At 43.7% G+C, this 61967-nt stretch overlaps 1 protein-coding gene, 1 long non-coding RNA gene and 5 other non-coding genes across 7 annotated transcripts in view; 6 read left to right on the top strand and 1 right to left on the bottom strand.

Annotated features, from left to right (window-relative positions):
- Positions 1–376, bottom strand: part of LOC115552485 (uncharacterized) — a 1785-nt gene extending 1409 nt beyond the window's left edge. The window contains exons 1-2 of the long non-coding RNA XR_003978321.1: positions 320–376; positions 41–79 (exon numbers count right to left, since the gene is read on the bottom strand). This is a non-coding gene — a long non-coding RNA (uncharacterized LOC115552485). The remainder of the gene's footprint in view (positions 1–40; positions 80–319) is intronic.
- A 21825-nt stretch (positions 377–22201) lies between these two features.
- On the top strand, positions 22202–33271 carry hspa9 (heat shock protein 9). The gene is made up of 16 exons (XM_030368226.1): positions 22202–22538; positions 23343–23401; positions 23715–23802; positions 24085–24266; positions 24370–24494; positions 24641–24714; positions 24886–24992; positions 25460–25622; positions 26156–26248; positions 27601–27810; positions 28283–28510; positions 29000–29222; positions 29442–29536; positions 29644–29736; positions 30177–30317; positions 32117–33271. The coding sequence occupies exons 1-16, from the start codon at positions 22458–22460 to the stop codon at positions 32255–32257; spliced, it is 2103 nt and encodes a 700-aa protein (XP_030224086.1). The 5' UTR covers positions 22202–22457; the 3' UTR covers positions 32258–33271.
- Positions 33272–38569: 5298 nt separating this feature from the next.
- Positions 38570–38641, top strand: trnaa-ugc (transfer RNA alanine (anticodon UGC)). The gene has a single exon. It is a non-coding gene; the product is annotated as a tRNA-Ala (tRNA).
- A 1033-nt stretch (positions 38642–39674) lies between these two features.
- trnaa-ugc (transfer RNA alanine (anticodon UGC)) lies at positions 39675–39746 on the top strand. Its single transcript has one exon. It is a non-coding gene; the product is annotated as a tRNA-Ala (tRNA).
- Positions 39747–40645: 899 nt separating this feature from the next.
- trnaa-ugc (transfer RNA alanine (anticodon UGC)) lies at positions 40646–40717 on the top strand. Its single transcript has one exon. It is a non-coding gene; the product is annotated as a tRNA-Ala (tRNA).
- A 951-nt stretch (positions 40718–41668) lies between these two features.
- Positions 41669–41740, top strand: trnaa-ugc (transfer RNA alanine (anticodon UGC)). The gene has a single exon. It is a non-coding gene; the product is annotated as a tRNA-Ala (tRNA).
- A 719-nt stretch (positions 41741–42459) lies between these two features.
- Positions 42460–42531, top strand: trnaa-ugc (transfer RNA alanine (anticodon UGC)). Its single transcript has one exon. It is a non-coding gene; the product is annotated as a tRNA-Ala (tRNA).
- The last annotated feature ends 19436 nt before the right edge of the window (positions 42532–61967 follow it).

Genomic DNA, 61967 nt, shown 5'->3' on the forward strand with positions numbered 1-61967 from the left:
CAACCACCTTATTGATTTGTCCTGTGTCAGTTTAGTTTACCTGTTCTGAAGAATTGATGTTAAGGGGGAAGTGGGGAAGCTGCAAACAAGAAGAAGCAGGTGTTACATGCATGGTACTTGTCCTGATTGTCGGTTTCAGTTAATAGCCATTTTTGTAAATTCAGTGAGATTCTCCTAGCACACATCTCCTAGCCAACAATCACCACAGATGCAAAAGTACATAACGGCTTAAAATTAACAGACATATTGAGGTCTACTGTTCAAATTTGTCAACACAGAAATGAAAGTAAATCTGTCATGAATAGGACTAGGTACTTACATGTCGTCTGTGTGCCTATCGTCTGTGTAAAGACTCTAACTAGGCAGTCAGGCAGGCCGACGTGTTAGATTAGAGATAATTTTAAGAGGAAGTGGTCGATGGTAACAGTGATGCTCTTCAGTCTAACAAAAATTGCACCAATACATGCCTATGTGACATAGCATTTCTACAACTCCAAAATGTTCCTGAGGATCTAATAATATTCAAATAAAATACGGTTATTAGGCAGAAACAAGCTATCAGTCTGTTATCTGCCTCCCCGCTCCCTGCTCCGTCTCCTTGCAGGAACTTTTGACACACCAGTCACTCACAATATCTAGGTGAGCTACTCACCTTGAACAACACAACAAGTTGTATTGAATAGATTTCATTGAGCCATTTTCTTCAATATGGCTTCTCACGAGCGGTGAACATTGAAAAATGTAAAGGATTCCCAAACTCACCGTCTTATTCAGATTCTCGACATCTGTATCGAGTTGCCCCAATGCATCGTCGCTGCAAATCACGGCTGCGGAGGAGCCTACATTGTAAATGATTAACAGCATCAGGACCAGCTTCAAGCGATTAGGAACCACAAAGGACAACAAAGCCATGGCTTTCTGCACAAGTTCTTGAGTGGAGCTTAAAACGCAAGTAGGCTACTAATAAGAGAGTATTTTGGTTGTAGATGGCAGGCCTTGGATGTGGACGTCTCAGTTCACCAAACGATGCCTTGAAGACAGTTCTGAAGGGTTTGACAGTGAAGATGGTCCATTTCTGTGGCCCTTTTTAACAATCAAATTGGGGAATCCCTCACATATTGTAGATCATTGAAACATTTGTTGTGGCTGATGTGCTCCCACACAGGGCAGCCCATTCACAAGGAGGGGAACCTCAGCTCTTTGAGATCGAGCTGATATAGAGTGCGGTTTGCCATGACATGGGCAAGGGCTGGGATTCATGAAACGACTTAGATTTATTCCAACCTTTTTTGGACACTGTGAAGATATAAAGTATTTAACAATTTTGAATAGATCTTTCTCTTCATAAACCCTTTTTATCATCAAAACAATAAATAATTCATGAAATGTCATACGTTATTGTTTCACAACTATGGTTATGGTGAGATTAAACCTTTTGAGATTCTGCATCCTGTGTGGATGATGATATATATAAAAAAAAAATATATATAATAATAATAATAATAATAACAATATTGATAATAATAATAATATATAAAATATAATTTAAACTTTTTTTTATTTTTTATTCTCACATCATCAATGTCAAAAACGTGACTTATCTTGATAGGAGTTGCACGTATACAACGTTTTGCTTTGGTGAATCTGCCACTTCAAACAGGTCTACCAGGCTTTCCCCATTCGTCTGTTTCCTGTACTGCGTCACTGAAGGCGAACCCTTGGTATGAGAGAAGCGGTTTCCGTTCATCACATTCTATGAATCCAGTTTTCTTCAAACACCTGATGCAGAGTATCCCAACCATCCGGAACATTTAAAAGTGTCGTGCATAAGATAATGGACTATCGGAAACAGATTCCCAAAGTGCATTTAAATCACCAACAGATGAAGGATGGCTAGGCCGTTTCTTACAAATTACACTCAGATAATGGCTATTAAATCTGACCCACAGCCCCTTTGATCTATTAGAGTATTTAAAATAAAAAAATGTTTTTGTGTGCACTTGGTTTTGCAACCTTTTTGAACGATAAAGTACAGAGTAAAGTTCTGCCCTTTAGATCGCCCTGCTCGGCAGCGAACAGATAAGAGACAGGAAGAAGCACTCAGGAACCACACATCGCGGTGCAATGTAGCGCTGCAATGTATGCGCAGCTCTTACATTCTCAGTGACGATAGACTGGCAGCCTTTAGTGACGCATTAGAGCACTGTACTCTAGTACCCTGGGAAAAGGCCAGAGCAGGCCTGTTGGAGGGAGATACCATCATCCTTATCTGTAACTTTGTATTTCAGTCATTAGGGGAATATGTTGACCTTCTTGAATGCCCATTACTTTCACCAATACAATATCAAAGGTAGGTAGATGGCTGCTAATTGGAGGCAAGAGCAGATGAAAGCATTGAAAACAGAACTGAAAGAAGCTATTTACTGGTAGAAGATACAAAAGAAAACTCTCAAAATGCCAAAAGGTTAATATAAAAAAAATAACAAATGCATTCCGCAGCTGCGATTATGGCACAGGTGTGAACACGAGCAAAGGGAAGGACAGAGGATGTGTCTCAGCGTCGTGCGATGCCATGTACACCTGATGAAACACAGCTGAAACGTATGAGATGGTATGGAGCAGATCACCCCTTGAGTCTTCTCTCAAGAGCTCCCCTTCTGGCCAGGAGGAAGATCCCCTTGACCCTTGACACCCCCCCCCGCACCATGGCATGCAGATTCAATACAGGGATTTAAACCCACAACCTTCTTAAAGTCAAGCATGATGTAAACAGTAATGAGAGAACAACTTAAAGGTTGGGTATTGGATTTGCGAAACGCCAGCAGATTTTGAAAATACACAACTCAAATGGTCCTACTCTCCTTCAACCGTGACTCTCCACCCATTCCAAGTACATGGATGTGCAATCATGCACGAGCGCAAACACAAATGTGCGAGAGCGAGCCATTAGCTAGTTAGCTAGCTCCAGCAGCTACCGCAGGATAACAACAAACAGAAGCTTGCTCTGGGTCACGAGCTTTGAGTACGTGCATGAAGGGGTCACACGCGGGGGGAGGGGGGAGTGCAGTACGACCGTTTGATTGACACACTTACTGTCCAATGCCACTCGGTGGGTCTGGAAATCATTGGCTGGAGTTTTTGGAGCCCTGCCCGTTCCACAGATGATTTACTTGTTTAATTTTCATGTCAGTACTTCAAACTCAGTGGCTGTACGTGGGTTATGATAAGGATTTCAGGTAATTTTGCAAAAATGGCCAAAAAGGAGAATTCCACACCCATCTTTAAGACGGAGCAAGACGGAACATGCTCTCCTGATACCGGCCACTTAGACTTCAATGTTATCATCGATAGCACAGGGATTATCAGAAGTTCTTCCTCTGACCTCTGGCTCTCTGGAATTAACTAGGTTTGAATTAACAATATACATGAGAAGGACATCTTTTCTGGGTCCTTTTGAATTGGTAATAGTTTATAATCTAAACAACATTAAAGTGATCTTCACAGGCCTTTGTGAAAGGTTGGTCATAGTAGGGATGAACACAGGTGTAACTCATGATGCTAATGATGGACGGACACTGGCATACAGCCCCATAATGACCTTAATGTTCTAAACCTGTTGTGGCCCCTACGTTTACGCCTGTGATAAAGGCCTGTCATCATCACTATTAGGGCTTCATCCTCATCTTCAGCTGATTTTGTGTCAGTTATAACATTAATACTTTACATTAATAATGTCATAACAGCTTTCTCTCTTCATAAGGTGAGAGCTAAATGAAGAGGTTGCACCATCACCTAACTTTTTGTTAATGACACAACACCATCCACTACTATGGCTGACCATATCCCTTTCAGTGAGGCTAAAAGCCTTTTTTATTATTTTGAATTAAATTAGAAGTTATAGAGGAGACCGAAACTTGACCCCATTAGTCCATCATTGGAGTAAAATGTGTTTCCATTGTATAAATGGGGTTGTTATCCGTTGAAAATCTTTGAATCAAATAATGTTTAACGTCCTGTGTCATGGCAAACCGCGCAGCCCACTCTATCAGCGGATCTCCCTGAATGGCGGTGCCGCAGTCACGGATGGAGACGAGTGGGAGAACATCGACTATGCAGAGATGACGTGAGTGAGTGAGTGAGTGAGTGAGTGAGTGTGTGTGTTTGTAGTATAAGGAGTTATCGCTTCTTTCGGAATTCTCCAACGGCTAGACTAGGCTACTGCTTCCATAAAGCTAGACTCTTACAGTGTATCAACACAATAAAGAAACTTAACATTGATTTTTTGTTGCAATTGTGATTTGACAAGGTCAGACATTCTCAGACAATGTATTACTTAGAGGTCCAGTGTGTAAATGTAGTAGTAACTAGCAGTGAGGTGGCAGATTGCCACCAGCTGTACTGGCCCGGATTATGATGACACCAGTAGGTAGGGATATATCAGTTTAACCAATAACAATTGGATATCTTTCTCATAGTCAGTCAACATGGTCACTGAATTTTGAGGGACACACACTTTTTGCCTTTCTTACACACAGTCCTCTTATTGCATCCTTAATGATAAACTTCATAACTTAGTTCTCTAGGACTCGCTATCTAAAGATCATTCATCTTGATTGCAGTTGGTGCTTCAAGCCAATGTTTACTTGCACTGGGGTATGTGAATATCGGTTGCTTTTCATAATACAACGGGGTCGGCATTAAAGCAATCAGTACGTTTTCGATCCAACTCCCTCCGGGAGAGAGACAGCCTCCTTTTAGGTATTGAACAGGAAAACAACCTGAAAAACGAACATCTCCAGAACATGGATGCTTTAAATTTGCACAAGGATCAATCATAATCCCTGTCATCTGCTAACGGCCATTCGCTGCGAAAATTTGCACTCCAATATGAAACTTTATACAATTCAAACTTAAGTACACTGGACATTTTGATGAAAGAACAGAGTATGCTCGTCTTCACTGAGGGATGAGCTTTGTGGAGCTCCATCTTTGCGGCGGTTGAGGTCTGGTTGAGCTTTTAGGAGACGTTGTATGCATATATAATGCCACGGCGTGTGTGTATGCAGGGATGTAGCACAAAACTATAGGCCCTATACAAAAGAAGTCTCTGGTGGGCCCATTCCTTTCTCGATACTTTAAAAAATTCTACTAATAATTTGGCTAACAATTGTATACATTCATCTGTAGAGGTTATTAGGGTATTCACCAATGAAACTTCCATCCGACATTTAAACAAGTCCTAATAATCTGTGAGGTGTGTGTGTCTGCGTAAATCTGCAGTGTTTAAAATCTCACACATTTCACACCCTCTTTTCTCAACATATTGAAGCCTCCAATTACATTACATGCTCCTTTCAATTTAAACCGCTACAAATAATTGGAATAACTTCTAGTTAAGACTATATGAGTTCACCTGTCTCCCATCCTCAGTAACATCAGGAGATGAAGAGGGAGCTGCCGCTGGTCCACTCTCTGTGGCTGTTTTTTATGCGCCAGGTGTTTCATGGTGTTAAGCTTTGCTAGGTGTTTCATATAACAGGACAGTATGAGCTGGAAGAAGTCTCGGCTTTATGAGCACTGGGTCGTTGAAGAGACTGACCCGGACACCCGTACACCAAAACAAGTCGTTCAAAGAGATTTGTTTGTTCATTTCCGCCCATCACTAGTGGTGAGTATAGTACTGGTGACCACAGCTTTTGAATTAAACAGTAATCAATCATACACGGTAAGGTTTCAACGGCAATAGGCTTGAACTCTCAATGTGAACACACATCGCTCTACAGGGGGGAGAGAGAAAAGCGATATGGCATATGTCAAAATTGTATGACTCTATGGTTGATGGCTTTGGCGGGACATATTTGACCATTTACCAAGTTTTTGTAAGCACAAATTTGGCCTTTGACCTAATAAGGAATTCATTTCCTGCATATCCATTTATGTCTGGCAAAACCAACATTTCCTGTAAATGGTATTGTATGGGTGAATAAGTTTGAATCAAAATGAAAGTGACAAAGCTGTGACAAAGCTTGGTGACCTTATTGTTCCCTTTCAAGTGTCACGTTCATGACCGTACTACACACACGTAGCAGTTTTAATTCATTTTCAGCAAGCCTCAGAAGTTGTGCTATCCATGTACGGGCAAAGATAGCCATAGGGGCCAACCCTTGTGTGTGACTGATTCAACACCACCAGTGAACGTATTGGAATTCAGAGCTTAGATCGGGCCCAGAAAATCAAGTCCGACCCGACCCGAGCCTGTTGCACGTTCTGTCTGGGCCTGGCCCGGACCGAAACATTAACTGTAATTATGAACCCGAGCCAGACTTCCGAGCCAGACTTCCGAGCCAGACTTCATTTATTTTAATATATGGGATGTGTGCGAGTGGAGGAGACACGTGAGCTGCAACATGTGTTTTTTTTTTTGTTTTTTTTTACTTTGTCTCACTTTGTACACATTTGTTACTTAGGCCTACTTTGCTAAACATATATAGGTCTATGATACTTCTGTTTATGGCATAGATTTCTCCTCAGATTAGGCAAATAAATCAATGATAAAAAAAAAAAAAGGATTGATCAAAGCCCCGGCCCTTTGGCCCTCTTCGCCAAACTGTGTCCAAAGGGTCCTCTCCAAATGCAGGTGGCCTTCTAGGTTGGATATCAACCATTGAAAAAAGGCGCTGATGAATCAAAATGGATAAAGATTGTGAAAAAAAATGAAATTAAATGAATGAAAATTGTGAAGCAACTCGTATTTTCCTTTTGCAATTATTGAATAATTATTTGTATGAGACCTGATGCCTTTGTGTCATCGAATAAAATGCATTAAATCCCAATGTTTCAGTAGTCACAGACTGTAAAGTACGGTGTGTCAAACTGGTCTGAACCTATGGTGGAGGGCTTTGGAATGAGAAGTAATTAATGCATCCCCATACCCCCTCATAGGGGCATGCATGTGGGAGAGCACAGACAGGATGGACGCAGGGACACCTATCACTTTCGCTTTACATACCATAGTCATTGTTTATGCCACTTGTATTCAATCAACAATAATTCTCAGAATAAATGTCCACAGTAGAAAATCTGTATATATTATATTGTCTGAAATAATTCAAAAACAAAATGAGACCCTCAATATTGCCCTCAGTAAAGACAATGATTTTAATTTATATATTTTATTTCTACCAATACAGGTAATGGAAATATAATTAATTGATTCACACTTTTTGGTTTCTCTACTTCTCTATTGAAGTGATTCAGGAATCATAAACTTTGATGATCGTATGATTCAGTCATCCCTCATCAAGTATTGTGTGACGACTGGCTCATGTTGGGACGTATGAGGGGAGAAATAAAATACCAGACATGAAAACTGTCTGGGAGAGACTGTCAGCTTTTAAGCACAGACATGTATCAGTGGTGAACTCTGTATCCCAGGTACGGAGCAGCTTGGAATGATAATACTGACCTTGAATGTCCTCCACAAGCGTAGGTCAGTGTTGTCCCTTGTGTGGAAGACTCCTTCCACTCTGTGGGGAGCGGTTGGACCTCAGGGGCCACTGTATTCATTCACCCCTACGTGTTCACAAAACCATCGCATGCACCACCGCATGCACGCACACACACATACAAACTAACCCTTCGTTGGAGGATGGCCCTCAAAGGACCCTACAATACATCCCTTTGGTGCTTCTCTCTGAATTTAAACTTTTGAGACACACACGCACGCACGCACGCACACATACCCAAGCACACATGCACACACACACACACACACACACACACACACACACACACACACACACACACACACACACACACACACACACACACACACACACACACACACTAACGAACCCTTCGGTGTGGAGGAAGACCCTCAAAGGACCCTACAACATATCTCTTTGGTACTGCTCTCTGAATTTAAACTTTTGAGACACACACACACACACACACACACACACACACACACACACACACACACACACACACACACACACACACACACACACACACACACACACACACACACACACACACACACAGGCCCACTCAGGCATCCATACACACAGTCCCTGTAGCATGATAGTGGCCACAGCAGGCTTGAGTGTAGGATGTCACCCTGAGTCTAAGTGAGATGATATAATAGAAGATGCAAATTTCTCGCCAACTCCAAGCCAACCTTCTGCTGAACAATGTTTCTTGCTACAAATTGTTGTACTAGAGGGAGCAATAGTTTTCAGTGGTGATTTCTGATTACATTACCACAATTAATTCTGCTTAGTTGAGGACTATCTTTCGTCACGACGAATGAAGCGAATGCATTTAAATTAAAAGTGGACTCACACAAAATGCATGATGACAGCTGCATTTAAAACATATGTTTTTCATGCTAAACCTATATGTGAGACTTCTTCAGGTTGAGTTACAAATTCTTTGAGTAAGTTAAAGAAGAAGTCTACTTTTATGCCCCCTGGATTCCCAAATGCCACTTTTAGCAAACTGTCGGAGAAAGACCTGGACAAAAACCATTAAGCTTGCAAATAGAAAGAATAATTGTAACATCAGTGAGCTAGAAAGAAAAGCCCTAAGACAATTAAAAGAGAACATCAACATCATTATTAAATCAGCCGACATAGGTGGGGTTATTGTTAAACAAAACACAAAAGATTATGTTACTGAAGCTGTAAGACAACTGAATAATTCCAACTTTGAGGAGCAGCTGCAGCACAATCCGATGGATAGGTACATGAGAGAGAGGGATAACCTGTTAAACAATGCATTGGAAAACAAATGGCTAACAAAGAACCAATTTGAATGCCTGATAAATAAATATCCTGTTACACCTGTCTTTTATTTATTACTGTGGCAACCCGGTCCCAAACCATCGGGCCTATCCACCAATCGGAGCCGGAGAGCGGCCATTGCGTCAGCCTAATCGGCGCAATGGAGAACACCTGTGGCGGAGGACAAGGAAGACGAGGTACCCTTTGAAAGGCTGTGACAGGTTCTCTTAGGGAGGAGAACGGGGAGCACGAGTGAACCAGGGAACCTCCAGGGCCCGAGGCTCTGGGACTGGCCCTGCCCCACCTCCAAAAAACAGGTGAAATCGTTTTTTGGTCTGGTAGGGTACTACCAGAGGTTTATCCCCGGCTTCGCCACTCTGGCCATCCCCCTGAATGTGACAGGTTCTCTTAGGGAGGAGAACGGGGAGCACGAGTGAACCAGGGAACCTCCAGGACCCGAGGCGGACGGGTCCTTTCCAGTGGCGTCACTAGGCTGTTTTATTCGGGGCTAAAGCCCTAATTTGATTAGCCCTGAATCTTTTTTGTTAAAAAAAAGTAAAAATATATATATAATTTTTTTTTTTTTTTTTGCTGCATGCAGAGCCTGTGCTATATCCACACGTCGCACATGCCCCCATTTGTTAGGACTCTTGCGTAGCTTACTGCTAGGAATTTCTGTTCTGCTGCTCAAGATTTTAAGCCATGTATTTATGAACTTGCATTGAAGAAAATATATCAGTTTTTTGTGGTCTGTAAATAGGCCAATCTATGAGGCTAAATAGCATGCCAATATTGATGACTGATTGTGTCAAGTGTCTAAGGATGAATGCTAAAATGATTTGTTTCCAACTTTTGCCTTAAGTTACAATTTAGCTAACTAACTAGCTGCTGCCCTTTTCAATTCCAATGCTGGCTGTCATTTCATTACCAATGTTAAGTGTCATAAATAGTTAACACGGGTGCTGATTCATGATTCTCTAAAAAAGAAATACCCAAAACATGCGATATGTTTTCAATTTGCAGAAAGTTTTGAAAAATCCAGGATGCCTGAGAGCCATACTGCATTATATTCCATAATAGTTATTTCTTTAGGAACACTGAATGTTGTCTTTTCCTTCACAGAAAAAAAAATATTTCCACTATAAAATGATGCAGAAAAGGCACAGATAGATGAATAAATATCCACCAGAATGCAGGAAATTAAGTGTTTGACGCTCAAACATTTCTGGGGGAGCACCCCCATACCCCCCACCTATAGTTTGTCCTCCAAAATGTTGGAATGAAACCTAGCCTATATGACCCTGTACGCAGGTTGTATACAATATACCCATAGATATGTTGTTTTTACTTTTTGTATTAAAAAGAAAGCATGTCAGCAAACTCCATGTCGGCCCTTAGTATGATTATCATTTCATCATAGAGTGGCCCTTCGTGAAAATGAGTTTGACACACCTGATATAGGTAATGTAAGGTCTGTCTCACTTGTATTAATTTTACTCTGAAATAACTTGAATGGAACTTTAGATGTCTGGGGATAAGCAGCAGTCAGGTAGCTATTCAAAGCAATAATTACCTGCCTATTTTGTTTATTTAGGTAAAGCATTATGAAAAAAAATGCATGCACAATAAAGTATACAACAAAATTTGCCGCACGCGCACTGTCCTATTCCCTCTTGGGCTAAGCCCCGGATGTTTCAGAAACCTAGAAACGCCCCTGGTCCTTTCCCCAGCGTTCCCGAGGGAGCCCGCACGCACGGACTACGTTCGCCGACGAGGACCGCCCCGCCGGCACAGCGTTCCAGAGTGGAGCGACCTCCCTCTTTAGGGACAAGACCGGCCCGGCTGGAGAGACAACTGCATTGACTTTACCATTGCTCACCATTAGTATTATTTTCGTTGATTCCGCATTGGGCACCGACCCATGTGTTTTCTGTTATTCATTGAATAAATGCCTCTTTTGGCTTTGAACAGACCTGGGTGTTTGGTCATTCCTGAGTAATAGAGACCTTCCTGGGGCCGGGTCGCCATACTACCAAAATACATAAAAGGTTACACAATCCCCCGAGCAGACCCATTGTGGCAAGCACAGACTCTTTGACAGAACACTTGAGCCAGTTTGTTGATCATTTCTTAAAATAAATTGTCACATCACTTCCATCTTATGTTGTTGGCACTAGAGATATCTTGAAATTATTGTTTGATATTTGCATACCAGAAAGGTATTTTTTGGAAGCAATTGATGTGGAGAGCTCAACTGTTCAGGTGAGGCGTTAAGCCTGGTTGAGAGGTAACACACATGGCCCCGTCTTAGCCAGATTCAGCCATTTATTCGAGAAGAAACTGGCATCGCTGAAATTCGCTGCAGCACAGGGACTCTGTGTTGTGTCTATAGGCGAACAGAGCAAACCGGCGCGCTCCGGCTCCTCGTCCTCGGCAACAGGCAAGGATTGTTCAGCTGCAGCCGCAGCAGCCTCCTCCTCTATTAGTGTCAATTCTTCCTGACTTTTTTGGCTCGTACTAATAGCCCAGAATGTCGGAATCTAACAATAGATTTTCAAAATCCACTTTGGCTGTTTCACATTGCAAATTTGTTCTCTAGCTAAGCGTTGAAGAAAAATGGCAGACATTGTGTTTACATCTTGTACGCTTGCTCCCGCCCCCCCTCATTCCTTATTGGTGGGCTCACAAATTGCAGAACCAGTAGTTTGTAGTCCACAGCCCTTCTAGCAGGCAGGCAAAGTTCTCCTGAGATGACGACAAACGCGTCATTTGACGTCATGGAAAGCTTGGCAAAGGGAAGACTTGGTTAGACTGAGGGAAAAACCCCTTTTTTTTTTTACATTACAATAGCGATTATAGTATAGTATCCCTTTAATCTGGCATGACACATAAAGTACAAAGACAGCATGCATTTATCTTTTCACTGATATTGAATCGTATTACCGTACGCTCTCTTACTAAGCCTCTTCCCCCTTCAACAGTCACAGTCAGTGAAAGAACAGCGAATCAGCGAGTCAGCGACAAGTGGGTCTGGAATGACCCATCACTAGTATGTATGTCGAAAATAAATTGGAAACATCCATTTACAGAAAAACAACTGTTAGAAACACAATTCTACATGCGGCTAGTTTCCATCCAGATAATACAATTAAGAACATTCCTTATGGTCAGTTTGTCAGACTAAGAAGGATATTTAGCAATGAAAACGATCATGAAATTAAAGCACATGAAATGTCCCAACGTTTTAGACAAAGAAGGTATGATGAAACGCTTATTGACCAAGCAGTTGAAAAGGCTTACAAAAGAGACAGAAAATTACTACTAAACACTACACCTAAACACTCAGATAGTAGAGTGACTTTTGTGTCTGAATACTCCGCTGCATCAAAGAAGGTCAAATAAATTGTCAATAAGCATTGGAAACTTTTACAATGTGACCCCAGTCTAAACCCCGACACAGAGGACCTGGAAGCCCAGGGGGCAGGTGGTGCAAGGGATATAGCACCCATGTCCCCCAGAGGGCGCCAGGGCGCATTGGCGAAGGCCCCGCTCAACGCCAATGGGAAACACCTGCGAAGGAGGAAGGGGATCAGCCGCAGGTGAGGGATAAAAGTGGAGCTGAATCGCTGCCGAGGAGAGAGAACGTGTGGGTCCAGTATAGGATCGCGGACCGGACCGAGATTCGCCTCCCCGACCGGACCAGTGCTCCAGAGACATGTTCCAGAGGAGGCCGACGGACCACACGGACGCACCGCCGCATCCAAAGACCACAAGCCCTAACGCCTCGTTTCCACATACGTATGTTTTTCGTATCCGTGCTTCCGTAAATTTACGGAAGGAGTCGCTAGTGTTTTACGTACGGACATGAATTTATTTACGGACAAAAGATGGGGGAGCGTATGATAATGGCCGTTTTTAGGAGACCGGTACTTTGGAACATGAGGATCGACATATACAGAGATAAAAACAAACCCAACCAGGCTTGGAAAGAGATCGGCGAGGAGTTTGGCTTGCCAGGTACTTACATGTTTTGTGAAAAACATAAAAACTTTCATACGGTATCTCCGTAAAACGACGGCGAAAGTTAATTTTTTTTAACGTATATTACGGACATACCGGACAGAAATTTTACGGAGGGGAGGAGTCTCGTAGGAAAAACGGACATTACGGAGAATCACACAGGAATGAATGGACTTTCGGTCGGAGACGGTTGGATCGCATACGAGAATGTACGTATGTGGAAACGAGGCGTAAAGGCCGATTCATACCTCCGGATCCGGACAAAACTTGTCCGTCCGTACCAAGGGTTGTCTCCAGGACTACCCTTCATACCTCCTTCCGGTTTCAGCGTTGTTATGGGTGTAATGCAATACATCCTCTAGAGGGAAGTGACTCTCGTGTGACAAATTACTGGCATCGACAATCGCAAACATGGCATCTGTAGCGATGATTTTGCTTTGTGTCATCCTAAATCTGCCAAAAAAATTTGCATAAAGTGTAGGCCCACGCGGCGGTGACGATGTCATCCCTCACCAACCCGCAGATTATCTCCTCAAAATGTTGCGCCATTTTTAAATGACCAGTTACAACTCATTGCCATAGAAGGTGAACAATAAAATAAAAAGGTCAGTTATATTGTATAATATAAGTGTAAAACGTTAAATACAATATATATACTGTATACACATCTTAGATCTCTATTTTCGCGAATGGTCGGACTTCTGACTCTATACTGCCGCCTCGATTTCCGTCGGTATTGCTCCGTTTCTCCCGGAGCACTCCAGATTCCTAAGCTCAGAGGCGACGGACCCACTGACGGACGCAAAGGGTTCCTATCCATATTTAGCGTAGGGTGTGAATGGGCCTTAAGGCCGATTCATACCTCCGGATCCGGACGAAATTCCTCCGTCCGTACCAAACGTTGTCTCCGGGACTACCCTTCATACCTCCGTCCGGTTTCAGCGTTGGTATGGATGTTGCGCAAAACATCCTCTAGAGGGAAGGGACTGTCATTTCACAAATTAACGGCATCGACAATCGCAAACATGGCATCTGTAGAGATGATTCTGCTTTGTGTCATCCGAAATAGGCAAAAAAAAAGGTGCTAAAAGTGTGGGCCTAGGCGGCGGTGGCATGTGACACCCCTCACCAACCCGCAGATGATCTCCTCAAAATGTTGTTAAATGACCAGTTACAACTCATTGCCAAAGCAGGGGAACAATAAAATAAAAAGGTCAGGTATACAGTATAATATAAGTATAAAACGTTATATATACATATCAGATATTATACTATTTTAATCTATTTTCGCGAATGGTCTGACTTTTGACTCTATACTGCCGCCTCGATTTCCGGTGGTATTGCTCCGTTTCTCTCCGGAGCACTACGGATTCGTAAGCTCAGAGGCGACGGACCCATTGACGGACAAAACACCTCCGGGACCCGACGAAACGGTCCGTATCCGTATTTACCGTAGGGTGTAAATGGGCCTTTAAGAGAGAGGACCGGAACGTCAACAGGGGTTCACGGAGCCCTGACTTTGATTTATAGTTTTGCCGTGACGGGAGATTTCTCATTTTATGATTTGGATATAATAATTGTGCTTTGCCGGCTGTTTGCCGGCTGTTTTAGCATCAGAGACTTGTACTGATTTGGGGAGGCCGGGTACGACGGAACCTGGTTACCACAATAAATGGAATACCCAAAGACTAATTGGCTTGCTCAACAAGTGTACGGAATTATAGATGTGGGAAACGTGCACCTTGTTTACAAACAAAAACTACAAAAACATTTAGCCACCCACACTATATAAATATCACATAAAATAATTCATTAATTGTCTGTCGACACATGTGGTATACATGCTTAAATGCCCGTGTGGGTTGATATACATCGGTCAAACCGAACAGAATTTAAAACTGAGAATTGCAGAACATAAAGGGGCAGTAAGAAATGGCAATATTGATTACGCCATTGCCAGACATTATAAAGAAAATAACCATAGACCAGCAACCTCCCTATAATTCATTGGCATACAGCGAGTGCTACTCAGCCCACAAGGGGGCAACTTGACTAAACAACTTTTAAAGAGAGAGGCCTACTGGATAAATTAATTAAACACAGTGGAACCCAATGGCCTCAATGAATTACAGGATTTAGGTGTATTTTTGTGTAAGTTTAAATCTTCTGGTGTTTGAGCATCTACAGTTGCACATTGTTATTTATGATATGTGAGCCTGATATTTAAGTGTAGCCTATCCTTCTTGAAAGCTTCAATGAATATGTGCTTTAATTTGAACATCGTTATTGATATGTGAACCTTGGATGTATTTTATGTGAACATTGTTATTTGTGATGTGTGAACCCGTGGACTGTATTGTATATTTGACGTAAACCAACTGTCGGTGTCATGGGAATTTGAAGAGTGAACCTGACGCAGCAACGGCGAAACGCGCCGTTCACAAAATAAATCAGCTTATCAGCTTATACCAGTGTGCAGTGATTTTACACTTCTTTGACTTGATATAGTTTTATATTGTGTTTTTATGTTTTTCAGATGTTTCATTGTTTTAAACTGTAAATGTTTTTATGGGTTGAATGTTTGAATGCTACTATATTTGTATGCTTTCCAACACTGACTGGTTGGGGCAGGCCCTCAACTACACAAAAAACACATCAACAAGATGTTAAAGATATGATTTGTTTTCATTTCATTGTAAAACATAAAATAAGCCTCTCTTGTTCACAGCGATCTCGGCAGAGTCTAAACCAGATATAGATACATCATCTCCCACGTGGCAAGAAAGCGATTCCTGCCTTCAGTCATAATTAGTAGTATGATGAAACATCATTTTAATCCTCTGTGGTATTGTTGTTCCGGTGCTATGTATGACTTGGCGAGTGGGAAAGGTTCAACGCCTCGTTTATTCAAGACACAAGGCAAATGGACGTACACTCTGGAGGTGGTTCATGAAGCATCTTCAGTCTCTATTGGTATGGGCAGAATGATACAGAATCCACGCCTACAGGTAAATCGTCCATATGGCAAAGAGGCCATGCTTCTAGGTTCTGACTTATCTGTGAACCATACAACTGTGTATGGTGTTGTGTTGACCACTCTGTGTGCAGAAGAAGAAACTATTCAGGAATGGTGTTAGCATTACAAATATGTGGTCCAATAAGGTACTGATGTTAGCTTGAATATTGTGTCGTCTAAATAAGGCAATAATATAATAAATGAATTTACTAGTTCTAGAGTCCCCTTCTAATACAGATCGGTTGATGCTGTACAGCCCACCATCGGGCTCTGATAGACCACTCTGATGTGGCTCAACACAGGACAAATGATCCACAGGTCCTCCGTAGCCAGTGGTGACGTTGGTGGGGAGAAACATCTCTGGTATCCTGGTATCCGGTACGGGTTCAGCCAAGACCGCACCAGGAAGTAGTTGACGAAGGGACCGGTCTGGAGGGCCCAGACTCCCTGGACGGCTTGTGGTTTGTTTGTTTCGTGAACAACATACCAACAACATGCCGACAACATATCAACCACATACCAGAAACATATCAACCACATACCAACAACATATCAACAACATATCAACCACATATTAACAAGATACAAACCACATACCAACAACATATCAACAACAAAATATCAACTACATATAAACCACATATTACAAAATACCAACTACGTATCAACAACATAACTTACCTCCAGTAACGCCTACTTTTCCAGTGTCATCAACTTTTCCAGTGTCATCAAGTGTCATAAACAGATTAAGAGTGTGGGCTCCTTTCCTCTCAACAAGCCAATTTGTAGAATTCTTTGAAAACCAAATCGAATCCATTAGAGAAGAAAAAATCGATGCTTCTTGTCTTCCCCGTCTGACGAAGCAAGACCCACATGTCCAGCCTTAACTAACTCTCCTGTAGTTCACCACAATCCCTTTGGATAAACTTGAAAAAGTAATGAAGCCGTCAAAAACCACAACCTGTTTGCTGGATCCTTTGTCTCTACAAAGGTTCGCAAAGAACTCCTTCCAACTGTGGGACATGCCATCCTCACCATCATGAATCCATCGCTGTGTACTGGAACTGTTCCCTCTAGCTTCAAGAATGCTGTGATAAAACTACAACACAAAAACCCTGGCTTAGACCCTGAATTAGTCAGAAACTATAGATCTTCCTTTCCTCTCTAAGGTACAAGAAAGGATTGTAGCAAAGCAAACCATCGATCACCTGACGCCAATCAACCTATTCAAACCTTCACAGTCCAGGACTCAGGTTCAGGTTTTTCTACTCAACTGAAACTGCTGTGACAAGAGTTGTACATTATCTTCTTCTTACTATGGATACCAATGCAAGCTCTGTGCTTGTGTTGCTCGACTTCAGTGCTGCCTTTGACACAATGGACCACAGCATCTTCTACATTGTCTTGAATACTACCTTGGAATCAAAAGTTCTGCTCTACCCACACTGGTTTCAAACTTATCTCACGGATAGAAAACAATTTCTTCTCTGTGAAGGATCAACATCGAAACATTGCAACCTAAGCTTTGGTATCCCACAAGGGTTGGTCCTTGGTCCATTGCTTTTTGCAATCTACATGCTTCCCCTGGGCAACGTTATCCCCAGCTAAGGAGTCAGCTTCGGCTGATTCCTGCAATAAAAGTCAACAAAATCGTTTTGCTGCAATAAAAAATTGGATGTCCCACAACTACCTACAGATCAATACAAGGAAGTCCGAGTAGATAAATATCGACCCAAAGCAAGACCAAACAGAATTCGAAGCGGTCTCACTATGTATCGAAGGCTCTGTCATCAAGCAAAGTGCCTGTGTGTTAAAAATGGAGGTGTCTTGTTTGACCCTTTGCTTTGTTTTGACCAACATGTTAACATGTTAGCTAACTAAAATTCTTTCATCTGAGAGATATTGCTAAAACCAGACCAACGTTATCTGCAGCAGATGCAGAGACACTCATTCACGCATTTATATCTTCTAGACTGGATTATTGTAATTCACTGTTCTCTGGTTTATCTTACTCAACCACGAGAGGCCTTCACTTGTGCAGAACGTTGCAGCTCGATTATTTACTAGATTGAGTCTGTCTAATTATGTGAATGTTTCTGTTTCTAATTGTATCGATGCCTGTTTGTGTAGCCACCCAATTAGCAGTGGTCTACATCTTTTGTTTTCACTTCTAATTCATTAACTGGATGCCCGGACTCCCCTTACGGTTAACCAGCCGCACCTCCTCACCGTAGTCCGTGGCTAGCAATATCGGGCCCTGCCTACCTTTCCCACTGTATAATTTATTTATTTATTTTAAAATATATATTTTTATTTATTTTTGTGCTTTTTCTGACTCTCACCTACTTGATATTCTTGCTTTGTCAGTTAGAGCCTGATATTGAGAGCCTTTTAAAAATCAAGGACACGCTTCACGTATCCCACTGATAGGCCTACTTCAGGCAGAATGTATAGGCCTAGGCCTCCAATGTGTCACCTTGGAGTATATTCTGCTCTGTATGATTAATGATGGCATGTTTGTCCAAAGTTAGTTTGTTTATTGCACTTGTAAGTACAGTACTGATTTCTACAAACATTCTCAAGCTGTTGTCCAATTCTGCTACGATTACGGATTTAAAAATGATTGTTCAAACCAGTGGGGGCATGTTTTGTCCCATGTGACTTTGCTAAATAAACTAAATTATTTAAAATGTTTTGCCTGTCTGTATTCATGTATGTCAATTATTGCACCCTCACACTCCTGATCATCCATGGAAGGAGGGATCCCCCACTCTGCGTTCCTTCTCTAGATTTCTTCTATTCTATTTTTTCAATGGGGGCCTGAGGTGTTATAAATATAGGGCCTGTTAAGCTCTTTGAGACTGTACCTGTGATTAAGGGCTACACAAATGAAATGAAAAATAACAACAATAAAACAATAAAAACACGTAATGAATAGGTCTCAATACACTATTTAATAGCTGTATCTAACTATAAATATTCCATAAGGTTGCATCACTAACTAACTGCATTGCTAAGCACTGAGACTTTGTCCCCCCCTGCAGGTTAAATGTGGTAAAGAAGGTCACAACCCGGACGATCATTCTGATGAACATCATCAATCAATTATAGTGATTAAGATCACAGCACTAATAATCACGTTGTTAAAAATAGTAATAACATTTTTTATTCAAAATACAATTTTAAACTGTGAGATTCTATTCCACCTCTGGAATAAAGAGCTCTATCAAGGTCTTGGTGAAGGTCAAGCAGCTTTCGGCCAATTGGAAAGAGGGTACATCTCAGCTGCCCCTTTCTGTGGTGCTGTCTGTTTAACTGCAAACAACTCAGTGACTCCAACAAGTTTACATCTGCTTCATAAGAGCAACCAATTTACTCTTTCTGGAATAAGTATGTGGAGGGTTTCTAATAGGTGGCTGTCTATGAATGAAGGAGGTCTCATGTGTAGCAGTAGTTGGGACTCCATTTGGGTACCATTTGTGTATTTAAAGCTTGTGGTTTACTTTGACAGCCCTCAATCTCAGGACTTTAAATTTGATCGCTATCCTGAGGTGACTGGTCTGATGTACACTGACCCCTGCTGGAGATCAGCAGGTACACCACCCAGCACAGATCCCAGGGTAACATTCTGGACTGACCGGGCCTGGAGGATCAGAGTTTCCCCTCTGGTGGAGGAGCCAGTAGACTGCATGTTGAAAACTCAGAGGACGAACAACACTAATAGTACAGTCAAGCTTAATCCAATGCAACTCAAGAACTAACTGGAAACATTTGCTAAAATGAATCTTTGGTTAATTTGAACATTGTTACTGCATGATTTAGATATTACGGTGTTGTTGGGGCACGTTTGTCTCTTTTAAGTTTCCTCCTGAATCACACATATTTGCAGAAAGTTTTCTAAATATCCAAGTGTGGTCAAATGTATCAAAATGTTTTCTTAATTTACTTAAAATTAATCCTTGGCTTTGAGCCCCCAGGGCAACAGTATGAGATCCCCTTCATGTTCGCATCATGACTTGCAGTTTTAACCCTCATAACATTTTCTTGCACTAGTGACTTAGAAGCTAAGAATTACCACTTAGGTCCTACAAAGAGATTTTATGCACACAGCATATAATCCCCCATATACATGACTAGCAAGTTTGCTTATAAATAGCATTCAGCAAAAGAATATTGCAGTCGCTATCCACTCCAAACTGCCACCAACAGATGTATCTCCATGTCCGTGTCTTCGAGTTCCTCTGAGAACCCTGTGTTAAGTCGAGGGCCCTCAGGAGAACACTTGAAACAGAGAGAACAATAGCAACTGCTCAAACCTTCTGCGGGACTGCAGCAGAAGGCCCGGCGCAGTCCGACCGCTGATGGTATCAACATCTAAAGTAATTAAATAGATAGATGTCGTGGGACTTCACCCAAACCTATTCTTGGGAGCACTGGGTGGAGGTGGAAAAAGAAAAAGGATGGGGGGAGGGGGGAGACCCCCAACCCTTCCTCTTTTCCCTCCACTTCATTCATCAGGGGACTGGGGACAGCAGGCGAGAGAGCTGAGACGTGCCCATGCTGGTGCATTAGGATGGTCGTTTTCCAGCAGATCAGTGGACGCAGACAACGAGAGTGGAGCCTGGGAGTGGATGGGAAACAGGCAGCTGGAAGGGGATTGCAAGGCTCTGAACACTGCCACATGATGTACCAGCGATACACCAGGAGCTCCTCTGAATCAGACGACCGCTGAAGAATTACGCTCAAAGGGGACGTGGTCACGATATAGGTCTGACATTTGCGTTTGATGCACGTCTTCGAGAAGCGATACCAATTGGATGGTTTCAGAGGTTCAAAGCGGATTACACTTACGCTTTATACATTAAGAAAACAAAGCCTGAAACCACAAGACGGACAAATTCTGCCCAAGGAAAGCTTGTAACTCCCCCTGCCGACAATTGACTAACACACCGGACCCACCAGCGCTGACCTCGAGGGACCCCAGCAGCAGCAGGGATCGCCATTGTGCATGCGGAAAGGTTACTCTCGCCTCTAAGTGTGTTCCTTAACCCCGGGGGCCATGGGTCTTTGCACAAGCAGGTCCAGTGTAACCCTGGACCCCAACGCTCACACCCCGGGCCAGGGGGCAGCCCCGAGCGATCCCGCGGCCAAGGACGGAGAGAGCGTCAGCGAGACCGCCGCCCTGGGGGAGGGCATCCTGATGGTCCTGCCGGTCAACAGCAAGACCCAGGGGGGGGGAGGAGCACGAGACCACACTGCCAAGGGTTACCTCGAGCTCGGAGGGAAGGGTAGCGGCGGAGAGGGGGAGGCCCAGACGTCAAGGGAGGGCGGCGAGGAGGAAGAGGACGAGGAAGGCGATGTGGAGGAACTGATCAACTTCTTGGACAGCGAGGGAAGCCTGCACAGCGAGCTTCTGGACTAGAGGAAGGACAGGATCTAGTCAATAGAACGAAGAGAGAAGGAAAGGAAAGAGGGGGGGGGGGGGGTCGGAAGTAGATGCGAAAGGTGTTGAGAGTGAAGGAAGGAAGGAGGAGGTGATGTACGTGAGGCAGAAAATGAGAGAATGTCTTTCATGAAAGTCAGTATTAAAGACAGCATTGGGGATATATGTATTTTATAATTACACACAATGTGAACAAAAATCTTCAGGACCTGCAATGTGTCCTCTATGTGGCTTGTGTCCTTCCATTTCAATATTAATGCTTTAATTCCACTAAACTAGATGCAAGTTACTGGATGGTATGACTCAGTCTCAAACTTCTTTTTTTTAAGTATTCATCACAGTCTGGGAATATGTCACAGCTCACAATTCAACATTTCTCTCAAAAGTTTTGAATTCTGATATTAATTCATGTTATTAGTGTAGGTCTTGGGTAAAACCTCAGGATTTTTTTTTAATATCATTACTTTTTGTGTTCTCCCAAATAAAGTTGTACATGCTTACAGAACCAATCTCCAGAAATAAAATCATAAATAGTACAACTATATTCGTATCAGTCTATCATCGTCCATAGTTTCATATTATATTATATATATATTATCATTATTTATATTACATACATATATGTATCATATCATATTTATTATTGCGTAGCATCCCTTACGTCAGAGCAGCTGAGATGACCATAACCCTTTCCTTACATCATGACCTTCACCAGGCAACATTACTGAGACGCCCTTATACTGCCTTTCTTAAAACTGTTGCTAATTTTATTCAACAACAGCACAATTTTGGTTAAACTGACCAATACAAATCGAAAACTTAGAATAATATTCATATTGAACCCTTAAAGAAATTAAGAGTTACTAAATATATATATTTCCATGCGTCGTTACCATCGGGCAGTCCTCAGGGTGCTCTCAAGGGGTCCGGTGCTGTACATGGTGCAACATGCGTTGGATAATTCCAGAAGAACCTTCGCAGTACCGGTTGATCAGCGGCGGTGGAGAAAGACGAGACGACCCTGCACGCTTTAGATGATATAAGAGACATACATCTCTCGTGTGTGCATACAACATCAAGAAGTAGAACTACTATCTGGGATCGTTTGATATCTCGGGTGCTTCTCATAACTCGGGGAATCTGAACATTGCGTACATTTTATTAGCAACATTAGCCTGCTAGCGGAGCTGTCAACATGCTGAACGTCGCCAGAACTCTTTCGAGGTCTCTCCCCTCGCAGACCACCTCCAGGAACGTGTCTTCGTTGGTGAAGAAGGTGAGTCTGAGCCACATAATTTGGTAGATGACGGGTTGCGTAATCTCCGTGCTAGCTGTACATGCTAACCCTACTAGCATTAACGTTACCTAACGTGGGTTTCATTCATTGGGACAAACATGACATTTAAATACCGACTTAAGGGTTGAGACACTGGCTGTCAAACCCTGGCAATCCAGGTACTTCATTTATTGTACATTGATGTCGTTTAACGGATAGGACGTAAGTGATGTTACTACGCATGCAAATACGAGTGATGGCGTCTTGCGTTACATCAGCTGATGACGGTCAGAACCGTCCAGACCCGTCTTACTTATCCAGTCAGGCACACGAACAACATTTAATCATTTTAATCTCTATTAAACACAGCACTATACATTTGTGTGTCGCAGTGACGGTTCCATGAATCGCTCTCCTCCCGTAAGGGGAGGTGACCTTCAGCTTCGAGACCAAGGCTCACAAAGAGTTATATCAGTCTTATTATTCACTTTCTGTCTTTCAAGGCCTCTTTTTTCATTAAGATATTCTCTGAGAACCCGTGAAGTCATTTTGTGTAGCATTCTAGGTGCAACTTGACTTTAGGTCATGATAGTTTATGAAACTAAAGCATTGAATCTGAATTATTATGCTTTGGTTCATTGTTCGATAGCATGTCTACGGTCTTGTGCCACAGGGGGACTAGTTAATTGGTCCAAAGTTACTTGGCGGATCACCTGTCTAGCATTCATGGTCAGGGGTCCATCCCTACAAGTATAGTTGCACTAGGAGTTTTCAATTTCATAACCATTTCATGTTGCCTGCTAGGCTTGCTGGAATGGCTTCCAATCAGATGTTCTGCGGACCCTTTCCCGGAGAAACTATGCGTGAGTAGAACTAACCGCACCATATTTATTAACATGCCAATAAACCATTTTAAACGGTACGGTACCATAACCCAACGGTTCCTTTACTTTAATTTCTCTAATAACCAATATGTATTTCAGTTGTCAAAACTTCTAATTTTCGACATTGTAATTAGTAAAGAAAGTTTTACACACCACAAAATAATTTCCCAATAAAATCCCAACCCGTATAGGCTTATAAACAGACAGCGGTTTGTAAAAACATGTCCATGCTCAATCTTTTCCACATTGAAATGATTTAGTGACTGTTTTTATGGGTTTTGGTATTTTGCAGGTCCGAGGCCATTAAGGGCTCCGTCATCGGCATCGATCTGGGAACCACCAACTCCTGTGTCGCCGTCATGGAGGGGAAACAGGCCAAGGTGACTGAGCACACGTTTAACACATTACGTTTGTGTTGTGCTTGCAGCATCGCGCTATTCTTGAATTTGAATGGAGACATTCAGCTACTGTGCTCTGATGCTGTATGGGCAGCACCTTATTCAGGCTGGATGAGAATCGAGCACCGACGGACATACACCGATGTAGTTCAAATAAATATGTGCACAAGTTGAGCCCTGCTTGATATTATTTTCAAAGTAGTGCTCAACAGTTGTGTTCAACGTTTATGTCCGGCCTTCCAACGTCTCGGTTCGGTGCTCCAGGTGCTGGAGAACGCAGAGGGAGCCAGGACCACCCCCTCAGTGATCGCCTTCACCGCGGAAGGAGAGCGTCTGGTGGGCATGCCAGCCAAGAGGCAAGCCGTTACCAACCCCAACAACACCCTGTACGCCACCAAGAGGTTAATCGGGCGGCGCTTTGACGACTCTGAGGTGCAGAAGGACATGTGAGTGCTCCCCTCTCTTCTCCTTCACACCACTTTATCGCTCCTGAAGACTTCATCGCCTCTCACAACATTCTTAACCACAGTCGCGTTCTTTCCTCAACAGGAAGAATGTGCCGTACAAGATTGTGCGTGCGTCCAACGGCGACGCCTGGGTTGAGGCGCACGGAAAACTGTACTCTCCCAGCCAGGCTGGGGCCTTCATCCTGATGAAGATGAAGGAGACGGCAGGTAGAAGCCACCACTTTTCCACTAGATTTGGCATTGTATTTGCAGATGTGTATTTTTTTCACAGGCAGTACACAGGCAAAGTAGCATTTTATGTTTGTTTTTATTGAGTTAAACGCCTTAATGTAATGAATGCTTTCGCTCTGCAGAGAGCTACCTGGGACACGGAGTGAAGAACGCAGTGGTCACTGTGCCAGCCTACTTCAACGACTCCCAGAGACAGGTAGACCTTTGCAATGATCAACATTAATTATGCAAATAATCGAATGTCATAGTAGCCGATTTTAGGCGACGACACGGGAATGAGTGTTGGGTTCACCTACCTGAAGATATCGGTGGAGACGGAACAGGTGCTAGTGATTTATATTCACCTCCTCCATCCTGTCGGTTCCAGGCTACAAAAGACGCCGGTCAGATTGCTGGCCTGAACGTCCTGCGTGTCATCAATGAACCGACGGCAGCGGCCCTGGCCTATGGACTGGAGAAGACTGAGGACAAAGTGTAAGTCCAGGCTCTGAGGCTGCAGGCTGCTGGGGCACTTTGGGATTGTGTTCAGATGAACAGACACAACTTGAATTTAAAACTGGATGAAAACGTAGTGTTTAAACAATATTTAAACAATTTTGATAACCATTGTTCTGCTGAGGTCAATTATCGAGTACATTAGTCATCATTTGCTGCTTCAGAAATGTAAATAGGTTAGTTTAATTCATTTATCTAGTTATCAGAGACTGAAATGGTCCAGATAACTTTGGATTTGTATACTGTCGTAGAAGAAGTGATGATTGCAGAAATAATCAAGATTATTGGCTTTTTAAAATAATTTGCACTAATGCTAGTCCGTTGAGTTATTTGTCAATCCGCTGAATATGTGCCTTTTAGTGTCACTTCTGTTCGACTTGCTTGACTTCTTCCAAGAACTCAGTTTGTTGAAAAAAAAACCCTTCCCTGTCTGTTTCCCCCCCCAGCATTGCGGTGTACGATCTGGGTGGTGGCACGTTCGACATCTCGGTCCTGGAGATCCAGAAGGGCGTGTTTGAGGTGAAGTCCACCAACGGGGACACCTTTCTGGGAGGAGAGGACTTTGACCAGCACCTCCTGCAGCACATCGTCAAGGAGTTCAGGAGAGAGGTATGTAAGAGGACCGAGGGATCCCTGATGAGATGAAGTCTCTCTTTTTATTTCAAGCGTTATTGTTCTAAGGTGTATGCAAAGATAAAACGTTCAGTTTAGTCAACCGTCTGATTTCTGATCTGTTCAAACTATTTTTATATAGCACCTTTCATACACAAGACAGGCTCAAAGTGCTTCACATATAAACATTGGCGTGCAATAAAATAATAGATAAGTAAAAGAAAACATGCAAAGAAATGAGGAAAATAGAAAGTTAAAAAGGCATTTTACTAATAAAATAGAAAATAAAGGCAAAGTTAAAAAATCTGGCAGTGTATTTTAAGATTTAGCAGAAAGCTAAAGCAAACATAAGTCTTCAGTCTTGTTTTAAAGGTGCTTAGATAGACAATAGTGCTGTTTCAATCCATTCCTTTTGCACAACATAGACTAGACTTGGTTCATTTAGCATAGAAAGACTGTAGAGTTGTGGGGCATGGGGATGACTGGTGGTTGTCTCTGAGCATGGTGATGAGGTCGTTGCCTCTCCTCAGTCCGGCGTTGATCTCACCAAGGACAGCATGGCCCTGCAGAGAGTCCGGGAGGCTGCCGAGAAGGCCAAGTGTGAGCTGTCCTCCGCCCTCCAGGTATACACCCAGAATGAATTGAATTTTGTGTGCGTCCGTCCTTCTCCACCATCATTGTCTCAAGGGTTTATCGCGCTGCAAGCAAGATCAGTCCAGGTACAATTATGAAGCTGACTATATTGTATTGTTTCATTTGTCTGATTAACCTATGCAAACGTATGAGTCCACTTTTCTCCGAGGTGTATTTTAATGCTAAACTTATTTAAACTAGAAATGCCATTACCTCTAAACTTTAAATGTGGAGATACAACATGGCCACCTTGTATCAGCCCACCCCTCAGCCCAGGCCACCTTGTTTACATCAACTTCTTAGTCAAGAGAAGGCGGCCATTCATAAGTGATGTTACAGGTCCATCTAATGCATTGATGAGAACGAGATCAACATGCAGGCTAGGGCTTTGACTCCGAACTTTGTTATTCGAGTATAATTAGAATATCAAAAAATAAGTCAAAATTCAAACGATTATAAGGCAGTCCTTAATATTCGAACCTGTTATGGGCAGGCCAAGAGGGAGAGACGTCGGAGAACCCGACGGTCTATTCATGATATTGTAATGACCACCGAAGAGGCAGTGAATGAAGTATTGATTAGACAGCGATTTATTAGAAACCTGATAAACCGTTGGAACACGCAAGACCGGTAACCATAGCAACGCCGGTAGACGAACCTCGCAAAGCCCAATCCAGTTCTTACTGAAGGCATTTAATGGTCAAAATATTATTAATAAATATTAATATTATTAAACAAACAAACTTCGAATATGATTTTTGGGCAAAAGCCCTAATGCAGGCAGACTCCGGGCGTTTAGACTATTGCCTTTGGCGCGACTGCACTAGACCTGTTTAGATGTTCTTTTAACAATTATAGTCCAGTTCTGCTGTTGCTTCGGGCCACAGAATCCTTCCCCACTAATTTGGTGGCATTCTGCCGGAAGGAGCAGGGAGAGGGCAGTTAAGGTTGGGATAAACATGGAACAATTAAAAATTAATTCTAGTTAAAGTTAATATGGTTTTCATTCAAGTCCGAGATAATTTCGGGCTCCAGTGGCTTGAGACGTAGAGCTTAAGTTTCAGCTAATTTCAGACGAAAGTTATCGAGTTATCGAGTTATCGTAGTGAAACAATTTTCTTGATGGATCGACTCTTGGATGGGTGTGTTTCACTCTTCAATCTTTCCATTTCATGTATTGGTTTGAATGCAGTAAATGGCTGCAGGGCAGAAGTAAGATGTTAGTCTTGTTGAGTAGAGCTCCTGCTCAACGTTCTCCCTCGTGTTGAAACGACGGCTAGGCCCGTGGTCCCCGTGCTTCCGCTTCTAACCGCGACCCCCCGCATCGCCTCTCTCCTCCCAGACGGACATCAACCTGCCCTACCTGACCATGGACGCCTCCGGACCCAAGCATCTCAACATCAAGCTGAGCCGCTCCCAGTTCGAGGGCATCGTGGGGGACCTGATCCGCCGCACCGTGGCCCCCTGCCAGAAGGCCATGCAGGACGCCGAGGTCTCCAAGGGGGACATCGGGGAGGTGCTGCTGGTGGGAGGGATGAGCCGCATGCCCAAGGTAAGGCCAACGAGGTCCCAGTGCCGTCCGCTGACCCGGGCGGCACTTGCACACGAGCCTTCCTCCGATTGAGTATGACTCCCACTGTCGTGGGATGTGAGCGCCAGAGAGACGCTTTCTAAGCATGCAAATGGTTTTCTTTTCCCTTCGAGGAAATGAATGTATTATTCAATAGCAAGCCGGCCAAAACGCTGCAATTAATAGCAAGAACTTCAAGGTTGCAGAAAGTCGAGAAGGGCGCTGGCCCTCTTAAATCGGTTCTGTCTATATATTCTAGTGTGTGTGTGTGTGTGTGTGTGTGTGTGTGTGTGTGTGTGTGTGTGTGTGTGTGTGTGTGTGTGTGTGTGTGTGTGTGTGTGTGTGTGTGTGTGTGTGTGTGTGTGTGTGTGTGTGTGTGTGTGTGTGTGTGTGTGGGGCCCTGACTCGCCGGCCCTTCCCTGACGCGTCTCCCCCGCTGTCTCTCCTCCTGCAGGTGCAGCAGACGGTGCAGGAGCTGTTCGGCCGGGCGCCCAGCAAGTCGGTGAACCCCGACGAGGCGGTGGCCATCGGCGCCTCCATCCAGGGCGGCGTGCTGGCCGGCGACGTCACAGACGTGCTGCTGCTGGACGTCACGCCGCTGTCCCTGGGCATCGAGACGCTGGGCGGCGTCTTCACCAAGCTCATCAACCGCAACACCACCATCCCCACCAAGAAGAGCCAGGTACGCCCTCCGCTCCACACACACCGGGCTGAGGCATGCGGGCCCCCGGGGGCCCATCCACGCTGGGCCTCACATACGCAGCATGCCCGCTGTGTCCGTCCGTCGAAAGTTGAACGTTTTTCACCTTCTTGACTGAGCCGACGGATCCACAATGCATTGCGGCTCATTTAAAGTCAATGGGGTCCGTTAACGGACGGACGCAGTTGGCAAGGGGTGTTACTGGATCGTGCATGGGGTGTTTTTATTCAACACATGGCCAAGTCATTACAAATGAACCCTGGGGGATTTAAATGGTACAGCACCAATATAAATACCAAATGTTATCCTCAATGGTCCAGTTGTGCTATTTACGGTGGAACTGTGGGAGAGGGCATGGCGATCAGTGCATGGCTCGGCCTGCCCTCCTTGTGTGACGGCTTGGTCTGCGATTGTAGTTCATGTGACGCAATCCCCCTAATATGCCCCCCCCCCCCCCCCCCCCCTTTGAAGGTGTTCTCCACGGCGGCCGACGGACAGACCCAGGTGGAGATCAAGGTGTGCCAGGGCGAGCGAGAGATGGCCACGGACAACAAGGTGCTGGGCCAGTTCAGCCTAATAGGCATCCCCCCCGCGCCCCGCGGCGTCCCCCAGGTGGAGGTCACCTTCGACATCGACGCCAACGGCATCGTGCACGTCTCCGCCAAGGACAAGGGCACCGGGCGGGAGCAGCAGAGTGAGTCTCCGAGACACCCCCCCCCCCCCTGGTCGTCGGTTCTTCTCCTTCACCTACGTGCTTGTGCACATTCCGTTCCCCCACACACATAGGAAGAGCACCCATTTATCCACTTTATCGTCAACTCCCAAGTGCATCCACACGTGTCCCATAAATACCTGGAAGAAAGATCTCCCGTATTTCAAACCATGCTGACCGTATACTAACTCCGGCCTACAGTTGTGATCCAGTCGTCCGGAGGCCTCAGCAAGGATGACATCGAGAACATGGTGAAGAATGCAGAGAAGTACGCAGAGGAGGACCGGAGGAAGAAGGTAGGAGGCGCCATCTTGGACCCCAGGTCTCGAGTCGATATCCACTTGGCTCCGGCTGAATTTGGTTGTTTGATGTAACGTCTTCTTAACAACTACCCTCCACTCAGGACCGTGTGGAGGCGGTGAACACGGCAGAGGGCATCGTCCACGACACGGAGTCCAAGATGGAGGAGTTCAAGGACCAGCTTCCAGCTGAGGAGGTAGGGCTGCACAATATGGACAAAATATGATGTCCCGCTATTTTTTGGCTGATTGGCGATATACGATATGAGGCGTCTTTGCACACGGCACGTTCAGAAGGTCAGAGTGGGAGGGGGAGGGGTCGCGCTCACACGGTCTCCAAGGCAAACGCAGACGCTTGAGGCGGAAACTGACCATTTTAACGCATATATCGATATAAACGATATTGTCAAATCTTGTATCCCCTTGGAAATAATATCGATATATCGTACATAGCCGATATATCCTGCGGCCCTATGAGGAGGTAAGGCTGTGGTTTCTTAGTGGGCAGTTGACTTGGTGGTGGCAGTGCTGTCGTCATTCATCTTAAAGCCATCCTGAACACTGTGTACTGGGAGACGTGTTGCTGGAGCCTGTCTCTGTATTCCTCCTGAACTCCCGTCCGCCGCGTGTCTTCCAGTGTGCCAAGCTGAAGGAGGAGATTGTGAAGGTCCGTGACCTGCTGGCCAACAAGGAGACGGAGACGGGGGAGAACATCAAACAGGCGGCCAACACCCTGCAGCAGGCGTCCCTCAAGCTGTTCGAGATGGCTTACAAGAAGGTGGTTGTTTGATACGATCTAATGACGATCATACATGACTGGTCTTTAAAGGATCCACACACCCTTAAACTGATCTAGGGGAATAGTAAACAAACATGTACATCGCCCCTCTCTAGGACGAACAGCTTCTGTTATACGAGTTGCTTTTGTTATACATGCTCCCACTAGGGCAAATCATGCATAATAACAATATTGACCATCATTGCTATGCTGATGACACTCAAATCTATGTATCGCTATCACCAAATGACTATCGGCCCATAGATCTGCTGTGCCAGTGCGTTGAGCAAGTGAAAGACTGGATGTGCCGAAATTTCCTTCAGCTAAATGAGGATAAAACAGAGATAATTGTATTTGGTGCTAAAACGGAAAGGCTTAAAGTAACCCAACACCTTCACTCTCTGTCCCTGAAAACCTCAATCAAAGCCAGAAATCTAGGGGTTATCATGGATTCTGATTTACATTTCGAAAGTCACATCAAATCAGTTACAAAATCAGCATATTATCACCTTAAAAATGTAGCAAGACTTAGAGGGCTCATGCACCGAAGACTTACAAAAACTTTTACATGCCTTTATCACTAGTAAGCTTGATTACTGCAATGGTCTCCTTACAGGTCTCCCAAAACAAACTCTAAGGAAGCTTCAGCTTGTTCAGAATGCTGCTGCTAGAGTTTTAACAAAGGCCAAAAAATGTGAACATATTACACCAATTCTTAAATCGTTACATTGGCTTCCTGTAAGTCAGAGAATTGATTTTAAAATCATGTTGCTAACCTATAAATCCCTACATGGTTAAGGCCCAAAATATTTAACTGATATGCTTCCACTACATAAGCCTTCTAGAACACTAAGATCTTCTGAGACCAATCTGTTAATTATCCCCAGAGTAAACATGAAACATGGGAATGCAGCATTTAGTTACTATGCAACAAATAGCTGGAATAAACTCCCTGAGGATTTAAGACTTGCCCCAACTCTGAGCACCTTTAAAACAAGATTGAAGACTTTTATGTTTGCTTTAGCTTTCTGCTAAATCTTAAATACTTTACCTTTATTTTACTAAAATGCCTTTTTAACTTTCCCTTTATTTTCTATTTTTACCAGAAAAATACATGATCTGATACCAGAGAGAAAGGTTGTATAAGGGTTAGAGTCCTGAGTTTGTTTGTATAAGGGTTAGAGTCCTGAGTTTGTATATAAGGGTTAGAGTCCTGAGTTTGTTTGTATAAGGGTTAGAGTCCTGAGTTTGTATATAAGGGTTAGAGTCCTGAGTTTGTTTGTATAAGGGTTAGAGTCCTGAGTTTGTGTGTGGGTGGAATTCTGAGACCAAGCTCCGTGGGAGACGTTTCCAAGTTCTGTCTGGGTTAGAGTCCTAGAATCTGGATTGGAGTTCCAGAGAAAGGACCAAGTTCCTTTAGGTCGGGTTGTAGTCCCGACTTGGGTTCCAGAGACTGTTGATCTGATCTTAAATACATTGCACTTTCAATTTTACTTACTAAAAAGCCTTTTTAACTTTCAATTTAATTTTCTCTTAAATAGAGAAAATTGCACTTTCTATTTTACTCATTTCTTGCATATGTTTTATTTTACTTATCTATTATTTTATTTTATTGTATGACAATGTTTATATGTGAAGCACTTTGAGTCTGCCTTGTGTATGAAAAGTGCTATATAAATAAAGTTGCCTTGCCTTGCTTGATCCTGGCGGTTTTGGGTTAAGGTTTCCTTTAAGCTGCGTCCTTTAAACGGCAGCATCAGAGCGTGCCCTGACCAGCCTCTCTCCCTCCCCCCCTCTAGATGGCGGCGGAGCGCGAGGGCAGTGGCGGTAGCGGCAGCAGTGGCAGCGGTAGCGGCAGCAGTGGAAGCGGTAGCGGCAGCAGCGGCAGCGGTAGCAGCTCTGGGTCCTCAGAGGGAGAGAAGAAGGAAGGCCAGCAGTAAAAGCCCCCCCCTCACCACATGTCTGTGATGGACTGCAGCGAGAACATTGCAACAAGGACTAACGGCGGGGGGTTGAGGGTGTTTGGGCAGACCCTCAGCAACAAGCTGCGTTCTTAGTCATTCTTATATTAATATATACTGTGTTTTATGGCCGAAAAAAACATAGCATATTCAAACGATAAATAATGTTAATGTATGTTCCTCCGAGCACGGGGATACCGGATCTATTTGTAATTTAATTGTCCACAATAACTATATATCCTATTGTTTTTGTTGTTTTTTGTCTCGGTCGCTGTTTTGTTGAGCTCTCTGTCGTAGCACAACACTCGTGTGCTCTCTCAAACATGATGGATTCGGACTGGCCTGTGGGACTGTCCTGTTGTGCGTGGAGACGGGCAGGCAGGTCTTGATCGACTGCTACGAACCACCAGTGATCGCAGCCAATAAGAGGCCTGGCTTGTCGGCCACACTTGATCCTGTTTGGGGACGGTGTCCGAGCCTTGTCCAGGGTGCACCACCAAGTCTCCCAGAACCACTGGCAACTCCGACTAAAACGACGAGCCAGCTCAAATATAATTTGTGGGTATGAGGCTTCTGGATGTAATTTAAGATGAGCTCTTTGTTCAACTACATGCTAATGTTCACCTGAGTGTGGGCGAGCTGCCCTCATTGGCTCATTTCCGTTTCCACCTCGAAGTCCAGATATGTCCTGCAGTTGAACAGTGAGCCATATTGATGAGCATGGCCTTAAAGTACACCTTTTCATTGTGGCTTTCTTTAAAACGCAAGTCCTATTTAGTCAATCATTAAACCCTCAAAGGATGTTGGGTTGCCATAAACTCTTGTTTTCTTCAGTGTGTGCCAGAAAGTGAGCCAGGTTGCTCTGAGTTTTTGTTGCAGTCAGCAAGCAACGTTATGTGACACCGAAACGACGCTTATGATCTAGGAAGGTTGTGAGTAATTTTTGAAGGTCTCCATTGTCTTTTTCTAATAAAATTCCTGAATTCAACATGTCATCTTTGGAGCGCTGCTTTTAAGTGACATTCTTAGATCCTTGCTCGGGTCCGCCAGCAGAGGGAGACATAGCTTTGTTTGTCTAAAGTTGAATTTGATGCCTTTCATCCATTGTTCTGCACTTGAGGTGATAATTTTTTACTGTCTTAAAATAATTTAGTAATTTTCATTAAAGTTTATATCTTCTGCACTTCCTCTTGAAAGTGGCAGGTATTGTGTAAGCTGACCTATGGATGAGCAATTCAATAAGACCTCCGTTCTGTATTTCCTTCATACATTCATGGGGGGCCAGATAACGGAATATGCATGAGGTGAATATGTTTAATGCTACATATTTTGAAACATGTCATTAATGAACTGACTGAAGCATTATAAACATTTTGATAAATTCCTTTCAGGCGCTGAAAGTGAATTCTGATGTTTAGGGAGGGTCTTTGTGTCGGAAAATGAATTCAAGGCGACGGGTTGAGTCACATGTTGGTGTTATTGTCGTCGTCCATCGCTTATCCGGGGTCGGGTCGCGCAGTTATTGTTTGATTGTTAAACAATTTTTTTTACATACTAGGAAACAATAAAAGAATGCGCTATGACGCCATCTGGTGGCCAAACAGGGCACTAGAAATATGGTGCATGTTACATATATATATATATATATATTATGCCATATATACATATACTCCATATCTAGTAGGATGAGGTTAATGCCCTGAAGAGAGGTATAGAGCGCTGAGCTAATTAGAGCATCTGGTAAAACCTTCTTGACCAACACTTTATTTAAATCTTGTGCCCTTTGAACTCTAAATACGACCAGAACATTTTAGTCAGAAACCAGTATTTTCCAGCAGCGTTAGCTCGGGTTGTAAATGTCTATCCTGAACATAAAGATGAAAAAGTCGAATACGATCGATATGTTTACATGATATGATCACTCTTTTTCAACAGAGCTGTATCCCAATCTCTTGGCACAGAAGACTTGATAAATAAAGCACTACCTGCAGCGACTGGATACACTATTGCCAACTTAATTTCTCCAAAAACGGTCACTGAAGCCAATGAAGAGAACACAAGTTGTAGGATACACACTTGACACACACGGTCTAAGTTTGTAAGTAGGGATACACAGACACTCAAAGGGCATCCGTTAACACCTTCCCATCTGTCAGTCGTGGTTTTTGCTCTGTCAGCTGTTTTAGTGCATGTGCACACACACACACACACACACACACACACACACACACACACACACACACACACACACACACACACACACACACACACACACACACACACACAAAAACACATTCCAGCTACGGAGAAGTAAACGCAATGTATTATGGATCCTGTTGATCATGTGTTATTTAAAGGGCTAACTGGTGCAGAAAACAGTTGTGGACAGAGAATACATACAGTTGTCGGTTGTGAACAGTGAATACATCTGTGAACATCTCTCATGTCATGTACTGTCACCGTCGGCACAGGAAAATACATCCACGACACCAACATCATTACCAACTCGCTTTGGAAAAGCTTCACAAGCCTTGCCTTTGCGACCTATGTGGAAACACTAGTGTAGGAGCCAATTCCTTTGTTTTCATTTAGTTGCCGGTGTGTGTGTGTGTGTGTGTGTGTGCGTGTGTGTGTGTGTGTGTGTGGCTGGCTGGAAAAGCATACTGTTTTAGACCTTGCATATCTCACATCTCATGTTATGATTTCAACAATCATTTTTACTCTGAATTTGTTGAATTCTTGGTTTGCATGGTTTCCCTGAACTAATTCATACAATATATATATTTATTTTTCAGTGAAGACCCATCGTAATCGTGTTGCGTAGCCTACTATCATACCAACACTAGCAAACCAGTTGTCAGCTTATGCTTATACTTAGAATAATAGCAAAGCACCCACAATTTCCAACGTAAATGTCAGAAGGAGATGGAAGGGAGCGTTGCGATGTGGGTCACTGTGCTTTACACGTACAAAGTGGAACCAAATGCACCAGCTTTGACAGATTACATCTAATTGACCTTTACCAAGAACACAATCCTGCAGAATCCTCGTCAAATAGATTCTGAGACTGTAGAGAGTCGAGGCTTGAATCTACGATTTGGGGGACATCAGACACTCACACACACAGCTAAAGTATGACTTTCTCAATCATATAATGAGAAATCATGGCCCTGGGAGACATGTGTATTCTGTGTGTGTTATTGACGCATCTTGGGGCGGCTGGTCCCTCCATTTTCTCCTGAAAATGATCTGTCTTGTTGTGGTTTCTGGGCAAAATGTGCAGCTGAATGACTTTTGTTGTTATTGTCGCTGCTACTGCTGCTGTTACATTTACATCTAGGGGGTTTTGCTGACGATTTAATCAAAGGCGAACTTACGACCAATCATTCACAAATTCACACAACGACGCTGGAGTCTACCACGCAGGGTGACAGCCAGCTTTTAGGGTGAGGAGTCTTGCTTAGGGACACCACAACACTCGGCTAGGTGAAGCCGGGATCGAAATAGCAACCAGTCAACCCCCTCTACCTCCTGAACTACTCCTGCCACCCCTGCTGGTGTTGCAACTGCTGTTACTGCTGCAACGGCTGTCACTGCTGCAACGGCTCTCACTGCTTCTACTGCTGTTACGCACAGCTACAGCTGTTACTTGTACTGCTGCTGCTGCTACTGCTACTGCCACTACTACCCACAACTACAACTGCTGATTCCAGTGTGTCAATACAGAGCTCAGATGGTTGGCCGTGTGTCTGGCAGCGCTCCACCTGACGGACGTCAGATAGCAGTGGGGCTCACTCAGAGCTCTGTCAGTGAGCAGCACTGATAGTCTAAAATGCGTGTTTGGAGAACCTTGCTAGTAGTTGACACCGACATGAACAATGATCACGTCTAACGTCGATTTGGCTTCTGCATGATTAATGATATGTTAAGATAGGCAACTACCAAACAAGAAGGCTTGTTCTATATTAGCCTACAGGTTCAACAAGTAATCACTTCCAATACCCAGGTGCAGGGGCGTAGCCATTATTTTATTACTGTGGTGGCCAGCTCGGGCCAGAACACTTTCAATAAGAATGATGAGTCAAAGTTAGATTAAACTAATAGTGCATATATTTCAGCTTTCTTTAGACCGTTTCTGTCCATTTTATTTATTTTTGTAATACTCGGGGGGGCCAGCGGGGTGGCCCCCACGTGGCTACGCCCCTGCCCAGGTGAAGATTTTACTCCCACAGAAGTATAGGCTATTGGTAGGCCTACGAGTGATCTATCGGAGACTTTTCATGCACACAAAAGGTAAAGGTCTAAAGATAAATGCAGGGCACTTAAAATATATTTTTCTGCTGTGCAGAACATTTTTCAGTCTGGCACTGAAGTACCTCAGCCTTTACCTCTTCAAGTTCTGAGGTTTAGGGTCGTCTCAAAATGTATCCGATCTATGTGTGTGTCTGTGTCTGTGTGTGTGAGCGTGTGTGTGAGCGTGTGTGTGTGTGTGCGTGTGCGCAGTGGCGTAACTATCGGTAAGCAGGGTATGCGGGTGCGTACGGGGGGGGGGCCCGCCTTGAACATCCTGCATACGGGCCCATCGTTGCCTTGTTACGCCACTGCGTGTGCGTGTGTGTGTGTGTGTGTGTGAGCGTGTGTGTGTGCCATCTCGTAGACGGACAGAAATACTCGGGGGCTTTCCAATCGACGGCCGAAAGGAAGCTAAGTGGAGCGCTGCTTCGCTAAAAGCCATTCCAGAGACATTCTTTATCACAGCAGCTCATTTAAATAAAACTCTTTGAATTATGCAGAGTTGAGTTATTTAATTAGCTCCTTTGGTTCCCGACCAAAAGAAGTGTGGCAGTGCCAGCGTCCCATACGGACCCCGAAACAAAGGCTACTCTTTAGTCCTTCCTTCTCCATTCTGCGTGTTTCGTCTTCTACAGAGTAAGAACTCTCTGCTTTTGTCTGCGAACAACCCCCCCCCCCCACACATGCACACACACACACACACACACACACACACACACACACACACACACACACACACACACACACACACACACACACACACACACACACACACACACACACATACACACACACACACACATACACACACACACACACACACACACTATGTCCTGTTCTAAATTAGGTTTTCCTCTCTATCTATCTCCAACAAAAGAAAGTAATTCCAAAAATTCCAGCCCTTGTCTTTTACTTCTTTGAAGCCATAAGCACAGCGAGTGTTTGGCGGTAACACAAGCCTGGTTACGTATAAGTGTTCGGGCCAACATCTGACTCCAAAGAGTTTGTTTGGAGTTGTAATCAGAACTTCATCCTGCTACGGACTTTGTGTTCTTTAGACTCATTATGAAGCGTCTTGTACCGATTTACATTAAAAAGATCAATTCCAAAACTAATTCCACAAGAATATTCAAGACTTTTATTAAGGTCAAAATAAACAATCTTGCCTATTTTTTTTTACAACAACCGGACCAGTAGAATGTAATGAAGAGGTGCAGTGGCAGAATAATACAGATCTATAAAGAAAAGGGAAATATAGACTCAGATTCCCCTCTTTAGGTTAAACAGATTGCTTGTGTTAACTCTGACCAGGGGGCGTCGGTAGCAATTGAAAACATTCGGGGCTGTAGCCCAGGAATTTGAAAACCGGGCTGATGAAATCTGCAATTGTAACGTAGTTTGAGAAGGAAAGGAAAGACCAATCGTCATGCCTGACTCACGTCGGGGCAGGCCTTCTGAGTATGTTAATGTTTACGTTAAGGATAGGAAAGTGCACCACATACACTATCAGCCAAGATGAGACATTAGAAAAGCCTGTAGCCAAATAAACACTGTCATGCGCCTACCCAATGAATTCAACCGGGTTGAATTCACTGCGGGTCTCCTGAATCGGTGCAAGCAGCACTAAACAGCATATCGACCTGATGCGCTATGCATAGAGAATACAATTTGCAACATTTTGCAACAAATAATTCTAAATTTGGCCATAAATGTACACGTCACAATTTTGCGGTTTTCACTTGCTACAATATTGCAACTGTCAGTTGTCAAATTTGCTGAACAAATTGTTAAACTTCAATAATTGATCATTGTCAACTTATATAGTCCATTTATTTAAGCTCTCAACAGCAAAACCGCCACATCGGCGGGAAAACACGGCACACGCAAAGTACATCCATTGAATCAGCCGTTCAAAGCCAGTCTGAATGACTGGTTACGTCCAAGGCTTATTCATTTATATCTAATTTATATCTTGTCCTTTTTCCTTCGAGTTTCAGTGGGGATGTAGCTCAGTGGTAGAGCGCATGCTTTGCGTGTATGAGGTCCCGGGTTCAATCCCCGGCATCTCCATGTGACAATTTTCATTAAAAAATATTCATTGATAAAACAAACAATAAATTCATGCATTCATTTCATGAACTTGAAAAACAAGGCACACACAAAGCCCATGCTCGCCGCATACTAGTAGCCTGGGTGTTTTAAGCGTGGAACCAGCTGGATACGGAGCGGGTGAAAAACTCTGTGTGTGTGTGTGTGTGTGTGTGTGTGTGTGTGTGTGTGTGTGTGTGTGTGTGTGTGTGTGTGTGTGTGTGTGTGTGTGTGTGTGTGTGTGTGTGCGCGCATGTGTTGCATCTGTTAACTGTGACCAGGGGCGTCGCTATCAATTGAAAACATTCGGGGCTGTAGCCCAGAAGTTAGAGTCATTTTAAAAGGGGGTTCGGGTGTTTCTCCCTCGGGAAAATTCAAAAACCGGGCTGATGAAATCTGCAATTGTAACGTAGTTTGAGAAGGAAAGGAAAGACCAATCGTCATGCCTGACTCACGTCGGGGCAGGCCTTCTGAGTATGTTAATGTTTACGTTAAGGATAGGAAAGTGCACCACATACACTAGCAGCCAAGATGAGAGATTAGAAAAGCTTGTAGCCAAATAAACACTGTCATGCGCCTACCCAATGAATTCAACCGGGATGAATTCACTGCGGGTCTCCTGAATCTGTGCAAGCAGCACTAAACAGCAATATCGACCTGATGCGCTATGCATAGAGAATATAATTTGCAACATTTTGCAACAAATGATTCTAAATCTGGCCATAAATGTACACGTCAGAATTTTGCGGTTTTCACTGGCTACAATATTGCATCTGTCAGTTGTCAAATTTGCTGAACAAAATGTTAAACATCAATAATTGTTCATTGTCAACTTATATAGTCCATTTATTTAAGCTCTCAACAGCATAACCGCCACATCGGCGGGAAAACATGGCACACGCAAAGTACATCCATGGAATCAGCCGTTCAAAGCCAGTCTGCATGACTGGTCACGTCCAAGGCTTATTCATTTATAACTCATTTATATCTTGTTCTTTTACATTTCTTTTTCAGTGGGGATGTAGCTCAGTGGTAGAGTGCATGCTTTGCATGTATGAGGCCCCGGGTTCAATCTCCTGCATCTCCAAGTGACATTTTTTATTAAAAAACATTCATTGATAAAACAAACAATATATTCACGCATTTATTTCATGAACTTGAAAAACAAGGAACACGCAAATCCCAAGCTCGCCGTGTACTCAGATTTCCCTCTTTAGGTTAAACAGATTGCATGTGTTAACTGTGACCAGGGGCGTCGCTAGCAATTGAAAACATTCGGGGCTGTAGCCCAGAAGTTAGAGTCATTCTAAAAGGGGGTTCGGATGTTTCTCCCACGGGAAAATTTGAAAACCGGGCTGATGAAATATGCAATTGTAACGTAGTTTGAGAAGGAAAGGAAAGACCAATCGTCATGCCTGACTCACGTGGGGGCAGGCCTTCTGAGTATGTTAATGTTTACGTTATGGATAGGAAAGTGCACCACATACACTAGCAGCCAAGATGAGACATTAGAAAAGCCTGAAGCCAAATAAACACTGTCATGCGCCTACCCAATTTATTCAACCGGGTTGAATTCACTGCGGGTCTCCTGAATCGGTGCAAGCAGCACTAAATAGCAATATCAACCTGATGCGCTATGCATAGAGAATACAATTTGCAACATTTTGCAACAAATGATTCTAAATCTGGCCATAAATGTACACGTCAGAATTTTGCGGTTTTGCACTGGCTACAATATTGCATCTGTCAGTTGTCAAATTTGATGAACAAAATGTTAAACTTCAATAATTGTTCATAGTCAACTTATATAGTCCATTTATTTAAGCTCTAAACAGCATAACCGCCACATCTGCGGGAAAACACGGCACACGCAAAGTACATCCATGGAATCAGCCGTTCAAAGCCAGTCTGCATGATTGGTCACGTCCAAGGCTTATTCATTTATATTCCATTTTTATCTTGTTCTTTTCCCAATGGTTTATCAGTGGGGATGTAGCTCAGTGGTAGAGCGCATGCTTTGCATGTATGAGGCCCCGGGTTCAATCCCCGGCATCTCCAAGTGACATTTTTTATTAAAAAACATTCATTGATAAAACAAACAATAAATTCACACATTTATTTCATGAACTTGAAAAACAAGGCACACACAAAGCCCAAGCTCGCCGCATGCTAGTAGCCTGGGTGTTTTAAGCGTGGAACCAGCTGGATACGGAGCGGGTGAAAAACTCCTTGTGTGTGTGTGTGTGCATGTGTTGCATCTGTTAACTGTGACCAGGGGCGTCGCTAGCAATTGAAAACATTCGGGGCTTTAGCCCAGAAGTTAGAGTCATTTTAAAAGGGGGTTCGGGTGTTTCTCCCTCGGGAAAATTCCAAAACCGGGCTGATGAAATATGCAATTGTAACGTAGTTTGAGAAGGAAAGGAAAGACCAATCGTCATGCCTGACCCACGTCGGGGCAGGCCTTCTGAGTATGTTAATGTTTACGTTAAGGATAGGAAAGTGCACCACATACACTAGCAGCCAAGATGAGAGATTAGAAAAGCTTGTAGCCAAATAAACACTGTCATGCGCCTACCCAATGAATTCAACCGGGATGAATTCACTGCGGGTCTCCTGAATCTGTGCAAGCAGCACTAAACAGCATATCGACCTGATGCGCTATGCATAGAGAATACAATGTGCAACATTTTGCAACAAATGATTCTAAATCTGGCCATAAATGTCCACATCAGAATTTTGCGATTTTGCACTGGCTACAATATTGCATCTGTCAGTTGTCAAATTTGCTGAACAAAATGTTAAACTTCAATAATTGTTCATAGTCAACTTATATAGTCCATTTATTTAAGCTCTCAACAGCATAACCACCACATCGGCGGGAAAACACGGCACACGCAAAGTACATCCATGGAATCAGCCGTTCAAAGCCAGTCTGCATGACTGGTCACGTCCAAGGCTTATTCATTTATATCTCATTTATATATTGTCCTTTTCCTTTAGAATCTGAGTGGGGATGTAGCTCAGTGGTAGAGCGCATGCTTTGCATGTATGAGGCCCCGTGTTCAATCCCCGGCTTCTCCAGGTGACAATTTTCATTAAAAAACATTCATTGATAAAACAAACAATAAATTCACGCATTTATTTCATGAACTCGAAAAACAAGGCACACGCAAAGCCCCAGCTCGCCGTGGACTCAGATTCCCCTCTTTAGGTCAAACAGATTGCATGTGTTAACTACGACCAGGGGCGTCACTAGCAATTGAAAACATTCGGGGCTGTAGCCCAGAAGTTAGAGTCATTCTAAAAGGGGGTTCGGGTGTTTCTCCCCCGGGAAAATTTGAAAACCGGGCTGAAGAAATATGCAATTGTACCGTAGTTTGAGAAGGAAAGGAAAGACCAATCGTCATTCCTGACTCACGTCGGGGCAGGCCTTCTGAGTATGTTAATGTTTACGTTAAGGATAGGAAAGTGCACCACACACACTAGCAGCCAAGATGAGACATTAGAAAAGCCTGTAGGTAAATAAACACTGTCATGCGCCTACCCAATGAATTCAACCGGGTTGAATTCACTGCGGGTCTCCTGAATCTGTGCAAGCAGCACTAAACAGCAATATCGACCTGATGCGCTATGCATAGAGAATTCAATTTGCAAACCGCCACATCGGCAGGAAAACACGGCACACGCAAAGTACATCCATGGAATCAGCCGTTCAAAGCCAGTCTGCATGATTGGTCACGTCCAAGGCTTATTCATTTATAACTCATTTATATGTTGTTCTTTTCTATTATATTTTCAGTGGGGATGTAGCTCAGTGGTAGAGCGCATGCTTTGCATGTATGAGGCCCCGGGTTCAATCCCCGGCATCTCCAAGTCACAAATTTCATTAAGAAACATTCGTTTGATAAAACAAACAATAAATTCACGCATTTATTTCATGAACTTGAAAAACAAGGCACACGCAAATCCCAAGCTCGCCGTGGACTCAGATTTCCCTCTTTAGTTTAAACAGATTGCATGTGTTAACTGTGACCAGGGGCGTCGCTAGCAATTGAAAACGTTCGGGGCTGTAGCCCAGAAGTTAGAGTCATTTTAAAAGGGGGTTCGGGTGTTTCTCCCCCGGGAAAATTTGAAAACCGGGCTGTTGAAATATGCAATTGTAACGTAGTTTGAGAAGGAAAGAAAAGACCAATCGTCATGCCTGACTCACGTCTGGGCAGGCCTTCTGAGTATGTTAATGTTTACGTTAAGGATAGGAAAGTGCACCACATACACTAGCAGCCAAGATGAGACATTAGAAAAGCCTGTAGGCAAATAAACACTGTCGTGCGCCTACCCAATGAATTCAACCGGGTTGAATTCACTGCTGGTCTCCTGAATCTGTGCAAGCAGCACTAAACAGCATATTGGGTGTCTGTGTTTGTGTGTCACTCTGTTCGAGCCTGCACGAGAGTTCAATGTTGACATTAGCTGTTATGTCTTTCTGGCCAATCGCAGTTCAAGGCCGACCTGGGCCATACCACTTCGGGAGGGGGCGCTCAGTTACTCCCCTCTAGACAAAATCGACTTGGTTGCGACGTAGACAGATTGTATGTGTTGTGTGTGAGTGAGTGAGAGGTTGCGGTTGCACGGCTCAGGCTACCGGACGGCGCTGCAAGGAACTTTTATAAACGCAACATTGTTATCCCGCAGTAATCAGCCCGGCGGCCCCGAAACGTTAACGGCCCACTAAACAGCAATATCGACCTGATGCGCTATGCGCTAGAGAATACAATTTGCAACATTTTGCAACAAATTATTCTAAATATGCCCATATTTGGACTCGTCAGAATTTTGCGGTTTTCACTGGCTCTAATGTTGCATCTGTGGCCGGTAATGCAACCCACAAAGAAGTGAACTCTACAGGGCTATTTTCATGATTATTAATATAATTATTATTTATATTTTTGATGCCACAGCGATCCGGGGCTATTCCAAAAAGATCCGGGGCTATAGCCTCGAATGCCCAGGTTTAACGACGCGCCTGACTGTGACTGACAGTTTTGGATTACCAAGTCACATCAGACAAATGTTACGGCCACACCACCTCAAATCTGAAGGTGTGGGTGGGTGAAGATAGCACAAGCTTGAACCGCAGAGAAGCTGACACCCCTTATTGAACACAAAGTACCGGCCGCTAGTGTGACAAAAGCCCACTGTGTATCTGATCTAGATAATTTGTGGGGGACTATCTCATACAAGGGCGTTTATCTTTCCTTCAAGAAAAGTATACGGTTTTCTCTTTTTTTCCGCAAATCGCAACCAGTAGCAGCACATGAGGAACACTCCATGGTACTAGAGAGAGTGAGAGGGGCAGAGAGAGAGCGAGAGAGAGAGAAAGAGAGAAAAGGCCAGTTTCTTCCATTTTAAAGCCTTGGCCACTACAATATTAATAATGATGATAGAGGATAAAGTATAATATTCGTTCCTAGGCCTCTGCAATATTGAGGCTAAAGGAGAATAGTATATCATGAGTTCAAAGGAAAACATGCATGGTTTGGTGTCAGAAAAGGGGGTTATGGAGCCGTGCTGATGGAGTTGTGATGCATAAGGCAAGAAAGGTTCTGAAAAAAACTGCTATGGGCATTTCCAAACCTTTCTTATTATGGGTTGGTGTTATGCGGAAAAAAGGGCCAATTTAAAAGAAAACGTATGTACCAAATGAGAAATGAAACTAAGCATCCAATCTTCTATTGAATCAGTCTTTAACAAACATTACATTTTCTCAGTGGCTGCGAACAACAACAAAAGTTTTAGCTTTTAAATTGATGTAGTTTTTATATTGTTCCTGTTTTCAATCAGATGCTAGTGGTTGAGGTCAACGAGTTTTGACAATGACAGAAGAATGTTGGCCTTTTGAGTCATGCATAATGTAAATGTTGAAACACTCTTTGAACGGTGCATCCATCACAGACCGTCAGATGACATTCAGATGGTTGAACGCTTTCTATTCCAAAATATTCAATGTATTTTTATCGTTCCCTTTTTATTATCACTCTGTCTCTGCTGTATCACTGTCATAAGTAGCGCTGTCCTTTTCGCTCCCCTCCACGGTTTACATTGGATTGCATCAGATCTGTTTGATGTCTTAGAGGTTTGCATATTCTGACCCCGCACACACATTTAACGCGTCTCAAATGTTAGGGTGGCAAACACGCTATTCATTCTGGATATCTTTTTCCTGATCTTTGATCTTTGCCAGCAAACGTGAATCTCTTTGTCTCCTTCACTTATCTTGGAATAGAAAATCAGGCATTTTATTAAACTTCGGAAAGACGTGGGGGCTGTGCTGCTTGTTCAATCAAGTGAACCTCTGTTTTGAAAAGAGACGGCTGAAAAGACGTGGTCCAATCGTTTGATTTGAGGTCTTGTTGCGAAGGATTCAATGAAAGGATACCCTTTCATTGACATCGTCCTGCGGTTAGGTTTCAAAGTGACCTAACGGGCCGAAGGACGTTGGAGCACCTGGAGAAAAACACAAGGTCGTCAAGTGTGAGCGCACACTTTATCCCCCACACAACCACAGAGTACATGCATATCGACATCAAACTATGCGTATGTCTGTGAGTGTGTCTCTTCACTGTCAGCCTTTAAAAAAATGTATTTTGGCAAGAACCAAAATTCAAGAGTTATAAGTTCAACAAACACAAAAGTAAGAAAAATAAATGTGTCTTTTGAACCCTGCAGTGGAGATAACATCCATATTTACCATACGACTTGTTTTGATCCTGATTCTTGTGAGAATAAAGGAGCATCGTGTGGAGGGAGGCGCTGAGGAGAGCACGGGGCGAGAGGAGAAGGCTTTGAGCGCCCCGCATCTTGTCTCATTACCGCGGCTGGCGGGGGTGAGGGGACCCAGGGGAACTTTGGATCTGGTGGTCTTTGTTGCCCCTGCTTCTGTGGAGGACACAGACTTAACACTGTTTCACACTCACTCGAAGTTTCACAGCTCGAATATTCAGTTGAGTTAGTTTCTCCATCAGGGTTAGGGTTCTGTGAGGTTCTAGAGAAAACAAAAGCCCCCAGAGATGTACGATGAACCCTTCTGGATCATAAGGTCCTCTGGGCTGGATCCATCGTATCCCGAAGGTCAAAGGACACAGTGAGAGGAGGCTGAAAGACTTTACTAATATGTGAAGACCCTATCTAAAGCATGTCTCCTTTAGTCCCCTTGGCCCTGGGTTTTAATGGCTGGCTTTGAGTTAGTGTTGCCAACCGTTGTCAGCCCTTATTGCTCAACACCAAACCCAACTACCACTTGTAGACTAATCTGCATCCGATCAATCCCCATCCGGGTTGAACTCAAGCTATTTTATCCGTAACTTCTTGTCAGCTGATGGGAGACGTGGTCCCCTGCTGATTAAGGCTTGATAGGACACTCCTGTCTTCTCTAGAATGAAGGGGCGTTCACAGGGGAGTCGGCCGTCCGGAATGCTCAAAACGTGTATGCATTTTTTATGTGTGGGGTCAGGAGGATTGGTTTTCCTTCAACAGCAATGAATCCATTGGACAAACTTGTTCATCCATTATACCAGATGAAAAGGTCCCGATTCCCCTGGAGGTTTCGCATTTCTCAATAGTATGCCAGTCTAACTACCAGCCTCTCGTCTTGTTTACACCTCATATAAAACATACGAAGTAGGAATCTAGATGGCACGCAAATTGACTGAAACCGAATGGGGTCCAACCGTTACTGATAATGTGTCTTCTGAGGAGACAGATTGGATTCCCATGCCGTGAGAATACTAAAATTCTTTACATGCTGAGGCCTAAAAGGGTATGTTTTGTGTTTATTTACTTTATCTCTCACACTGAAACAAGGGTACCTCAGCTATCCTGCAAGGAGTTATACTCCTGCTGTTGACCTTCTCCCAGTAGGAGTAGGAGTTTCTCAGTGGTGTAGCTCATAACAATAATGATGAGTCTGATCGATTCAGCTTACACTGCATTCGAAAATAAACCAAAAACAAAATCGCTGTTGCAAAATTGGACACACACACACACACACACACACACACACACACACACACACACACACACACACACACACACACACACAGTCTCTGATGCACTATGGGCTGTATCACCTTTTTACCCTTTGGCCCTCTCTCTCTCTCTCTCTCTCTCTCTCTCTCTCTCTCTCTCTCTCTCTCTCTCTCTCTCTCTCTCTCTCTCTCTCTCTCTCTCTCTCTCTCTCTCTCAACTTTCTGTCTGTGTCTCTCTCTCGCGGTCTCTCTGTTAATCTCTAATTTGTATTATTGTTGTCTCTCTTCACATCCTCATCTACTTGCAAAAGGCTCAATTGAGGGTGTTCTGCAGGTGGTATTCCAATAATGTTTTTTCTCAATGCAGAGTTAACTTATACATTTTGATTGCTAACAGGACGTGTTCACTTTAAGACGCATGGTTCTGTCGGCCTATCGCGTGACTCCAGGAAGTAAACACTTGCTGTGTCTGAAATCGAGCACTTACGTAAGTGCACTTGCATTGAGTGCACTTCATTATCCCTACAGCACACTTACTTATAGGCGCAGTGCTCTCATTTATACAGTGCACTGTCACAACAGCCTTCGCGCACCTACCGGAAATGAGTTCGCAGTTTGACGGTTCTTCTTCTGTGATATTTTTTTTCTGCTTGATAATTTCCGTTAGTCGCCTTTATTAGCGATCTAGCAGTTTTCACGTTATCGTTCTTGATACCAACGGATTACAGAAATAACACCATCAAAACACTGGTCGGATACAGCCTAAAACATTGTAGTTGTACTGAAAATCAAACCAAATATGTGTAATTTTACTTACATTTGTAGAGCACGTCGGTCTCAAATGTTACAATATCCTCCATTTTCAGATTTGAAATTCCCGCCCCCTCTGCTACGTAGACAAGATGGTGGCTGTTGAGGGTGGAAAGTGTCCATTGGTCCACACTTAAGTTTTAGATCGTTTTGAGTGCGCAGCCGAGGTACATTTTGGCACACTCTCCGTTTTTGCACCAAGTGCACTCAAAAAAGTAAGTGTAAATATAGAAGTGCGCGATTTCAGACACAGCATTAGTCACGTCTAGCTCAGGCACCCAGGAGCAGTGCATACTTCCAGAATCCACCAGTGCTCAGCGGCCAAGCCTGGTATTGCAGCTCTTTTAGCGGGCTGTGGACAAGGGCCTCTACAAATTCTCTTTTTTGGTTAGGAAATTTCCTTTCCTATGGAGATGACCCGGAATTTCTTGGAGGAAAGGTGGTTCGAATTCTAAAAATGCTTAGGAAAGGAGCCTCGATGCTTCCTTTAACCCTCCTTTAGCATAGGTTACTCCTGAGCCTCGTTTGCGAAAGGAAAGGAGATAGTGGTATCCCATAATCCTTTACATCGGCAATATTTCAAACATGCCACCGACGGAGTTTACCGACTCTACGTGAAGACGCATGAGAGACGCGGTAAAGCAGAAGAATAGAAGAGAAGAAAATAAATGGATACCAATTTCAGAATCATAATTAATTAAATACAAAATAATTCATTTATTGCTGGGTAGTAAGCACATAAAATACACCATAAGAAAAGAAAATGCCAACTTCAAATTTAAGAAAGACTACTGGTGGCAGTTAATTTCAACATCAACATAAGTTTAGCCTCTTTTTTTTTACATGTGAATTGGAATTCAAATGGCCTAAAATATTCCCGTTGGCCAAGTCCGACCTAAGTGATTCTCACTGTTGGCGATAACCTGATTGAAATCAATACAACAAGAACGCATGGAATCAAAGAGCGCTTGTTGTAGTCAATCTTCGGAAAATTGTAGTTTCACACTAGAGACGCTAGAGGTCAGCAATACCCGCCGTCGCGCAATGACGTCGTTTAGGAAGAGTGGAGTCTAATTCATTTTAAACATTGCTGTCTTTTCCTATGTTCGAAAGCAAGCACCTTTTTATCTCTCCTTGACGATTTCCACAAAGGTTAAGGAAAGGAGGCATAAAGGTTAGGAGATTTGACTATTCGTAGAGGCCCCGGGTCCCTTGATTCATGGAGTCCCAGATGTAGATATCCCCGTTCACGCCAATACAATTGGGTAACAGGAATGTGTGTCCGTAAAAAAATTCTGGATATCAATCCAAGGCTCATAATTATCTTTATACCATCTACTAATAAAATGTACGTTTTCTCTTTTCAAAACGCCACCTCAAGCGTTTTATTTTATTGATGTCCTTTTTGCAGGAGAAGGAGGAGTGGGCAGCTGAAAGGGGTCGTAGTGAAACAAATGTTGATTCGGCCCGCCATAATAATTGTTAAATACTAATTGTTGGCCAGATGGCAGGAGGAGTGTCATTTAAAGATCACATATAGAGAATCATCAGGGGGGTTTATTAACTTATTCTTCCATTGTCGGTAAACAATGCGACTGTGCTCGCTCAGACCACTCGCTGATGATGCCACAATGCTAACAATGCTAGTTAACGAGAATATTTCTGCTTCCGGCACGTCATGCACGAGGGCGTGGCTATGATGGAAGCAAATCTCTCCTTGATCTTGCTCTGCGCCATTGAGCAGTTTTCATAGGAATGAATGGGCGGCCATTTTTCAGTCCGCAGTTCAGATCTGTTAAATCCAGATCAATCGAATTGAATCTGTCAACATCGTGTGCTTTACATAGCATCGTTGGTATGTATTCTTTGTATTTCGATTTTATTTTCAAAGTAGGCTTCTAATCAGTATTTAGACATTAGTATAAAGTTTGTAGGCCTATAGTTTTCATAGCAAGATAGTTCAAATTTACTACGGCTATACGAATACCATGTTAGGTCACACGTGGGTCTTTTGACGATGCTAATAGTGTTGTAATGACCAAAAAAGTTTTTTACAAGTAAATATTCTTGTTCGTGTGTTGTAGTTTCACCTTTTCCCATTAGCTTCCAATAAACCTGTGGAAGTGAGATATAGGTCTGCAGAGTCTTGGTGTTTTGGGAAAGAGTTTAGCTGGCCGTCAGGGTATTAGTAGACATACAGAGGACGGCACAATCTGGAACAAACCCATTTTGTGATCATTTTCCAGAACAGGATCGTTAAAAAAAACGATTATGAAACAATTTTGAATCCCCCAACGAATCAGTGGGTTAAATTCTACTCAGGCTAGAAGTTGTAGAATATCCTTAAAGGAGCATTTCACCAGTGGAGGCATGAATATGTATAAAATTGGGTCCTATATGTAGTCGAATAATAAAATAAAAGTCTAATTTGGTGCCGTCTTGACCGAGAAAAGGCAGAAAGTGACTTTTTGGCGCTTGTGGATTGAAGACAACAACTCCCACCATGCACCACGATGCACGGCTTCGCTGGCCACTCCCGCTGATCTAGATCTCCGCCTGTCGGACACCTCGCTGTTCCATCTACCAAGCTGATACCGCAAGACTGCTTGACAATCATTTCACACAACATTTCTAGTGAAGATCCAGTACCTTCCGCCATTGTACTTCAGTTTTATCAACAGCCTCTGTTAGCTTAGCTTCAGACGCTGTGGATATTAGTTTCTGCTGGTGAAGTCCCACCCACTGGCACTGCTCTAATAGGTCTGTAGCGTCAGTGGGGTGCTTGTAGTCTTACGAGAATCCTACCCTCTTACACTTCCTATTTACTTCATATTGCGTCATCTTAAACAGGAAGTGTTGGAGATCGATACGGATCTCTCCAGTCTCTCCAGAAAATAAGGGAATGATGCACGACCATTCAAAAATATGAGTGGGTTTCTAACGATACAAAGCTTAATGGAAATGGGTGAAGTTTCCCTTTAAAGAAGGAGGCTTCTTCTGTCATGGCAGTGGTGGATCACATTAAAACCCACATAATCTCTAACTAAAAACGCCAAGAACATAGCTGTGATCTTAATGCTCATCTGTTGAAGGGACTATGTACATTTACATATACATTTAGGGGCATCAAGCAGACGCTTTTATCCAAAGCGACTTACAATAAGTACATTTGTCATAAGAATTGAAAGAATATGTCGCTGTCAGTACAGTAAAGATGTTCATAGAACCAAGTGCAAGTACTAACAATCACTAGGCTAACCCATTCCCCGTGTACAGAAATGCTAGCAGCTATGTGAAGAATGTTGTGCATTAATCACATTGCATTGCCCAATATATGAACAGGTTGCAATTTAAACAAAAAAAATTGCCTTTTCCGACTCTCTGTTTTGTAGAACAGCCTGCGGGCTGACTACTCTTCTATTTGAACCGGGACAGTTTTTCTGGAGAAAAGGAAGGCAGTCACATCCAGGCCTCTGTCTGCCCTAGGATATGAAGAAGAGCTTTAACCGGTTTGTATTACTGTGTGGTTAGTTTGTATTATTTGTTTGTACTGTGCAGATAGATTGTGTGTCCAGTAGCTCTTAAATGTTTATCTCCTGTCTAAATATGTCCGCTGGCTGACGGTTGTCTCTTCCCCGTCTGCGTCTTCCAGCAACGAGCCGCTGAAGCAGAACGCCATCAGAGTGACTAGACACCACCTGCCCCGAGGCCTTCCTTCGTCTCCCCCAGCTGCTTGTCCTGGGACACCGCGTTTTGTTTTTATAATTGCCTTTGGCCCTACAACTGCCTCAGACAATAAATGTTTGTGATGTGGGATCGGGGATGAGGCTCCGAACTCTCCGGAGATGTCAGTGTTTATGTTTGGCTTTGGGAAGTTTCCTGTCCCTGCATGAGACGCAGGTTCCCCAGGTTGTTGTCCTACATGGTTACGTGATTAAGGTATGATCAATAGACAGCATGTTTATAAAAGGATGCTTAATATATTATGTCAGTTTTTATCTTCATCAGCTTTCTAAGCTGAGGTCCTTTTAGCAAATGGCAATTATTTCAAATCGGACCAAACACACTTACGGACTGTGCAATATATATTGAATCATTGCAAATCCATCCTCCTAAATCACTTGACGCATTGAAAATTCGGCATTGATGTTGGCAAAACATAAAGAAAAGCCCTCCTGTGACTGTGTGGGGCGTGGTTGTGTGTTTGGAGAACGTTTGTGAATGTTTTCTAATGGGTAAGAATCGATTAGGAAGCGTCTTCTCAGACCCCCGTGGTGCTGCTGCCTGTTTCCTGTCTCTCTTCATCTCCCTTGCTGTATTTACACAGTGAGGTGCAATGTGTAGAAATTAGTAGCATCTAGTGGAATTGATTCAGCAGAAATATTAATATATCCATATGTACGTGTTATATAATCCCCTGAAAATAACAACATTTGTGTTTATGTTACCTTAAGGATCCCATGGCATGAAAATTTCACTTTCTGAGTTCTTCTAACAATATGAGTTCCCCTAGTCTACCTATGCTCCACCAGTAGCTCAAAATTGCGATGGTTGTAAAACAAGCACTAGGCATTCTGCTCCGTCTTTGAAAAAACGAAGCTCAGACACGCCATTTTGGAATTTTCCCCGTATGTCGTCATAAGGGGAGATGCCACCTCCACTTTCTCTGCGTTGCCACCCCAGAGAATTTTTCCCGCCAATGAGCTACGACCGTGCGACCATGTGTGTGTGTGTGTGTGTGTGTGTGTGTGTGTGCATGTGTGTGTGTGATTACACACACTGTAACGCAATTGTTGTACACTTCTTTGGATAGCCGTTCTGCTGTTGGTGTTATGGCGCATAATACGTTGGTTCTTTGACATCTCTGGTATTTCCACAACGAGACTGTAGTTGGGGTTATCTCAGCCATCGTTGGCTCCCCCGCCACGAAGCACCACCGCCCGGCAGCATGCAGCCGGCAGCGCGCGGTACAATCTACTTCAGATTGTTGTGGAAGTGGAAGAACCAGAGACATCAGAGAACCCGACGCAGTCGTTTGAGATTCATGATATTGTCTGGAGGCGCACACAGCTTTTGGCCGTCATAATATGTATTATATGATATAGATAGCTATGTATAATATGATATTAGGGAAGTCTGGGGCCCCCTGCTTGAGCTCCTCCCCCCGCGACCCGACCCCGGATAAGCGGACGAAGACGAAGACGAATATGATATTATTTAGATATAGAGCTCCAGGACTCTGGCCGGAGCATCCGGAGTGTCCTAGAATATTTACAGAACACGGCTAAAGGCTGTGTGCGCCTCGACATTGCGATACTTCCACTGTAAACAGAGCGCATGGTACCGTGGCCGCAAACTGCTCAGGGCCACACCCCCACTCTCCTCCTTGACCAGCCTCTTTCCTACTCATTTGCATTAAACACACAAACACTGCAGACAACGAAACGGCGCGTTTGGGGAAAGCTCAATGTGCGACTGGCTCGTAGTGGCTGTAATTCTGCACCACGGCTGAATTTCGGGAACGTCTTCAAATACTGTGTTAGAGGCCCGCTAATATATTAAAGCATCCATAAAGTAGCATGCCATGGGACCTTTAAAATGAGCCTTCACATCTGCATCGGCAGCATGTTGCACTGCCATTTGTCTACGCCGGCCCAGAAAGGCCAAACAGCTCTAGAGAGGATGCATTTTTATCATAAATATTATCTCTCGCTTACTTGTCAGCTATGAGCTATAGTTTGACAGGCTAAAGAACAAAATACAATTTATATCTATCGATGAACCTCACTTGACACCTGGCTTCTTGATGCTGTCGTAGACGATGAAATCGCTTTGGAAGTACCTAATGCACCTTGCAGGCCAGTGCAGGCCACCATAGCTCCTCCTACGTCATTGGTAGGGGAGGGGTGAGGAGGGATTGCCCCTCTGCAACCTCCCCACTAGAAGCCGCTTAATCCTACACACTGCCCCTTTAATAATCTAAAGTCTGCTAGCAGACAACCTCCAATCTTCTGCAACGTTTCCCTCACTCTCCAGTTGAAACACAGCTGATCACTTTGTATCTACTATATTGAAGCTGACAAGCAGCCACTTGGAATTAATTCCAGGTGCTCTCACCAGCTCTCTCCGCTTAGTAACAGTAGGGGGCGTTTAGAATGTGGAGCATCACCATAACATGTATAACACAAATGTTGTCTTGGCAAATATTGAGGAGAGCAAATGTTTAGTGAAAAAGTGATCATAATTATTTCAAACCTTCGACCTTGGTGTCATAGACTGTGGTCTACTGTGCATTTACCATCAATAAACATTGTGGATTCGTGGAAAAGGTCTCATCTGAGGCAAATAGAAAAATCCATTTGCAACATGAAGACAAATAGGGGTGCCCTTTCTCTTTTTCTTACTGTGGGGCCTGACACAGTCTAGTAAAACTCCTTGGAGAAACTGGGCGAGGGGCTCTTGTTATGGGGAGTCTGATGGAGAAACTGGGCATGGGACTGGTGTTATGGGGAGTCTGCCCCCAAGAGAGAGAGAGAGAGAGAGAGAGAGAGAGAGAGAGAGAGAGAGAGAGAGAGAGAGAGAGAGAGAGAGAGACTGACTGCCCCCCAGAGAGAGAGAGAGAGAGAGAGACTCAGTGTTTTTCTCCATAACTCCATGACAGGCCCGAGTCCATACATTGGTCACTTTGTTCTTTCAAGCCTTCTTCTCTTCTATGATTGGTCACAGTAATCCTCTCTTTCTCTCTCACTAATCTCTTCCTAAACTCGCCAACTCTATCCCATCTTTCTATTGTCTGTCCTTCCTCCACTACTGGTCCATGAAAGACAGAATGATGGAATGAAATGGTTATCTGTGTCCTCTCTCCTACTTAATACTGTCTGGTTCCCTCTGACTGACTATCTTTCAAGTCCACTCAATGGGAGTTTTAGTGGCAATTCAATAAAACTGGAGCATTGCAAAAACCAACTCACTATATTGAAGGAATTAAATACACAATACAGCTGGAGATTAAATCAATATGGTCTTCTTCAAAAAGAGGATAATTATATATTCAGGAACAAGTTCTAAAAGATAGTGCAGTGTGATCAACATCAAATCAAAAGCTGTCTCACGAAAAACTTTTGGTAACACGTCAATAAATCATCCAGTTTTACTTCTTTTGTATCTGTCAAATTTGAGGTTTTCTTTTTAGATTTGACTATAAATATAACTCAGGAAGCCAACCCTGATGGCATACTGAGCCACATGGAAACACTCAAATTGTCTCACAGTGCTTTTCAACGTTAGGTTTAAAGCAGATTCAGCTATGAATCACCAACAATCGAACAGTTATACTGTACAAGCGGTCATCCCTGCTGAAGCACTGCCACCTTCCCGTGGTCAGATGTGGACCTAATGCCTAATACATGAGACTGAACAAAGTGAACTGGCCGTTCACCCACATGGAAGATCGTCTGCTGACTGGGAGGGAGGGAGAGAAGACCAATGGTCTAAATAAGTCCTAGGAAGAAGTAACAATGTCACAGGGAGGGAAGAGAGAGAGAGTTACCGGGAGAGAGAGAGAGACAGAGACAGACACACACACACACACACACAAACACGCACACACACAAACAAAGGTAGACTGATAGATAGTTTGATTGATAGTGGTGTGTGTGTCCATGCGTTCCAATAAATTATTAATACATTTTTGAAACCTTTGGATTTGTAAATCTTTGAAGCCTGCTTTTTTGAAAGCATTTGAGTGAAAAGGGAATAAATCACTTCCTTATCGGACAGGAAGTCAGTAGAAGTGGCTTCCTGCCTGCCAATGAGGTAGCACACGCATAAACTTTCTCTATCTATCCCAAACACACATCTTCGTAACCTCTCTACTTTCTCTGTGCCTTTTTATGCCTTGCTTTGATTTAAGCAGACACTCACACAAACCCACACACACGCAGGCTCACACACACACACACACACACACACACACACACACACACACACACACACACACACACACACACACACACACACACACACACACACACACACTAAATGTTTGTCAAAACAAGGTAATGCTGGAAACAAACAGCTTACTTTTGAAGGATAGTTGAACTTGAATGAAGTCATATTTGGAATTATCAAAGCATCCACCTTTATCATGATAGACCTACATCACCTTTTATTATAAACCATACCTATATCAAAACCATAGACCTATATCATAAACCATCACCTATTTCCCCATAGAACGATATTACAATCCATAGATCATACCATCTTCTACAGACCAATATCATACATATTGGGCCTACTTAATAACCATATACCATAGAACATATGTTACAGGTAAGTAGTTTGTTTAATAAACCTTAGACCCACTTATCAATGTCCTTGTCGGAACACGCTCTACTTCTGTAGTAGACACTTCTGTAGTGTGCATGTCACTCACATATCGTGTTATTATAAAGGACACCTCTGTCTCTGTTGGAAGCTGGTTCATGCATGTGTCATCTGTATGAACCATGTCCTAACCTTGTGTGAAGTATCATTCCAACTCTTCTGCGTACGTGTCTGTTTCACTTCACTCGTATCTGTTAGCCCTGAGATGTCTCGACGGTTTACTCTCACTGCCCGTTCGCAAGCTGTGGGAGATAGCTGTAGACTCTTGAACAAACTGTATGGGTGCTTCATGTATCTGGATAAACATTGCATCGTGAGACAGCCTTGTGTCACGGAGAATCCCAAGCTCGCTGCTTTGCTTGCAGAGACGATCAAGAACCAAAAGACTCAGCATCAGGGGACGGATAGAGAAATTGTGCATGAACATCAACCATAGAATCTAGGTTTATGTTAAGCACGAGTTCTCTATTTCTCTATGGTTTATAAAATAGATCTATTGCCTATATCTAAAACCATAACAATGTCATGAACCATATGTGTGTCATCCTCCTCAAAACAACTAGAAACCGGTTCAAACATCACCACCCTGCGTCCTTGGGTCTGGAGGAGCATGAACATTTGTACACCTTTATCATCAACCATATACCTTTAACATAAACCATAAACCTTTATCATAAACCAAAGACCCATAGCACAGTCTTGTACCAGCAGCCTTTTACATAAGAGCAGGCCCTTGGTATTGGTCCGCTGACGCCTCCCCTCCATGTCAACAGGCTGTGGTGTCTCTATCATCCACCCATCAGCAGCCTGGCCTCAGATCCCGGGCATGGCCCGTGTCAGAACACTGCCTCCGGCTCACCAGAGGTACAGCGAGGAGCCAACACAAAGACAAACTCCCCGTCTGTCTGGTGCGCCTTGTGATCAAAGGTGGTCACGACTTTGGGGGGCTTTGGAAAAGGGGGCAAACTTTCAGGATGTCTTGCTGCCTCGGAGCTCGGGGCGGGCAGGAACCCCCCGTTGGTCAGTCTTTTTAAATGAGCTGTTCCCCCCCCCCCCACACACACACACGCGCACACACGCGCACACACAAACTGTGTGCTGCTGACTCACACAGGAGTGTATCTGCATGCACCAAGCAGAGGCAAACACAAAAACACACACTATTAGATGCACACACACGACAAACACACACACATACACACAAAATGACACACACACACACACACAACCAGAGACAGACGCACACACACACACACACCGACATAGACAAACACACACAAAGACACACACGTACACACACACACACACACATAAACACAGACTGACACACACAGACTCACACACACAGACATGAAGACACACACACACACAAACCAACACACACAGACGCACAAACACACACACACACACACACACACACACACACACACACACACACACACACACACACACACACACACACACACACACAGACAAACACACACACACACACACACACAGACACACACACACACATAAAAATACACATGCACACATACACAGCACAAAAACATACCCATACACGACCCACTTCCGATATTCAACATCTTCAATTAGTTTTACTTAACAAGAGGCTTCAAATTGTTTCATGCACATACTAGCAAAACCGAAATTGAGAGACCTATAAACGGAGATAAATATTGTCTATGTCATTTCTTTAAGGTTGGACACCAAGCTCATGAAGGTTTTACAAGGGGAACGGAGGAGGTTGACAAAGCAAAACAACAACCAAACAGCAGAGGTTAGGAAAACTGTGTGCAAAACTAATGCTACCATCAGGATGTTGTTTCTATTTAGAGATTGATGCAATGAAGATGACGTTTCTTTAAAGAAGTGTTGTAGATCCTCAGGGGCCCCCACCACCAGGAGGCAGTCAGGCACCAGAAATGCTTCTCGAAACGTTTGTTACTGAATCACAACAAAAACGGCCTACTCCTGGAGACCAAAGCAATCAAGATTTATTTACATCTCAATAGAACACGAGAACATAATGTATGCAAACAGAACGAGGAGAACTCTAGACCCATCGTATCTCCTTCATGACCGTCCCCAGAGAATCATGGGTAATGGTGGACTTAACACCAGCCCTTTGAAGTACAAATTAAATGTTAATGTTATTGACAACCTCTTTTCAATGGCTGCTGTGGTTGAAACAAGTAGTCTGATCCGACAGGCTAGTTCAGTAGCTAGGGAGACGCACTCCCGCTCAGGGTCGACAAATCAACATCCTCAATACAGCTCTGGGCCCCGTTTCCTGATAGCATCGTTAGCCTAAATGTGACATAATTCACACATTCAACAGGCCACATATTTCCTTGGCAACTAGAGAGGCTTCTTTCTCGTGTATCAATTTTAGAGATACAAGCGGTACAGGGTGTTTGAGAATGTCCGGCTCATACAAGGAGCCATTCATTCATGCATCAATTCTAGAGCTACGAGCGGCCCAGGCGCTCAAGGCCACAAAAACGGTGCCATGCCGTAATTCCGACGCCTCTTTGTTCCGACGTCTCAATGGTCCGAAATATTTCCCATTAGATCGACGTGCCACTATGCCGACGGTTCAATGTTCCGAAAACAGAACCCACTGGTCCGAAGGTCCGTTTGTCCGACTTTTCGTAAAGGAGGCGCATTAGGCCAACGGTTCAATGTGCCGAATAGGCCAAGGCGCAATTCCACATGTGTGATTATGAAACCAAAAATAAAAGACGATAGGCTAAGTTCCAGCAGTGCACTTCACCAAGCCAGCCTGTTGCTGTGGGCTTGAACGGTCAAAAGAGGTGAATTTATGAAGCGCACGTTATGCAAGGACTAATTTTTTTCCCGTAAAGAAGTCAAACGGTGAGTGAAAAACAAATACAATTTTTATCTTTAGTAGCTGTGTGTGGGCCTATATGTGTTGTTTACTGTGTTTACAGTGGGCTTTTAGCCTAAATAATTTCGCTGGTATTGATTTAGTCAAACTTATACCTCATTCCGTGTACTTGTGTTACTTCATGTGTGTGTGTGTGTGTGTGTGTGTGTGTGTGTGTGTGTGTGTTTGTGTGTGTGTGTGTGTGTTCGTGCCCGTGTTGAGAATTAGACCTACGCTCTCTGTCCATGGGGCTGAAACACCCTGTCGAAATGAAGTGAAGCGATGTCACTTTGCTCTCCAATATTCATCGTCAACGTGATATGTAGGCCTATGTGGTATTTTGGAGAGAGGGTGAGAGAGAGTGAGAGAGAGCGAGAGAGAGCGAGAGAGAGCGAGAGCGCGAGCGAGGTATAAAACTCTTTATATGTAGGCCTATTTGGCATATTGAACCGTCGGCCTAATGCGCCTCCTTTTTGAAAAGTCGGACAAACGGACCTTCAGACCAATGGGTTCCGTTTTCGGACAACATTGAACCGTCGGCATAGTGGCATGTCGATCTAATGGGAAATATTTCGGACCATTGAGACGTCGGAACAATGAGGTGTCGGAATTACGGGCAGGCCCCACAAAAACAAGTGTAATTCCCGCACATAGCCACAAGAGTCAGCACCATGCTTAGCACATAAGAGAGCACATAACTGAGTCCACGCCTGCCCAGTACTAAAGTCACAACACATAGCCCAGGGGGCCAGAACGCTCCAGGTAACACATCCATCGGATGCCCTACTAAGTGTAGCCTATCTCCACGCGTGCCTGTACAATTCCTCTCCTTTTGCTTCATTGAGACTGGACCAAACCTTTACCAAAATAAAGTGAGTTACAAGCGACCCTGACTTGGCAAACTTTTTCCAAAAAGAACACGGCATAATTGGCTTTTGTAGATCGTCGTACGAGCATCGTACAGTTTTCACATCGTTTCCCGAAATAATCGTTGCGTAACGAACGTCTTGAAAACAGTTGTAGGGTGCTAAGAGCATCGTTATATAGCCTCAGTGGAGTCACCAGCTGGACATTCTGTGGTATTGGATGTGTTTTATTGTGTTTTACATCCAATACCACGTAATGTCCAGCTCGACACGTTATTGAGCAATTTCGCAATACCCCCAAAAAAGTGGTTACCGCCGATATATAACTCATAGACTGCTGTTAGATTTAAACAGCAAAGGCAGAGACATGTTAGAAGTCAACAACAACATAATTTATTGCAGCAATTTAAAATTCTAATTCAACCATCGTGGTTAAAATGTCCTCATATTGATCAATGACAGAATACTGTACATGAATCATGCTGAGACCAGCGGGTGTCGGAGAATTTCTGCGTTTTTTGTTGCGATTGTTTGCCATAAAGCACTGTAGGCGCTTCGGTGAACCTGTGATGAAGTCCACTACATATTTGGACCGTTTCTAGACCGTTACTAACATCCCTGACCTTAGTGGAGTGCACAATTGGCAAGTTGAGAGTGTGGTTTCTGCAGTGAACATAGACTGCTGCGGGAAACTGTGCTGCGATGCGTGCCGGAACGCTGCGTGCTTTCCCGCTTACATTACCAGCACCATCATAAGGCGTTCTTTACACTGCCAAATATGGTTTATTGGTTTTCATTCTGATTTAAATGCGATGGCTCCACAGTTCCAGGGGAGAGGGGGGGGGGTGCTCGGGTAGAGGTGTTTCTGCGCTGTCTCCACAGAGACAACGCAGCGATATCATCATGAGCAGTTCCAACTGGAGAAAAAGTGAAATCCGCGAGCTGCTGATCATGTGAGAAAAGGTGATGCGGTCGCATTAAATAAAGACGTTGAAAGATGGTGCGATCTACAAGAGAGACGCAGAGGAAAGTTCTGTCCTTACGAGGCTTTTGTCGGGATAAAAGACAAGTGGTCAGCAAAATAAAGAATATGTTGGCGTTTTTGCACTTGTAAATAGTTAATCGCGTTGTAGCCTACACTCAGACATGAACTCATTCATGCATGTGGGTATCTTCATTCATAAAAAAATAAAAACTTTTGGGAGTATGCAAATTATTCTAAAGAGGTGTAGACTCCGTGGGCAGCCCCGCCTTCTCCAGTCAACCAAGCCGTGACGAACAGGGTATTTTACCCCTTGGTTTTACACAGGATACTTGAGATAAGACGGTGAAATCGCTGGGCGTGCCAAGCCGCTACCGAACCGGCTTAATTGGCAGTGTAAAAAGGATACATCATCCTGCCCAACAAAATTGTCAGGATCTAGATCAAGCTCTCCCCATCGGGTCAGCAATAGCCGTGTGTCAATGCCCAGCCTCTGCGGTTGAATGATAATGAATGAATGGAACGTTGCATTTTTAATGTTTGCACCAATGATTCTAGACTAGAGAGTGCGTGCCAATCAATGAAACCTTATGCGGTATCAGATAAAGTCTGCTCTCTTTGCTGCGCAAAGCATGTTTCAGAAATCAGCGCATTAAGATAAATGTAGTTGTCACACAATCTATTTTGGATTTTTGTAATATGGAATTATTTCATTGGGGAAAATGCTGTGAAAAAATGCACGCACGTGCGTTCAAGATTAGGAATGATACAGCATATGTCGCCTAGGCCTAATAAATTGTGTTTTAATATCTTTAGCATTCATATTATTGCAGTCTATTATTTTCGGAGGCTACTCTGCTGTGGCCCTGATAGGGAGATATTTTAACCCTTTGTAACCCCATTTTCCTGCGACATTCCTGTGTCTCCCCCTCCTACAGAGCCCATTTCAGCACAGTGTCAGTGGACAGTTACAAGTCTACGAACGTCGTTAGAGCAGTGATCACGCGTTCATGATAAGAGGAGATTTGGGAAGCGCTCGAAAGAAATTTACGAAGGTTCGCAAGATCCTTCGTGAGAATGATCGTACGAGCGTGGATCCATCGTTATCGGGAAACGGGGCCCTGGCCCTTTAAGGGGAATCACGCTCATGCTGTGTGACTGAAATACCAACCAGGGCCACTACTAGGCGGAGGGGGGCTGATACAGGGAGCTAGAGAGGAGTGTCTGTGCGTGTGTGTGTTTATGTGTGTTTGTTAGTGCCTGCGTAATCACAAGCCATTCGAAAAGAGACTGGGAAAGGCATGAATGTAGCAAGCTTTCATTGTTGCCTCCCAAAAATATTTCATGG

The sequence above is a fragment of the Gadus morhua genome, chromosome 10 (assembly GCF_902167405.1).
Source record: "Gadus morhua chromosome 10, gadMor3.0, whole genome shotgun sequence".
Taxonomy (NCBI): domain Eukaryota; kingdom Metazoa; phylum Chordata; class Actinopteri; order Gadiformes; family Gadidae; genus Gadus; species Gadus morhua.

Bases quoted from the DNA above. Each gene is read 5' to 3' on its own strand.
- hspa9 (XM_030368226.1), top strand. From the start codon at position 22,458: ATGCTGAACGTCGCCAGAACTCTTTCGAGGTCTCTCCCCTCGCAGACC. The intron at 23,803-24,084 runs GTGACTGAGCAC...TCGGTGCTCCAG, and splicing joins TGGAGGGGAAACAGGCCAAG to GTGCTGGAGAACGCAGAGGG. The intron at 28,511-28,999 runs GTACGCCCTCCG...CCCCCTTTGAAG, and splicing joins TCCCCACCAAGAAGAGCCAG to GTGTTCTCCACGGCGGCCGA.